Below are 69,601 nucleotides of genomic sequence, written 5' to 3' on the forward strand. Positions count from 1 at the left end.
CTAGGAGCCCTCCGCGTGTCTTCCCCGAGTGGCTCTTAGTGCGGGCTGCCGGGGAAAGTCGGGGGTTCGTCTGGAAATGCAGGAAACTCGTAGTGCCTCCCCCTGGACAGGGGAGGTATTTAGCGGACTTCCTCCTGCCAGGGAACAGCTGTGACACCAGGCAGCTGCGTGGAGGGCGCCCCCAAACCTCCCCAAACCACTCCTACTTATTCCCTAATTCTGAGTGTGGGGAGGTTCCGTCTTCTGTCTGCAGCTCTTGAGATCTCCTAGGAGACTTCCGCGTGTCTTCCCTGAGTGTCTCCTAAGGCGGGCTTCCGTTGAAAGGCGGGGTTTGTGCTGGAAATGCAGGTAGCATGAAGTGCCTCCCCCTGGACAGGGGAGGTAATTAGCGGACTTCCCCCCGTTAGGGTACAGCTGTGACACCATGCAGCTGCGTTGAGGAGGCCCCAAACCTCCCCAACCCACTCGGCCGCGTTCCGGAATTCTGAGTTTGGGGAGGTTCCGTCCTCTGCAGCTCTTGGAATCTCCTTGGAGCCCTCTGCGTGTCTTCCCCGAATGACTCTTAATGCGGGCTCCCGGGGAATGGCAGGGTTTGGGCTGGAAATGCAGGAAGCATGTAATGCCTTCCCCTGGACAGAGAAGGTAATTAGCGTACTTACCCCGGCCAGGGAACAGCTGTGACACCAGGCAGCTTCGTGGAGGACGGCCTTAAACCTCCCCCACCCACTCGGCCGCGTTGCAGAATTCTGATTGTGGGGAGGTTCCGTCCTCTGTCTGCAGCGCATAGGATCTCCTAGTAGCCCTCCGCGTTTCTTACCCGAGTGTCTGCTATTGCGGGCTGCAGGGGAAAGGCGGGGGTGCGGCTGCAAATGCAGGTAGAATGTAGTGCCTCCCACTGGACAGTTGATGTAATTAGTGGAATTCATCCTGCCAGGGAACAGCTGTGACACCAGGCAGCTGCGTGGAGGGCGGCCTTAAACCTCCGCCACCCACTCTGCCGCGTTCCGGAATTCTGAGTGTGGGGAGGTTCCATCCACTGTCCGCAGCACATGGGATCTCCTAGGAGAAATCCGCGTATTTTTCCTATTGTCTCTTAGTGCGGGCTGCTTGGGAAAGTCGGGGGTTGGGCTGGAAATGCAGGTAGCATGTAGTGCCTCCCCCTGGACACGGAGGTATTTAGCGGACTTCCCCATGACAGGGAACTGCTGTGATACCAGGCAGCTGCGTGGAGGGCGGCCCTAAAGCTCCCCCACCCACTCGGCCGCGTTCCAGAATTCTGAGTGTGGGGAGGTTCCATCCTCTGTCCGCAGCACATGGGATCTCCTAGGAGAAATCCGCGTATTTTTCCTATTGTCTCTTAGTGCGGGCTGCTTGGGAAAGTCGGGGGTTGGGCTGGAAATGCAGGTAGAATGTAGTGCCTCCCCCTGGACACGGGAGGTATTTAGCGGACTTCCCCATGACAGGGAACTACTGTGATACCAGGCAGCTGCGTGGAGGGCGGCCCTAAATCTCCCCCACCCACACGGCCGCGTTCCGGAATTCTGAGTGTGGGGAGGTTCCATCCTCTGTCCGCAGCACATGGGATCTCCTAGGAGAAATCCGCGTATTTTTCCTATTGTCTCTTAGTGCGGGCTGCTTGGGAAAGTCGGGGGTTGGGCTGGAAATGAAGGTAGCATGTAGTGCCTCGCCCTGGACAGCGGAGGAATTTAGCGGACTTCCCCCTGCATAGGAACAGCTGTGACACCAGGCAGCTGCGTGGAGGGCGGCCCCAAAACTCCCCAAACCTCTCCTACTTATTCCGGATATCTGAGTGTGGGGAGGTTCCATCCTCTGTCTGCAGCGCGTGGGATCTACTAGCAGCCCTCCACATGATTTCCCCGAGTGTGTCCTAGTGCGGGCTGCCGTGGAAAAGCGGGGGTTGTGCTGGAAATGCAAGTAGAATGAAGTGCCTCCCCCTGGACAGGGGAGGTTATTAGCGCAATTCCCCCTGCCGTGGAACAGCTGTGACACCAGGCAGCTGCGTGGAGCGCGGTCCCAAACCTCCCCCACTCACTCGGCCGACATCCGGAATTCTGTGTGTGGGGAGGTTCCGTCCTCTGTCTGCAGAGCCTAGGATCTCCTAGTAGTCCTCCTCGTGTGTTCCTCGAGTGACTGATAGTGCGGGCTGCTGGGGAAAGGCGGGGATTTGACTGGAAATGCAGGAAGCATGTAGTGCCTCCCCCTGGACACGGGAGGTATTTAGCGGAATTCCCCTGACAGGGAATAGCTGTGACAACAGGCAGCTGCGTGGATGGCGGCCCCAAAACTCCCCCAACCACTCGGCTTCGTTCCGGAATTCTGAGTGTGGGGAGGTTCCGTCCTCTGACTGCAGCTTCTGTGATCTCATAGGAGCCCTCTGCGTTTCTTCCCCGAGAGTCTGCTATTGCAGTCTGCCAGGGAAAGGCGGGGGTTGGGCTGGAAATGCAGGTAGAATGTAGAGCCTCTCCCTGGACAGTTGATGTAATTAAAGGAATTCCCCCTGCCAAGAACAGCTGTGACACCAGGCAGGTGCGTGGAGTGCGGCCGCAATCCTCCCACACCCACTCGGCTGCGTTCCGGAATTCTGAGTGTGGGGAGGTTCCGTCCTCTGTCTGCATCCCCTGGGATCTCCTAGGAGCCTTCTGCGTGTCTTCCCCGAGTGTCTCCTAGGGCGGGCTGCCGTTGAAAGGCGGGGGTTGTGCTGGAAATGAAGGTAGCATGTAGTGCCTCCCCCTGGACAGCGGAGGAATTTAGCGGACTTCCCCCTGCAAAGGAACAGCTGTGACACCAGGCAGCTGCGTGGAGGGCGGCCCCAAATCTTCCCAAACCTCTCCTACTTATTCCGGATATCTGAGTGTGGGGAGGTTCCGTCCTCTGTCTGCAGCGCGTGGGATCTACTAGGAGCCCTCTGCATGTTTCCCCGAGTGTGTCCTAGTGCGGGCTGCCTGGGAAAAGCGGGGGTTGTCCAGGAAATGCAGGAATCATGTAGTGCCACCCCCTGTACAGGGGAGGTAATTAGCCGAATTCCCCCTGCCAGGGAACAGCTGTGACACCAGGCAGCTGCGTGGAGGGCGCCAAAACATCCCCAACCCACTCGTACGTGTTCCGAAATTCTGAGTGTGTGGAGGTTCCGTCCTCTGCCTGCAGCGCCTGGGATCTCCTAAGAGCCCTCCGCGTGTCTTCCCCGAGTGTCTCTAGTGTGAGATTCCGGGGAAAGGCGGGGGTTTGGCTGGAAATGCAGGAAGCATGTAGTGCCTCCCCCTGGACTGGGGAGGTAATTAGCGGACTTCCCCCTTCCAGGGAACAGCTGTGACACCAGGCAGCTGCGTGGAGGGCGGCCCGAAACCTCCCCAAACCTCTCCTACTTATTCCGAATATCTGAGTGTGGGGAGGTTCCGTCCTCCGTCTGCAGAACCTGGGATCTCCTAGGAGCCCTCCGCGTGTCTTCCCCGAGTGGCTCTTAGTGCGGGCTGCCGGGGAAAGTCGGGGGTTCGTCTGGAAATGCAGGAAACTCGTAGTGCCTCCCCCTGGACAGGGGAGGTATTTAGCGGACTTCCTCCTGCCAGGGAACAGCTGTGACACCAGGCAGCTGCGTGGAGGGCGCCCCCAAACCTCCCCAAACCACTCCTACTTATTCCCTAATTCTGAGTGTGGGGAGGTTCCGTCTTCTGTCTGCAGCTCTTGAGATCTCCTAGGAGACTTCCGCGTGTCTTCCCTGAGTGTCTCCTAAGGCGGGCTTCCGTTGAAAGGCGGGGTTTGTGCTGGAAATGCAGGTAGCATGAAGTGCCTCCCCCTGGACAGGGGAGGTAATTAGCGGACTTCCCCCCGTAAGGGTACAGCTGTGACACCATGCAGCTGCCTTGAGGAGGCCCCAAACCTCCCCAACCCACTCGGCCGCGTTCCGGAATTCTGAGTTTGGGGAGGTTCCGTCCTCTGCAGCTCTTGGAATCTCCTTGGAGCCCTCTGCGTGTCTTCCCCGAATGACTCTTAATGCGGGCTCCCGGGGAATGGCAGGGTTTGGGCTGGAAATGCAGGAAGCATGTAATGCCTTCCCCTGGACAGAGAAGGTAATTAGCGTACTTACCCCGGCCAGGGAACAGCTGTGACACCAGGCAGCTTCGTGGAGGACGGCCTTAAACCTCCCCCACCCACTCGGCCGCGTTGCAGAATTCTGATTGTGGGGAGGTTCCGTCCTCTGTCTGCAGCGCATAGGATCTCCTAGTAGCCCTCCGCGTTTCTTACCCGAGTGTCTGCTATTGCGGGCTGCAGGGGAAAGGCGGGGGTGCGGCTGCAAATGCAGGTAGAATGTAGTGCCTCCCACTGGACAGTTGATGTAATTAGTGGAATTCATCCTGCCAGGGAACAGCTGTGACACCAGGCAGCTGCGTGGAGGGCGGCCTTAAACCTCCGCCACCCACTCTGCCGCGTTCCGGAATTCTGAGTGTGGGGAGGTTCCATCCACTGTCCGCAGCACATGGGATCTCCTAGGAGAAATCCGCGTATTTTTCCTATTGTCTCTTAGTGCGGGCTGCTTGGGAAAGTCGGGGGTTGGGCTGGAAATGCAGGTAGCATGTAGTGCCTCCCCCTGGACACGGAGGTATTTAGCGGACTTCCCCATGACAGGGAACTGCTGTGATACCAGGCAGCTGCGTGGAGGGCGGCCCTAAAGCTCCCCCACCCACTCGGCCGCGTTCCAGAATTCTGAGTGTGGGGAGGTTCCATCCTCTGTCCGCAGCACATGGGATCTCCTAGGAGAAATCCGCGTATTTTTCCTATTGTCTCTTAGTGCGGGCTGCTTGGGAAAGTCGGGGGTTGGGCTGGAAATGCAGGTAGAATGTAGTGCCTCCCCCTGGACACGGGAGGTATTTAGCGGACTTCCCCATGACAGGGAACTACTGTGATACCAGGCAGCTGCGTGGAGGGCGGCCCTAAATCTCCCCCACCCACACGGCCGCGTTCCGGAATTCTGAGTGTGGGGAGGTTCCATCCTCTGTCCGCAGCACATGGGATCTCCTAGGAGAAATCCGCGTATTTTTCCTATTGTCTCTTAGTGCGGGCTGCTTGGGAAAGTCGGGGGTTGGGCTGGAAATGAAGGTAGCATGTAGTGCCTCGCCCTGGACAGCGGAGGAATTTAGCGGACTTCCCCCTGCATAGGAACAGCTGTGACACCAGGCAGCTGCGTGGAGGGCGGCCCCAAAACTCCCCAAACCTCTCCTACTTATTCCGGATATCTGAGTGTGGGGAGGTTCCATCCTCTGTCTGCAGCGCGTGGGATCTACTAGCAGCCCTCCACATGATTTCCCCGAGTGTGTCCTAGTGCGGGCTGCCGTGGAAAAGCGGGGGTTGTGCTGGAAATGCAAGTAGAATGAAGTGCCTCCCCCTGGACAGGGGAGGTTATTAGCGCAATTCCCCCTGCCGTGGAACAGCTGTGACACCAGGCAGCTGCGTGGAGCGCGGTCCCAAACCTCCCCCACTCACTCGGCCGACATCCGGAATTCTGTGTGTGGGGAGGTTCCGTCCTCTGTCTGCAGAGCCTAGGATCTCCTAGTAGTCCTCCTCGTGTGTTCCTCGAGTGACTGATAGTGCGGGCTGCTGGGGAAAGGCGGGGATTTGACTGGAAATGCAGGAAGCATGTAGTGCCTCCCCCTGGACACGGGAGGTATTTAGCGGAATTCCCCTGACAGGGAATAGCTGTGACAACAGGCAGCTGCGTGGATGGCGGCCCCAAAACTCCCCCAACCACTCGGCTTCGTTCCGGAATTCTGAGTGTGGGGAGGTTCCGTCCTCTGACTGCAGCTTCTGTGATCTCATAGGAGCCCTCTGCGTTTCTTCCCCGAGAGTCTGCTATTGCAGTCTGCCAGGGAAAGGCGGGGGTTGGGCTGGAAATGCAGGTAGAATGTAGAGCCTCTCCCTGGACAGTTGATGTAATTAAAGGAATTCCCCCTGCCAAGAACAGCTGTGACACCAGGCAGGTGCGTGGAGTGCGGCCGCAATCCTCCCACACCCACTCGGCTGCGTTCCGGAATTCTGAGTGTGGGGAGGTTCCGTCCTCTGTCTGCATCCCCTGGGATCTCCTAGGAGCCTTCTGCGTGTCTTCCCCGAGTGTCTCCTAGGGCGGGCTGCCGTTGAAAGGCGGGGGTTGTGCTGGAAATGAAGGTAGCATGTAGTGCCTCCCCCTGGACAGCGGAGGAATTTAGCGGACTTCCCCCTGCAAAGGAACAGCTGTGACACCAGGCAGCTGCGTGGAGGGCGGCCCCAAATCTTCCCAAACCTCTCCTACTTATTCCGGATATCTGAGTGTGGGGAGGTTCCGTCCTCTGTCTGCAGCGCGTGGGATCTACTAGGAGCCCTCTGCATGTTTCCCCGAGTGTGTCCTAGTGCGGGCTGCCTGGGAAAAGCGGGGGTTGTCCAGGAAATGCAGGAATCATGTAGTGCCACCCCCTGTACAGGGGAGGTAATTAGCCGAATTCCCCCTGCCAGGGAACAGCTGTGACACCAGGCAGCTGCGTGGAGGGCGCCAAAACATCCCCAACCCACTCGTACGTGTTCCGAAATTCTGAGTGTGTGGAGGTTCCGTCCTCTGCCTGCAGCGCCTGGGATCTCCTAAGAGCCCTCCGCGTGTCTTCCCCGAGTGTCTCTAGTGTGAGATTCCGGGGAAAGGCGGGGGTTTGGCTGGAAATGCAGGAAGCATGTAGTGCCTCCCCCTGGACTGGGGAGGTAATTAGCGGACTTCCCCCTTCCAGGGAACAGCTGTGACACCAGGCAGCTGCGTGGAGGGCGGCCCGAAACCTCCCCAAACCTCTCCTACTTATTCCGAATATCTGAGTGTGGGGAGGTTCCGTCCTCCGTCTGCAGAACCTGGGATCTCCTAGGAGCCCTCCGTGTGTCTTCCCCGAGTGGCTCTTAGTGCGGGCTGCCGGGGAAAGTCGGGGGTACGTCTGGAAATGCAGGAAACTCGTAGTGCCTCCCCCTGGACAGGGGAGGTATTTAGCGGACTTCCTCCTGCCAGGGAACAGCTGTGACACCAGGCAGCTGCGTGGAGGGCGCCCCCAAACCTCCCCAAACCACTCCTACTTATTCCCTAATTCTGAGTGTGGGGAGGTTCCGTCTTCTGTCTGCAGCTCTTGAGATCTCCTAGGAGACTTCCGCGTGTCTTCCCTGAGTGTCTCCTAAGGCGGGCTTCCGTTGAAAGGCGGGGTTTGTGCTGGAAATGCAGGTAGCATGAAGTGCCTCCCCCTGGACAGGGGAGGTAATTAGCGGACTTCCCCCCGTAAGGGTACAGCTGTGACACCATGCAGCTGCGTTGAGGAGGCCCCAAACCTCCCCAACCCACTCGGCCGCGTTCCGGAATTCTGAGTTTGGGGAGGTTCCGTCCTCTGCAGCTCTTGGAATCTCCTTGGAGCCCTCTGCGTGTCTTCCCCGAATGACTCTTAATGCGGGCTCCCGGGGAATGGCAGGGTTTGGGCTGGAAATGCAGGAAGCATGTAATGCCTTCCCCTGGACAGAGAAGGTAATTAGCGTACTTACCCCGGCCAGGGAACAGCTGTGACACCAGGCAGCTTCGTGGAGGACGGCCTTAAACCTCCCCCACCCACTCGGCCGCGTTGCAGAATTCTGATTGTGGGGAGGTTCCGTCCTCTGTCTGCAGCGCATAGGATCTCCTAGTAGCCCTCCGCGTTTCTTACCCGAGTGTCTGCTATTGCGGGCTGCAGGGGAAAGGCGGGGGTGCGGCTGCAAATGCAGGTAGAATGTAGTGCCTCCCACTGGACAGTTGATGTAATTAGTGGAATTCATCCTGCCAGGGAACAGCTGTGACACCAGGCAGCTGCGTGGAGGGCGGCCTTAAACCTCCGCCACCCACTCTGCCGCGTTCCGGAATTCTGAGTGTGGGGAGGTTCCATCCACTGTCCGCAGCACATGGGATCTCCTAGGAGAAATCCGCGTATTTTTCCTATTGTCTCTTAGTGCGGGCTGCTTGGGAAAGTCGGGGGTTGGGCTGGAAATGCAGGTAGCATGTAGTGCCTCCCCCTGGACACGGAGGTATTTAGCGGACTTCCCCATGACAGGGAACTGCTGTGATACCAGGCAGCTGCGTGGAGGGCGGCCCTAAAGCTCCCCCACCCACTCGGCCGCGTTCCAGAATTCTGAGTGTGGGGAGGTTCCATCCTCTGTCCGCAGCACATGGGATCTCCTAGGAGAAATCCGCGTATTTTTCCTATTGTCTCTTAGTGCGGGCTGCTTGGGAAAGTCGGGGGTTGGGCTGGAAATGCAGGTAGAATGTAGTGCCTCCCCCTGGACACGGGAGGTATTTAGCGGACTTCCCCATGACAGGGAACTACTGTGATACCAGGCAGCTGCGTGGAGGGCGGCCCTAAATCTCCCCCACCCACACGGCCGCGTTCCGGAATTCTGAGTGTGGGGAGGTTCCATCCTCTGTCCGCAGCACATGGGATCTCCTAGGAGAAATCCGCGTATTTTTCCTATTGTCTCTTAGTGCGGGCTGCTTGGGAAAGTCGGGGGTTGGGCTGGAAATGAAGGTAGCATGTGGTGCCTCGCCCTGGACAGCGGAGGAATTTAGCGGACTTCCCCCTGCATAGGAACAGCTGTGACACCAGGCAGCTGCGTGGAGGGCGGCCCCAAAACTCCCCAAACCTCTCCTACTTATTCCGGATATCTGAGTGTGGGGAGGTTCCATCCTCTGTCTGCAGCGCGTGGGATCTACTAGCAGCCCTCCACATGATTTCCCCGAGTGTGTCCTAGTGCGGGCTGCCGTGGAAAAGCGGGGGTTGTGCTGGAAATGCAAGTAGAATGAAGTGCCTCCCCCTGGACAGGGGAGGTTATTAGCGCAATTCCCCCTGCCGTGGAACAGCTGTGACACCAGGCAGCTGCGTGGAGCGCGGTCCCAAACCTCCCCCACTCACTCGGCCGACATCCGGAATTCTGTGTGTGGGGAGGTTCCGTCCTCTGTCTGCAGAGCCTAGGATCTCCTAGTAGTCCTCCTCGTGTGTTCCTCGAGTGACTGATAGTGCGGGCTGCTGGGGAAAGGCGGGGATTTGACTGGAAATGCAGGAAGCATGTAGTGCCTCCCCCTGGACACGGAAGGTATTTAGCGGAATTCCCCTGACAGGGAATAGCTGTGACAACAGGCAGCTGCGTGGATGGCGGCCCCAAAACTCCCCCAACCACTCGGCTTCGTTCCGGAATTCTGAGTGTGGGGAGGTTCCGTCCTCTGACTGCAGCTTCTGTGATCTCATAGGAGCCCTCTGCGTTTCTTCCCCGAGAGTCTGCTATTGCAGTCTGCCAGGGAAAGGCGGGGGTTGGGCTGGAAATGCAGGTAGAATGTAGAGCCTCTCCCTGGACAGTTGATGTAATTAAAGGAATTCCCCCTGCCAAGAACAGCTGTGACACCAGGCAGGTGCGTGGAGTGCGGCCGCAATCCTCCCACACCCACTCGGCTGCGTTCCGGAATTCTGAGTGTGGGGAGGTTCCGTCCTCTGTCTGCATCCCCTGGGATCTCCTAGGAGCCTTCTGCGTGTCTTCCCCGAGTGTCTCCTAGGGTGGGCTGCCGTTGAAAGGCGGGGGTTGTGCTGGAAATGAAGGTAGCATGTAGTGCCTCCCCCTGGACAGCGGAGGAATTTAGCGGACTTCCCCCTGCAAAGGAACAGCTGTGACACCAGGCAGCTGCGTGGAGGGCGGCCCCAAATCTTCCCAAACCTCTCCTACTTATTCCGGATATCTGAGTGTGGGGAGGTTCCGTCCTCTGTCTGCAGCGCGTGGGATCTACTAGGAGCCCTCTGCATGTTTCCCCGAGTGTGTCCTAGTGCGGGCTGCCTGGGAAAAGCGGGGGTTGTCCAGGAAATGCAGGAATCATGTAGTGCCACCCCCTGTACAGGGGAGGTAATTAGCCGAATTCCCCCTGCCAGGGAACAGCTGTGACACCAGGCAGCTGCGTGGAGGGCGCCAAAACATCCCCAACCCACTCGTACGTGTTCCGAAATTCTGAGTGTGTGGAGGTTCCGTCCTCTGCCTGCAGCGCCTGGGATCTCCTAAGAGCCCTCCGCGTGTCTTCCCCGAGTGTCTCTAGTGTGAGATTCCGGGGAAAGGCGGGGGTTTGGCTGGAAATGCAGGAAGCATGTAGTGCCTCCCCCTGGACTGGGGAGGTAATTAGCGGACTTCCCCCTTCCAGGGAACAGCTGTGACACCAGGCAGCTGCGTGGAGGGCGGCCCGAAACCTCCCCAAACCTCTCCTACTTATTCCGAATATCTGAGTGTGGGGAGGTTCCGTCCTCCGTCTGCAGAACCTGGGATCTCCTAGGAGCCCTCCGCGTGTCTTCCCCGAGTGGCTCTTAGTGCGGGCTGCCGGGGAAAGTCGGGGGTTCGTCTGGAAATGCAGGAAACTCGTAGTGCCTCCCCCTGGACAGGGGAGGTATTTAGCGGACTTCCTCCTGCCAGGGAACAGCTGTGACACCAGGCAGCTGCGTGGAGGGCGCCCCCAAACCTCCCCAAACCACTCCTACTTATTCCCTAATTCTGAGTGTGGGGAGGTTCCGTCTTCTGTCTGCAGCTCTTGAGATCTCCTAGGAGACTTCCGCGTGTCTTCCCTGAGTGTCTCCTAAGGCGGGCTTCCGTTGAAAGGCGGGGTTTGTGCTGGAAATGCAGGTAGCATGAAGTGCCTCCCCCTGGACAGGGGAGGTAATTAGCGGACTTCCCCCCGTTAGGGTACAGCTGTGACACCATGCAGCTGCGTTGAGGAGGCCCCAAACCTCCCCAACCCACTCGGCCGCGTTCCGGAATTCTGAGTTTGGGGAGGTTCCGTCCTCTGCAGCTCTTGGAATCTCCTTGGAGCCCTCTGCGTGTCTTCCCCGAATGACTCTTAATGCGGGCTCCCGGGGAATGGCAGGGTTTGGGCTGGAAATGCAGGAAGCATGTAATGCCTTCCCCTGGACAGAGAAGGTAATTAGCGTACTTACCCCGGCCAGGGAACAGCTGTGACACCAGGCAGCTTCGTGGAGGACGGCCTTAAACCTCCCCCACCCACTCGGCCGCGTTGCAGAATTCTGATTGTGGGGAGGTTCCGTCCTCTGTCTGCAGCGCATAGGATCTCCTAGTAGCCCTCCGCGTTTCTTACCCGAGTGTCTGCTATTGCGGGCTGCAGGGGAAAGGCGGGGGTGCGGCTGCAAATGCAGGTAGAATGTAGTGCCTCCCACTGGACAGTTGATGTAATTAGTGGAATTCATCCTGCCAGGGAACAGCTGTGACACCAGGCAGCTGCGTGGAGGGCGGCCTTAAACCTCCGCCACCCACTCTGCCGCGTTCCGGAATTCTGAGTGTGGGGAGGTTCCATCCACTGTCCGCAGCACATGGGATCTCCTAGGAGAAATCCGCGTATTTTTCCTATTGTCTCTTAGTGCGGGCTGCTTGGGAAAGTCGGGGGTTGGGCTGGAAATGCAGGTAGCATGTAGTGCCTCCCCCTGGACACGGAGGTATTTAGCGGACTTCCCCATGACAGGGAACTGCTGTGATACCAGGCAGCTGCGTGGAGGGCGGCCCTAAAGCTCCCCCACCCACTCGGCCGCGTTCCAGAATTCTGAGTGTGGGGAGGTTCCATCCTCTGTCCGCAGCACATGGGATCTCCTAGGAGAAATCCGCGTATTTTTCCTATTGTCTCTTAGTGCGGGCTGCTTGGGAAAGTCGGGGGTTGGGCTGGAAATGCAGGTAGAATGTAGTGCCTCCCCCTGGACACGGGAGGTATTTAGCGGACTTCCCCATGACAGGGAACTACTGTGATACCAGGCAGCTGCGTGGAGGGCGGCCCTAAATCTCCCCCACCCACACGGCCGCGTTCCGGAATTCTGAGTGTGGGGAGGTTCCATCCTCTGTCCGCAGCACATGGGATCTCCTAGGAGAAATCCGCGTATTTTTCCTATTGTCTCTTAGTGCGGGCTGCTTGGGAAAGTCGGGGGTTGGGCTGGAAATGAAGGTAGCATGTAGTGCCTCGCCCTGGACAGCGGAGGAATTTAGCGGACTTCCCCCTGCATAGGAACAGCTGTGACACCAGGCAGCTGCGTGGAGGGCGGCCCCAAAACTCCCCAAACCTCTCCTACTTATTCCGGATATCTGAGTGTGGGGAGGTTCCATCCTCTGTCTGCAGCGCGTGGGATCTACTAGCAGCCCTCCACATGATTTCCCCGAGTGTGTCCTAGTGCGGGCTGCCGTGGAAAAGCGGGGGGTTGTGCTGGAAATGCAAGTAGAATGAAGTGCCTCCCCCTGGACAGGGGAGGTTATTAGCGCAATTCCCCCTGCCGTGGAACAGCTGTGACACCAGGCAGCTGCGTGGAGCGCGGTCCCAAACCTCCCCCACTCACTCGGCCGACATCCGGAATTCTGTGTGTGGGGAGGTTCCGTCCTCTGTCTGCAGAGCCTAGGATCTCCTAGTAGTCCTCCTCGTGTGTTCCTCGAGTGACTGATAGTGCGGGCTGCTGGGGAAAGGCGGGGATTTGACTGGAAATGCAGGAAGCATGTAGTGCCTCCCCCTGGACACGGGAGGTATTTAGCGGAATTCCCCTGACAGGGAATAGCTGTGACAACAGGCAGCTGCGTGGATGGCGGCCCCAAAACTCCCCCAACCACTCGGCTTCGTTCCGGAATTCTGAGTGTGGGGAGGTTCCGTCCTCTGACTGCAGCTTCTGTGATCTCATAGGAGCCCTCTGCGTTTCTTACCCGAGAGTCTGCTATTGCAGTCTGCCAGGGAAAGGTGGGGGTTGGGCTGGAAATGCAGGTAGAATGTAGAGCCTCTCCCTGGACAGTTGATGTAATTAAAGGAATTCCCCCTGCCAAGAACAGCTGTGACACCGGGCAGGTGCGTGGAGTGCGGCCGCAATCCTCCCACACCCACACGGCTGCGTTCCGGAATTCTGAGTGTGGGGAGGTTCCGTCCTCTGTCTGCATCCCCTGGGATCTCCTAGGAGCCTTCTGCGTGTCTTCCCCGAGTGTCTCCTAGGGCGGGCTGCCGTTGAAAGGCGGGGGTTGTGCTGGAAATGAAGGTAGCATGTAGTGCCTCCCCCTGGACAGCGGAGGAATTTAGCGGACTTCCCCCTGCAAAGGAACAGCTGTGACACCAGGCAGCTGCGTGGAGGGCGGCCCCAAATCTTCCCAAACCTCTCCTACTTATTCCGGATATCTGAGTGTGGGGAGGTTCCGTCCTCTGTCTGCAGCGCGTGGGATCTACTAGGAGCCCTCTGCATGTTTCCCCGAGTGTGTCCTAGTGCGGGCTGCCTGGGAAAAGCGGGGGTTGTCCAGGAAATGCAGGAATCATGTAGTGCCACCCCCTGTACAGGGGAGGTAATTAGCGGAATTCCCCCTGCCAGGGAACAGCTGTGACACCAGGCAGCTGCGTGGAGGGCGCCAAAACATCCCCAACCCACTCGTACGTGTTCCGAAATTCTGAGTGTGTGGAGGTTCCGTCCTCTGCCTGCAGCGCCTGGGATCTCCTAAGAGCCCTCCGCGTGTCTTCCCCGAGTGTCTCTAGTGTGAGATTCCGGGGAAAGGCGGGGATTTGACTGGAAATGCAGGAAGCATGTAGTGCCTCCCCCTGGACACGGGAGGTATTTAGCGGAATTCCCCTGACAGGGAATAGCTGTGACAACAGGCAGCTGCGTGGATGGCGGCCCCAAAACTCCCCCAACCACTCGGCTTCGTTCCGGAATTCTGAGTGTGGGGAGGTTCCGTCCTCTGACTGCAGCTTCTGTGATCTCATAGGAGCCCTCTGCGTTTCTTCCCCGAGAGTCTGCTATTGCAGTCTGCCAGGGAAAGGTGGGGGTTGGGCTGGAAATGCAGGTAGAATGTAGAGCCTCTCCCTGGACAGTTGATGTAATTAAAGGAATTCCCCCTGCCAAGAACAGCTGTGACACCGGGCAGGTGCGTGGAGTGCGGCCGCAATCCTCCCACACCCACACGGCTGCGTTCCGGAATTCTGAGTGTGGGGAGGTTCCGTCCTCTGTCTGCATCCCCTGGGATCTCCTAGGAGCCTTCTGCGTGTCTTCCCCGAGTGTCTCCTAGGGCGGGCTGCCGTTGAAAGGCGGGGGTTGTGCTGGAAATGAAGGTAGCATGTAGTGCCTCCCCCTGGACAGCGGAGGAATTTAGCGGACTTCCCCCTGCAAAGGAACAGCTGTGACACCAGGCAGCTGCGTGGAGGGCGGCCCCAAATCTTCCCAAACCTCTCCTACTTATTCCGGATATCTGAGTGTGGGGAGGTTCCGTCCTCTGTCTGCAGCGCGTGGGATCTACTAGGAGCCCTCTGCATGTTTCCCCGAGTGTGTCCTAGTGCGGGCTGCCTGGGAAAAGCGGGGGTTGTCCAGGAAATGCAGGAATCATGTAGTGCCACCCCCTGTACAGGGGAGGTAATTAGCGGAATTCCCCCTGCCAGGGAACAGCTGTGACACCAGGCAGCTGCGTGGAGGGCGCCAAAACATCCCCAACCCACTCGTACGTGTTCCGAAATTCTGAGTGTGTGGAGGTTCCGTCCTCTGCCTGCAGCGCCTGGGATCTCCTAAGAGCCCTCCGCGTGTCTTCCCCGAGTGTCTCTAGTGTGGGCTTCCGGGGAAAGGCGGGGGTTTGGCTGGAAATGCAGGAAGCATGTAGTGCCTCCCCCTGGACTGGGGAGGTAATTAGCGGACTTCCCCCTTCCAGGGAACAGCTGTGACACCAGGCAGCTGCGTGGAGGGCGGCCCCAAACCTCCCCAAACCTCTCCTACTTATTCCGAATATCTGAGTGTGGGGAGGTTCCGTCCTCCGTCTGCAGAACCTGGGATCTCCTAGGAGCCCTCCGCGTGTCTTCCCCGAGTGGCTCTTAGTGCGGGCTGCCGGGGAAAGTCGGGCGTTCGTCTGGAAATGCAGGAAACTCGTAGTGCCTCCCCCTGGACAGGGGAGGTATTTAGCGGACTTCCTCCTGCCAGGGAACAGCTGTGACACCAGGCAGCTGCGTGGAGGGCGCCCCCAAACCTCCCCAAACCACTCCTACTTATTCCCTAATTCTGAGTGTGGGGAGGTTCCGTCTTCTGTCTGCAGCTCTTGGGATCTCCTAGGAGACTTCCGCGTGTCTTCCCTGAGTGTCTCCTAAGGCGGGCTTCCGTTGAAAGGCGGGGTTTGTGCTGCAAATGCAGGTAGCATGAAGTGCCTTCCCCTGGACAGGGGAGGTTATTAGCGAAATTCCCCCTGCCATGGAACAGCTGTGACACCAGGCAGCTGCGTGGAGCGCGGTCCCAAACCTCCCCCACCCACTCGGCCGACTTCCGGAATTCTTAGTTTGGGGAGGTTCCGTCCTCTGTCTGCAGCGCCTGGGATCTCCTAGTAGTCCTCCTCGTGTCTTCCTCGAGTGACTCATAGTGCGGGCTGCTGGGGAAAAGCGGGGATTTGACTGGAAATGCAGGAAGCATGTAGTGCCTCCCCCTGTACAGGGGAGGTAATTAGCGGAATTCCCCCGGCAAGGGAACAGCTGTGACACCAGGCAGCTTGGTGGAGAGCGGCCACACGCGTCCCCAAACCACTCGGCCGCGTTCCGGAATTCTGAGAGTGGGGAGGTTCCGTCCTCTGTCTGCAGCGCCTGGGATCTCCTAAGAGCCCTCCGCGTGTCTTCCCCGAGTGTCTCTAGTGTGGGCTTCCGGGGAAAGGCGGGGGTTTGGCTGGAAATGCAGGAAGCATTTAGTGCCTCCCCCTGGACTGGGGAGGTAATTAGCGGACTTCCCCCTTCCAGGGAACAGCTGTGACACCAGGCAGCTGCGTGGAGGGCGCCCCCAAACCTCCCCAAACCACTCCTACTTATTCCCTAATTCTGAGTGTGGGGAGGTTCCGTCTTCTGTCTGCAGCTCTTGGGATCTCCTAGGAGACTTCCGCGTGTCTTCCCTGAGTGTCTCCTAAGGCGGGCTTCCGTTGAAAGGCGGGGTTTGTGCTGCAAATGCAGGTAGCATGAAGTGCCTTCCCCTGGACATGGGAGGTTATTAGCGAAATTCCCCCTGCCATGGAACAGCCTTGACACCAGGCAGCTGCATGGAGCGCGGTCCCAAACCTCCCCCACCCACTCGGCCGACTTCCGGAATTCTTAGTGTGGGGAGGTTCGGTTCCCTGTCTACAGCGCCTGGGATCTCCTAGTAGTCCTCCTCGTGTCTTCCTCGAGTGACTCATAATGCGTGCTGCTGGGGAAAAGCGGGGATTTGACTGGAAATGCAGGAAGCATATAGTACCTCCCCCTGGTCAGGGGAGGTAATTAGCGGAATTCCCCCGGCAAGGGAACAGCTGTGACACCAGGCAGCTTGGTGGAGAGCGGCCACACGCGTCCCCAAACCACTCGGCCGCGTTCCGGAATTCTGAGAGTGGGGACGTTCCGTTCTCTGTCTGCAGCACCTGGGATCTATTAGGAGCCCTCCGCGTGTCTTCCCCGAGTGTCTTCTAGTGCGGGCTGCCTGGGAAAGTCGGGGGTTGGGCTGGAAATTCAGGTAGCATATAGTGCCTTCCCATGGACAGGGGAGGTAATTAGCGTACTTCCCCAGACAGGGAACATCTGTGACAACAGGCAGGTGAGTGGTGGGCGGCCCCAAACCTCCCCCACCCACACAGACTCGTTCCGGAATTCTGAGAGTTGGGAGGTTCCGTCCTATGTCTGCAGCGCCTGGGATCTCCTAGGAGCCATCCCCGTGTCTTCCACAAGTGACTCCTACTGTGGGATGCCGGGGAAAGGCGGGGGTTGTGATGGAAATGCAGGAAGCATTTAGTGCCTCCACCTGGACAGGGGAGGAAATTAGCGAAGTTCCCCCTGCCAGGGAACAGCTGTGACAGCAGGCAGCTCCGTGGAGGGTGACCCAAACCTCCCCCAACCACTCGTAATTTTTCCGTAATTCTGAGTGTGGAGAGGTTCATTCCTCTGTCTGCAGCGTCTGGGATCTCCTAGGAGCCCTCTGCGTGTCTTCCCCGAGTGACTCCTAATGCGGGCTGCCGGGGAAATGCAGGGTTTGGGCTGGAAATGCAGGAAGGCTTTAGTGCCTCCCCCTGGATAGGGGAGGTAATTAGCGGAATTCCCCCTGCCATGGAACAGCTGTGACACCAGGCAGCTGCGTGGAGGGCGGCCCCAAATCTTCCCAAACCTCTCCTACTTATTCCGGATATCTGAGTGTGGGGAGGTTCCGTCCTCTGTCTGCAGCGCGTGGGATCAACTAGGAGCCCTCTGCATGTTTCCCCGAGTGTGTCCTAGTGCGGTCTGCCTGGGAAAAGCGGGGGTTGTCCAGGAAATGCAGGAATCATGTAGTGCCACCCCCTGTACAGGGGAGGTAATTAGCGGAATTCCCCCTGCCAGGGAACAGCTGTGACACCAGGCAGCTGCGTGGAGGGCGCCAAAACATCCCCAACCCACTCGTACGTGTTCCGAAATTCTGAGTGTGTGGAGGTTCCGTCCTCTGCCTGCAGCGCCTGGGATCTCCTAAGAGCCCTCCGCGTGTCTTCCCCGAGTGTCTCTAGTGTGGGGTTCCGGGGAAAGGCGGGGGTTTGGCTGGAAATGCAGGAAGCATGTAGTGCCTCCCCCTGGACTGGGGAGGTAATTAGCGGAATTCCCCCTTCCAGGGAACAGCTGTGACACCAGGCAGCTGCGTGGAGGGCGGCCCCAAACCTCCCCAAACCTCTCCTAATTTTTCCGAATATCTGAGTGTGGGGAGGTTCCGTCCTCCGTCTGCAGAACCTGGGATCTCCTAGGAGCCCTCCGCGTGTCTTCCCCGAGTGGCTCTTAGTGCGGGCTGCCGGGGAAAGTCGGGCGTTCGTCTGGAAATGCAGGAAACTCGTAGTGCCTCCCCCTGGACAGGGGAGGTATTTAGCGGACTTCCTCCTGCCAGGGAACAGCTGTGACACCAGGCAGCTGCTTGGAGGGCGCCCCCAAACCTCCCCAAACCACTCCTACTTATTCCCTAATTCTGAGTGTGGGGAGGTTCCGTCTTCTGTCTGCAGCTCTTGGGATCTCCTAGGAGACTTCCGCGTGTCTTCCCTGAGTGTCTCCTAAGGCGGGCTTCCGTTGAAAGGCGGGGTTTGTGCTGCAAATGCAGGTAGCATGAAGTGCCTTCCCCTGGACAGGGGAGGTTATTAGCGAAATTCCCCCTGCCATGGAACAGCTGTGACACCAGGCAGCTGCGTGGAGCGCGGTCCCAAACCTCCCCCACCCACTCGGCCGACTTCCGGAATTCTTAGTGTGGGGAGGTTCCGTCCTCTGCAGCGCCTGGGATCTCCTAGTAGTCCTCCTCGTGTCTTCCTCGAGTGACTCATAGTGCGGGCTGCTGGGGAAAAGCGGGGATTTGACTGGAAATGCAGGAAGCATGTAGTGCCTCCCCCTGTACAGGGGAGGTAATTAGCGGAATTCCCCCGAAAAGGGAACAGCTGTGACACCAGGCAGCTTGGTGGAGAGCGGCCACACGCGTCCCCAAACCACTCGGCCGCGTTCCGGAATTCTGAGAGTGGGGAGGTTCCGTCCTCTGTCTGCAGCGCCTGGGATCTCCTAAGAGCCCTCCGCGTGTCTTCCCCGAGTGTCTCTAGTGTGGGCTTCCGGGGAAAGGCGGGGGTTTGGCTGGAAATGCAGGAAGCATGTAGTGCCTCCCCCTGGACTGGGGAGGTAATTAGCGGACTTCCCCCTTCCAGGGAACAGCTGTGACACCAGGCAGCTGCGTGGAGGGCGCCCCCAAACCTCCCCAAACCACTCCTACTTATTCCCTAATTCTGAGTGTGGGGAGGTTCCGTCTTCTGTCTGCAGCTCTTGGGATCTCCTAGGAGACTTCCGCGTGTCTTCCCTGAGTGTCTCCTAAGGCGGGCTTCCGTTGAAAGGCGGGGTTTGTGCTGGAAATGCAGGTAGCATGAAGTGCCTTCCCCTGGACAGGGGAGGTTATTAGCGAAATTCCCCCTGCCATGGAACAGCCTTGACACCAGGCAGCTGCGTGGAGCACGGTCCCAAAACTCCCCCATCCACTCGGCCGACTTCTGGAATTCTTAGCGTGGGGAGGTTCCGTCCTCTGTCTGCCGCGCCTGGGATCTCCTAGTAGTCCTCCTCGTGTCTTCCTCGAGTGACTCATAATGCGGGCTGCTGGGGAAAAGCGGGGATTTGACTGGAAATGCAGGAAGCATGTAGTACCTCCCCCTGGACAGGGGAGGTAATTAGCGGAATTCCCCCGGCAGGGGAACAGCTGTGACACCAGGCAGCTTGGTGGAGAGCGGCCACACGCGTCCCCAAACCACTCGGCCGCGTTCCGGAATTCTGAGAGTGGGGAGGTTCCGTTCTCTGTCTGCAGCACCTGGGATCTATTAGGAGCCCTCCGCGTGTCTTCCCCGAGTGTCTTCTAGTGCGGGTTGCCTGGGAAAGTCGGGGGTTGGGCTGGAAATTCAGGTAGCATATAGTGCCTTCCCATGGACAGGGGAGGTAATTAGCGTACTTCCCCAGACATGGAACATCTGTGACAACAGGCAGGTGAGTGGAGGGCGGCCCCAAACCTCCCCCACCCACACAGACTCGTTCCGGAATTCTGAGAGTTGGGAGGTTCCGTCCTAAGTCTGCAGTGCCTGGGATCTCCTATTAGCCATCCCCGTGTCTTCCACAAGTGACTCCTACTGCGGGATGCCGGGGAAAGGCGGGGGTTGTGATGGAAATGCAGGAAGCATTTAGTGCCTCCACCTGGACAGGGGAGGAAATTAGCGAAGTTCCCCTGCCAGGGAACAGCTGTGACAGCAGGCAGCTCCGTGGAGGGTGACCCAAACCTCCCCCAACCACTCGTAATTGTTCCGTAATTCTGAGTGTGGAGAGGTTCATTCCTCTGTCTGCAGCGTCTGGGATCTCCTAGGAGCCCTCTGCGTGTCTTCCCCGAGTGACTCCTAATGCGGGCTGCCGGGGAAATGCAGGGGTTGGGCTGGAAATGCAGGAAGGCTTTAGTGCCTCCCCCTGGATAGGGGAGGTAATTAGCGGAATTCCCCCTGCCATGGAACAGCTGTGACACTAGGCAGCTGCGTGGAGCGCGTTCCCAAACCTCCCCCACTCACTCGGCCGACATCCGGAATTCTGAGTGTTGGGAGGTTCCGTCCTCTGTCTGCAGAGCCTAGGATCTCCTAGTAGTCCTCCTCGTGTGTTCCTCGAGTGACTGATAATGCGGGCTGCTGGGGAAAGGCGGGGATTTTACTGGAAATGCAGGAAGCATATAGTGCCTCCACCTGGACACGGGAGGTATTTAGCGGAATTCCCCTGACAGGGAATAGCTGTGACAACAGGCAGCTGCGTGGAGGGCGGCCCCAAACCTCACTCAACCACTCGGATTTGTTCCGGAATTCTGAGTGTGGGGAGGTTCCGTCCTCTGACTGCAGCTCCTGTGATCTCATAGGAGCCTTCTGCGTTTCTTCCCCGAGAGTCTGCTAGTGCAGTCTGCCAGGGAAAGGTGGGGGTTGGGCTGGAAATGCAGGTAGAATGTAGAGCCTCCCCCTGGACAGTTGATGTAATTAGCGGAATTGACCCTGTCTGGGAACAGCTGTGACACCAGGCAGCTTGTGGAGCGCGGTCCCAAACCTCCCCCAACCACTCGTAATTGTTCCATAATTCTGAGTGTGGGGAGGTTCCGTCCTCTGTCTGCAGTGCCTGGGATCTCCTAGGAGCCTTCCGCGTGTCTTCCCCGAGTGACTCCTATTGCGTGCTGCCGGGAAAGGCGGGGGTTGGCCTGGAAATGCAGGAAGCATCTAGTGGCTCCCCCTTGATAGGAGAGGTAATTAGCGGAATTCCACCTGCCAGGGAACAGCTGGACACCAGGCAGCTGCTTGGAGGGCGGCCCCAAACCTCCCCCACCCACTCGACCGACTTCCGGAATTCTGAGTGTGGGGAGGTCCTGTCCTCTGTCTGCAGCGCCTGGGATCTCCTAGGAGCCCTCCGCGTGTCTTCCCCGAGTGACACTAGTGCGGGTTGCTGGTTAAATGCGGGGATTGGACTGGAAAAGCAGGTAGAACGTAGTGCCTCCCCCTGGAAAGAGGAGGTAATTAGCGGAATTCCCCCTGCAAGGGAACAGCTGTGACACCAGGCAGCTGCGTGGAGCGCGGTCACAAACCTCCCCCAGCCACTCGGCCGCGTTCTAGAATTCTCAATGTGGGGAGGTTCCGTCCTCTATCTGCAGCGCCTGGGATCTCCAAGTAGCCCTCCTCGTGTCTTCCTCGAATGACTCATTGTGCGGGCTGCCGGGGAAAGGCGGGTATTTGACCGGAAATGCAGGAAGTATATAGTGCCTCCCCCTGGACAGGGGAGGTAATTAGCGGAATTCCCCCTGCGAGAGAAAAGCTGTGACAACAGGCATCTGCGTGGAGGGCGGCCACAAACGTCCCCAATTCACTCGGCCGCGTACCGGAATTGTGAGTGTGGGGTGGTTCCGAACTCTGTCTGCAGCGCCTGGGATCTCCTAGGAGCCCTCCGCGTGTCTTCCCCGATTGACTCATAGTGTGGGCTCCCGGGGAAAGGCGGGGTTGGCCTGGAAATGCATGTAGCATTTAGTGCCTCCCCCTGGACAGGGGAGGTAATTAGCGGACTTCCCCCTGTAAGGGTACAGCTGTGACACCATGCAGCTGCGTTGAGGAGGCCCCAAACCTCCCCAACCCACTCGGCCGCGTTCCGGAATTCTGAGTTTGGGGAGGTTCCGTCCTCTGCAGCTCTTGGAATCTCCTTGGAGCCCTCTGCGTGTCTTCCCCGAATGACTCTTAATGCGGGCTCCCGGGGAATGGCAGGGTTTGGGCTGGAAATGCAGGAAGCATGTAATGCCTTCCCCTGGACAGAGAAGGTAATTAGCGTACTTACCCCGGCCAGGGAACAGCTGTGACACCAGGCAGCTTCGTGGAGGACGGCCTTAAACCTCCCCCACCCACTCGGCCGCGTTGCAGAATTCTGATTGTGGGGAGGTTCCGTCCTCTGTCTGCAGCGCATAGGATCTCCTAGTAGCCCTCCGCGTTTCTTACCCGAGTGTCTGCTATTGCGGGCTGCAGGGGAAAGGCGGGGGTGCGGCTGCAAATGCAGGTAGAATGTAGTGCCTCCCACTGGACAGTTGATGTAATTAGTGGAATTCATCCTGCCAGGGAACAGCTGTGACACCAGGCAGCTGCGTGGAGGGCGGCCATAAACCTCCGCCACCCACTCTGCCGCGTTCCGGAATTCTGAGTGTGGGGAGGTTCCATCCTCTGTCCGCAGCACATGGGATCTCCTAGGAGAAATCCGCGTATTTTTCCTATTGTCTCTTAGTGCGGGCTGCTTGGGAAAGTCGGGGGTTGGGCTGGAAATGCAGGTAGCATGTAGTGCCTCCCCCTGGACACGGAGGTATTTAGCGGACTTCCCCATGACAGGGAACTGCTGTGATACCAGGCAGCTGCGTGGAGGGCGGCCCTATAGCTCCCCCACCCACTCGGCCGCGTTCCGGAATTCTGAGTGTGGGGAGGTTCCATCCTCTGTCCGCAGCACATGGGATCTCCTAGGAGAAATCCGCGTATTTTTCCTATTGTCTCTTAGTGCGGGCTGCTTGGGAAAGTCGGGGGTTGGGCTGGAAATGCAGGTAGCATGTAGTGCCTCCCCCTGGACTGCGGAGGAATTTAGCGGACTTCCCCCTGCATAGGAACAGCTGTGACACCAGGCAGCTGCGTGGAGGGCGGCCCCAAACCTCCCCAAACCTCTCCTACTTATTCCGGATATCTGAGTGTGGGGAGGTTCCGTCCTCTGTCTGCAGCGCGTGGGATCTACTAGGAGCCCTCCGCATGATTTCCCCGAGTGTGTCCTAGTGCGGGCTGCCGTGGAAAAGCGGGGGTTGTGCTGGAAATGCAAGTAGAATGAAGTGACTCCCCCTGGACAGGGGAGGTTATTAGCGCAATCCCCCATGCCATGGAACAGCTGTGACACCAGGCAGCCGTGTGGAGCGCGGTCCAAAACCTCCCCCACTCACTCGGCCTACATCCGGAATTCTGTGTGTGGGGAGGTTCCGTCCTCTGTCTGCAGAGCCTAGGATCTCCTATTAGTCCTCCTCGTGTGTTCCTCGAGTGACTGATAGTGCGGGCTGCTGGGGAAAGGCGGGGATTTGACTGGAAATGCAGGAAGCATGTAGTGCCTCCCCCTGGACACTGGAGGTATTTAGTGGAATTCCCCTGAGAGGGAATAGCTGTGACAACAGGCAGCTGCGTGGATGGCGGCCCCAAAACTCCCCCAACCACTCGGCTTTGTTCCGGAATTCTGAGTGTGGGGAGGTTCCGTCCTCTGACTGCAGCTCCTGTGATCTCATAGGAGCCTTCTGCGTTTCTTCCCCGAGAGTTTGCTATTGCAGTCTGCCAGGGAAAGGCGGGGGTTGGGCTGGAAATGCAGGTAGAATGTAGAGCCTCTCCCTGGACTGTTGATGTAATTAAAGGAATTCCCCCTGCCAAGAACAGCTGTGACACCAGGCAGGTGCGTGGAGTGCGGCCGCAATCCTCCCACACCCACTCGGCCGCGTTCCGGAATTCTGAGTGTGGGGAGGTTCCGTCCTCTGTCTGCATCCCCTGGGATCTCCTAGGAGCCTTCTGCGTGTCTTCCCCGAGTGTCTCCTAGGGCGGGCTGCCGTTGAAAGGCGGGTTTTGTGCTGGAAATGAAGGTACCATGTAGTGCCTCCCCCTGGACAGCGGAGGAATTTAGCGACTTCCCCCTGCAAAGGAACAGCTGTGACACCAGGCAGCTGCGTGGAGGGCGGCCCCAAATCTTCCCAAACCTCTCCTACTTATTCCGGATATCTGAGTGTGGGGAGGTTCCGTCCTTTGTCTGCAGCGCGTGGGATCAAGTAGGAGCCCTCTGCATTTTTCCCCGAGTGTGTCGTAGTGCGGGCTGCATGGGAAAAGCGGGGGTTGTCCAGGAAATGCAGGAATCATGTAGTGCCACCCCCTGTACAGGGGAGGTAATTAGCGGAATTCCCCCTGCCATGGAACAGCTGTGACACCAGGCAGCTGCGTGGAGGGTGGCCCCAAATCTTCCCAAACCTCTCCTACTTATTCCGGATATCTGAGTCTGGGGAGGTTCCGTCCTCCGTCTGCAGAACCTGGGATCTCCTAGGAGCCCTCCGCGTGTCTTCCCCGAGTGGCTCTTATTGCGGGCTCCCGGGGAAAGTCGGGGGTTCGTCTGGAAATGCAGGAAACTCGTAGTGCCTCCCCCTGGACAGGGGAGGTATTTAGCGGACTTCCTCCTGCCAGGGAACAGCTGTGACACCAGGCAGCTGCGTGGAGGGCGCCCCCAAACCTACCCAAACCACTCCTACTTATTCCCTAATTCTGAGTGTGGGGAGGTTCCGTCTTCTGTCTGCAGTTCTTGGGATCTCCTAGGAGACTTCCGCGTGTCTTCCCTGAGTGTCTCCTAAGGCGGGCTTCCGTTGAAAGGCGGGGTTTGTGCTGCAAATGCAGGTAGCATGAAGTGCCTTCCCCTGTACAGGGGAGGTTATTAGCGAAATTCCCCCTGCCATGGAACAGCTGTGACACCAGGCAGCTGCGTGGAGCGCGGTCCCAAACCTCCCCCACCCACTCGGCCGACTTCCGGAATTCTGAGAGTGGGGAGGTTCCGTCCTCTGTCTGCAGCGCCTGGGATCTCCTAGTAGTCCTCCTCGTGTCTTCCTCGAGTGACTCATAGTGCGGGCTGCTGGGGAAAAGCGGGGATTTGACTGGAAATGCAGGAAGCATGTAGTGCCTCCCCCTGGACAGGGGAGGTAATTAGCGGAATTCCCCCGGCAAGGGAACAGCTGTGACACCAGGCAGCTTGGTGGAGAGCGGCCACACGCGTCCCCAAACCACTCGGCCGCGTTCCGGAATTCTGAGAGTGGGGAGGTTCCGTCCTCTGTCTGCAGCACCTGGGATCTATTAGTAGCCCTCCGCGTGTCTTCCCCGAGTGTCTTCTAGTGCGGGCTGCCTGGGAAAGTCGGGGGTTGGGCTGGAAATTCAGGTAGCATGTAGTGCCTTCCCATGGACAGGGGAGGTAATTAGCGTACTTCCCCTGACAGGGAAAATCTGTGACAACAGGCAGCTGAGTGGAGGGCGGCCCCAAACCTCCCCCACCCACATAGACTCGTTCCGGAATTCTGAGAGTTGGGAGGTTCTGTCCTATGTCTGCAGCGGCTGGGATCTCCTAGGAGCCATCCCCGTGTCTTCCACAAGTGACTCCTATTGCGGGCTGCCGGGGAAAGGCGGGGGTTGTGATGGAAATGCAGGGAGCATTTAGTGCCTCCACCTGGACAGGGGAGGAAATTAGCGAAGTTCCCCCTGCCAGGGAACAGCTGTGACAGCAGGCAGCTTCGTGGAGTGTGGCCCCAAACCTCCCCCAACCACTCGTAATTGTTCCGTAATTCTGAGTGTGGAGAGGTTCATTCCTCTGTCTGCAGCGCCTGGGATCTCCTAGGAGCCCTCTGCGTGTCTTCCCCGAGTGACTCCTAATGCGGGCTGCCGGGGAAATGCAGGGGTTGGGCTGGAAATGCAGGAAGGCTTTAGTGCCTCCCCCTGGATAGGGGAGGTAATTAGCGGAATTCCCCCTGCCATGGAACAGCTGTGACACCAGGCAGCTGTGTGGAGAGCGGTCCCAAACCTCCTCAAACAACTCCTACTTATTCCCTAATTCTGAGTGTGGGGAGGTTCCGTCTTCTGTCTGCAGCTCTTCGGATCTCCTAGGAGCCCTCCGCGTGTCTTCCCTGAGTGTCTCCTAGGGCGGGCTTCCGTTGAAATGCTGGGTTTGGGCTGGAAATGCAAGTAGAATGAAGTGCCTCCCCCTGGACAAGGGAGGTTATTAGCGCAATTCCCCGTGCCATGGAACAGCTGTGACACCAGGCAGCTGCGTGGAGCGCGTTCCCAAACCTCCCCCACTCACTCGGCCGACATCCGGAATTCTGAGTGTGGGGAGGTTCCGTCCTCTGTCTGCAGAGCCTAGGATCTCCTAGTAGTCCTCCTCGTGTGTTCCTCGAGTGACTGATAGTGCGGGCTGCTGGGGAAAGGCGGGGATTTGACTGGAAATGCAGGAAGCATGTAGTGCCTCCATCTGGAAACGGGAGGTATTTAGCGGAATTCCCCTGACAGGGAATAGCTGTGACAACAGGCAGCTGCGTGGAGGGCGGCCCCAAATCTCACCCAACCACTCGGCTTCGTTCCAGAATTCTGAGTGTGGGGAGGTTCCGTCCTCTGACTGCAGCTCCTGTGATCTCATAGGAGCCCTCTGCGTTTCTTCCCCGAGAGTCTTCTATTGCAGGCTGCCAGGGAAAGGCGGGGGTTGGGCTGGAAATGCAGGTAGAATGTAGAGCCTCCCCCTGGACAGTTGATGTAATTAGCGGAATTCACCCTGCCAGGGAACAGCTGTGACACCAGGCAGCTTGTGGAGCGCGGTCCCAAACCTCCCCCAACCACTCGTAATTGTTCCGTAATTCTGAGTGTGGGGAGGTTCCGTCCTCTGTCTGCAGCGCCTGGGATCTCCTAGGAGCCTTCCGCGTGTCTTCCCCGAGTGACTCCTATTGCGTGCTGCCGGGAAAGGCGGGGGTTGTCCTGGAAATGCAGGAAGCATCTAGTGGCTCCCCCTTGATAGGGGAGGTTATTAGCGGAATTCCACCTGCCAGGGAACAGCTGGACACCAGGCAGCTGCTTGGAGGGCGGCCCCAAACCTCCCCCACCCACTCGACCGACTTCCAGAATTCTGAGTGTGGGGAGGTCCCGTCCTCTGTCTGCAGCGCCTGGGATCTCCTAGGAGCCCTCCGCTTGTCTTCCCCGAGTGACACTTAGTGCGGGTTGCTGGTTAAATGCGGGGATTGGACTGGAAAAGCAGGTAGCACGTAGTGCCTCCCCCTGGAAAGAGGAGGTATTTAGCGGTTTTCCCCCTGCAAGGGAACAGCTGTGACACCAGGCAGCTGCGTGGAGCGCGGTCACAAACCTCCCCCAGCCACTCGGCCGCGTTCTAGAATTCTCAACGTGGGGAGGTTCCGTCTTCTATCTGCAGCGCCTGGGATCTCCAAGTAGCCCTCCTCGTGTCTTCCTCGAATGACTCATTGTGCGGGCTGCCAGGGAAAGGCGGGTATTTGACCGGAAATGCAGGAAGTATATAGTGCCTCCCCCTGGACAGGGGAGGTAATTAGCGGAATTCCCCCTGCCAGAGAAAAGCTGTGACAACAGGCAGCTGCGTGGAGGGCGGCCACAAACGTCCCCAATCCACTCGGCCGCGTACCGGAATTGTGAGTGTGGGGTGGTTCCGAACTCTGTCTGCAGCGCCTGGGATCTCCTAGGAGCCATCCGCGTGTCTTCCCCGATTGACTCATAGTGTGGGCTCCCGGGGAAAGGCGGGGGTTGGCCTGGAAATGCATGTAGCATTTAGTGCCTCCCCCTGGACAGGGGAGGTAATTAGCGGGCTTCCCCCTGTAAGGGTACAGCTGTGACACCATGCAGCTGCGTTGAGGAGGCCCCAAACCTCCCCAACCCACTCGGCCGCGTTCCGGAATTCTGAGTTTGGGGAGGTTCCGTCCTCTGCAGCTCTTGGAATCTCCTTGGAGCCCTCTGCGTGTCTTCCCCGAATGACTCTTAATGCGGGCTCCCGGGGAATGGCAGGGTTTGGGCTGGAAATGCAGGAAGCATGTAATGCCTTCCCCTGGACAGAGAAGGTAATTAGCGTACTTACCCCGGCCAGGGAACAGCTGTGACACCAGGCAGCTTCGTGGAGGACGGCCTTAAACCTCCCCCAACCACTCGGCCGCGTTGCAGAATTCTGATTGTGGGGACGTTCCGTCCTCTGTCTGCAGCGCATGGGATCTCCTAGTAGAACTCCGCGTTTCTTACCCGAGTGTCTGCTATTGCGGGCTGCAGGGGAAAGGCGGGGGTGCGGCTGCAAATGCAGGTAGAATGTAGTGCCTCCCACTGGACAGTTGATGTAATTAGTGGAATTCATCCTGCCAGGGAACAGCTGTGACACCAGGCAGCTGCGTGGAGGGCGGCCATAAACCTCCGCCACCCACTCTGCCGCGTTCCTTAATTCTGAGTGAGGGGAGGTTCCATCCTCTGTCCGCAGCACATGGGATCTTCTAGGAGAAATCCGCGTATTTTTCCTATTGTCTCTTAGTGCGGGCTGCTTGGGAAAGTCGGGGGTTGGGATGGAAATGCAGGTAGCATGTAGTGCCTCCCCCTGGACACGGATGTATTTAGCGGACTTCCCCATGACAGGGAACTGCTGTGATACGAGGCAGCTGCGTGGAGGGCGGCCCTAAAGCTCCCCCACCCACTCGGCCGCGTTCCGGAATTCTGAGTGTGGGGAGGTTCCATCCTCTGTCCGCAGCACATGGGATCTCCTAGGAGAAATCCGCGTATTTTTCCTATTGTCTCTTAGTGCGGGCTGCTTGGGAAAGTCGGGGGTTGGGCTGGAAATGCAGGTAGCATGTAGTGCCTCCCCCTGGAGAGCGGAGGAATTTAGCGGACTTCCCCCTGCATAGGAACAGCTGTGACACCAGGCAGCTGCGTGGAGCGTGGTCCCAAACCTCCCCCACTCACTCGGCCGACATCCGGAATTCTGAGTGTGGGGAGGTTCCGTCCTCTGTCTGCAGAGCCTATGATCTCCTAGTAGTCCTCCTCGTGTGTTCCTCGAGTGACTGATACTGCGGGCTGCTGGGGAAAGGCGGGGATTTGACTGGAAATGCAGGAAGCATGTAGTGCTTCCCCCTGGACACGGGAGATATTTAGCGGAATTCCCCTGACAGGGAATAGCTGTGACAACAGGCAGCTGCGTGGATGGCGGCCCCAAAACTCCCCCAACCACTCGGCTTCGTTCCGGAATTCTGAGTGTGGGGAGGTTCCGTCCTCTGACTGCAGCTCCTGTGATCTCATAGGAGCCCTGTGCGTTTCTTCCCCGAGAGTCTGCTATTGCAGGCTGCCAGGGAAAGGCGGGGGTTGGGCTGGAAATGCAGGTAGAATGTAGAGCCTCTCCCTGGACAGTTGATGTAATTAAAGGAATTCCCCCTGCCAAGAACAGCTGTGACACCAGGCAGCCGTGTGGATTGCGGCTCCAAACCTCCCCAACCCTCTCGTACGTATTCCGTAATTCTGAGTGTGGGGAAGTTCCGTCCTCTGTCTGCGGCACCTGGGATCCCCTAGGAGCCCTCCGCGTGTCTTCCCTGAGTGTCTACTATTGCGGGCTGCCGGGGAAAGCTCTGGGTTGGGCTGGAAATGCATTTAGCATCTAGTGCCTCAACCTGGTCAGAGGAGGTAATTAGCGGACTTCCCCCTGCCAGGGAACAGCTGTGACACCAGGCAGGTGCGTGGAGTGCGGCCGCAATCCTCCCACACCCACTCGGCCGCGTTCCGGAATTCTGAGTGTGGGGAGGTTCCGTCCTCTGTCTGCATCCCCTGGGATCTCCTAGGAGCCTTCTGAGTGTCTTACCCTAGTGTCTCCTAGGGCGGGCTGGCGTTGAAAGGCGGGGGTTTTGCTGGAAATGAAGGTAGCATGTAGTGCCTCCCCCTGGACAGCGGAGGAATTTAGCGGACTTCCCCCTGCAAAGGAACAGCTGTGACACCAGGCAGCTTCGTGGAGGGCGGCCCCAAATCTCCCCAAACCTCTCCTACTTATTCCGGATATCTGAGTGTGGGGAGGTTCCGTCTTCTCTCTGCAGCGCGTGGGATCTACTAGGAGCCCTCGGCATGTTTTCCCCGATTGTGTCCTAGTGCGGGCTGCCTGGGAAAAGCGGGGGTTGTCCTGGAAATGCAGGAATCATGTAGTGCCACCCCCTGTACAGGGGAGGTAATTAGCGGAATTCCCCCTGCCAGGGAACAGCTGTGACACCAGGCAGCTGCGTGGAGGGCGGCCCCAAACCTCCCCAAACCTCTCCTTCTTATTCCGAATATCTGAGTGTGTGGAGGTTCCGTCCTCCATCTGCAGAGCCTGGGATCTCCTAGGAGCCCCCCGCGTGTCTTCCCCGAGTGGCTCTTAGTGCGGGCTGCCGAGGAAAGTCGGGGGTTCGTCTGGAAATGCAGGAAACTTGTAGTGCCTCCCCCTCGACAAGGCAGGTATTTAGCGGACTTCCCCCTGCCAGGGAACAGCTGTGACACCAGGCAGCTGCGTGGAGGGCGCCCCCAAACCTCCCCAAACCACTCCTACTTATTCCCTAATTCTGAGTGTGGGGAGATTCCGTCTTATGTCTGCAGCTCTTGGGATCTCCTAGGAGACTTCCGCGTGTCTTCCCTGAGTGTCTCTAAGGCGGGATTCCGTTGAAAGGCGGGGTTTGTTCTGGAAATGCAGGTAGCATGAAGTGCCTCCCCCTGGACAGGGGAGGTTATTAGCGAAATTCCCCCTGCCATGGAACAGCTGTGATATCAGAGAGCTGCGTGGAGCGCGGTCCCAAACCTCCCCCACCCACTCGGCCGACTTCCGGAATTCTTAGTGTGGGGAGGTTCCGTCCTCTGTCTGCAGCGCCTGGGATCTCCTAGTAGTGCTCCTCGTGTCTTCCTCGAGTGACTCAAAGTGCGGACTGCTAGGGAAAGCGGGCATATGACTGGAAATGCAGGAAGAATGTAGTGCCTCCCCCTGGACAGGGGAGGTAATTAGCGGAATTCCCCCGGCAAGGGAACAGCTGTGACACCAGGCAGCTGGGTGGAGAGCGGCCACACGCGTCCCCAAACCACTCGGCCGCGTTCCGGAATTCTGAGTGTGGGGAGGTTCCGTCCTCTGTCTGCAGCACCTGGGATCTATTAGGAGCCATCCGCGTGTCTTCCCCGAGTGTCTTCTAGTGCGGGCTGCCTGAGAAATTCGGGGGTTGGGCTGGAAATTCAGGTAACATGTAGAGCCTTCCCATGGACAGGGGAGGTAATTAGCGTACTTCCCCTGACAGTGAACAGCTGTGACAACAGGCAGCTGAGTGGAGGTCGGCCCCAAACCTCCCCCACCCACACAGCCTCGTTATGGAATTCTGAGAGTTGGGAGGTTCCGTCCTGTGTCTGCAGCGCCTGGGATCTCCTAGGAACCATCCGCGTGTCTTCCTCGAGTGACTCCTAGTGCGGGCTGCCGGGGAAAGGCGGGGGTTTTGATGGAAATGCAGGAAGCATTTAGTGCCTCCACCTGGACAGGGGAGGAAATTAACGAAATTCCCCCTGCCAGGGAACAGCTGTGACAGCAGGCAACTCCGTGGAGGTTTGCCCCAAACCTCCCCCAACCACTCGTAATTAGTTCCGTAATTCTGAGTGTGCGGAGGTTCCGTCCTCTCTCTGCAGTGCCTGGGATTTCCTAGGAGCCCTCTGCGTGTCTTCCCCGAGTGAACCTTATTGTGGGTTGCTGGTTAAATGCGGGGATTGGACTGGAAAAGCAGGTAGCATGTAGTGCCTCCGCCTGGAAAGAGGAGGTAATTAGCGGAATTCCCCCTGCCAGGGAACAGCTGTGACACCAGGCAGATGCGTGGAGCGCGGCCCCAAACCTCCCCAACCCACTCGGCCGACTTCTGGAATTCTGAGTGTGAGGAGGTTCCGTCCTCTGTCTGCAGGGCCTGGGAACTCCTAGGAGCATTCCGCGTGTCTTCTCCGAGTGTCTGCTTTTGCGGGCTGCCGGGGAAAGTGTGGGTTGTGCTGGAAATGCAGTTAGCATCTAGAGCCTCCCCCTGGACAGAGGAGGTAATTAGCGGAATTCCCCCTGCCAGGGAACAGCTGTGACACCAGGCAGCTACTTGGAGGGCGGCCCCAAACCTCCCCCACCCACTCGACCTGTTTCCGGAATTCTGAGTGTGGGGAGGTCCCGTCCTCTGTCTGCAGCGCCTGGGATCTCCTAGGAGCCCTCCGTGTGTCTTCCCCGAGTGACCCTTAGTGCGGGTTGCTGGTTAAATTCGGGGATTGGACTGGAAAACAGGTCGCATGTAGTACCTCCCCCTGGAAAGAGGAGGTAATTAGCGGAATTCCCCCTGCCAGGGAACAGCTGTGACACCAGGCAGCTGCTGTGGAGCGCGGTCACAAACCTCCCCCAGCCACTCGGCAGCGTTGTAGAATTCTGAGTGTGGGGAGGTTCCGTCTTCTGACTGCAGCGCCTGGGAACTCCTAGTAGCCCTCCTCGTGTCTTCCTCGAATGACTCATTAGCTGGCTGCCGGGGAAAAGCGGGGATTTGACCGGAAATGCAGGAATGTATGTAGTGCCACCCCCTGGACAGGGGAGGTAATTAGCGGACTTACCCCAGCCAGAGAAAAGCTGTGACAACATGCAGCTGCGTGGAGGGCGGCCACAAACGTCCCCAATCCACTCGGCCGACTTCTGGAATTCTGAGTGTGAGTAGGTTCCGTCCTCTGTCTGCAGGGCCTGGGAACTCCTAGGAGCATTCCGCGTGTCTTCCCCGAGTGTCTGCTATTGCGGGCTGCCGGGGAAAGTGGGGGTTGGGCTGGAAATGCAGGTAGCATCTAGAGCCTCCCCCTGGAAAGAGGAGGTAATTAGCGGACTTACCCCAGCCAGAGAAAAGGTGTGACAACAGGCAGCTGCGTGGAGGGGGGCCACAAACGTCTCCAATCCACTCGGCCGCGTACCGGAATTGTGAGTGTGGGGAGGTTCGGAAATCTGTCTGCAGCACCTGGGATCTCTTAGGAGCCCTCCGTGTGTCTTCCCCGAGTGACTCTTAGTGCGGGTTTCCGGTTAAAGGTGGGGGTTGGGCTAGAAATGCAGGTAGCATTTAGTGCCTCCCCCTGGACAGAGGAGGTTATTAGCGGAATTCCCCCTGCCAGGGAACTGCTGTGACACCAGGCAGCTGCGTGGATGGCGGCCCTAAATCTCCCCCACCCACTCGGACTCGTTCCGGAATTCTGAGTTTGGGGAGGTTCCGTCATCTGTCTGCACCTCTTGGAATCTCCTAGGAGCCCTCCGCGTGTCTTCCCCGAGTGACTCTTAATGTGGGCCCCAGGGGAATAGCAGGGGTTGGACTGGAAATTCAGGAAGCATGTAATGCCTTCCCCTGGACAGAGAAGGTAATTAGCGTACTTACCCCTGCCAGGGAACAGCTGTGACACCAGGCAGCTTCGTGGAGGGCGGCCTTAAACCTCCCCAACCCACTCGGCCGCGTACCGGAATTCTGAGTGTAGGGAGGTTCCGTCCTCTGTCTGCAGCGTCTGGGATTTCCTATTAGCCCTCCGCTTGTATTCCCCGAGTGTCTCCTAGTGCGGGCTGCCGGGGAAATGCGGGGGTTGTGCTGGAAATTCAGGAAACATGTAGTGCCTCCCCCTAGACAGAAGAGGTAATTAGCGGATTTCCCCCTACGAGGGAACAGCTCTGACACCATGCAGCTGCGTGGAGGGCGCCAGAAAACCTCCCCAAACCAGTCCTATTTATTCCATAATTCTGATGGTGGGGAGGTTCCTTCCTCTGTCTGCAGCACTTGGGATCTCCTAGGAGACCTCCGCGTGTCTTCCCCGAGTGACACGTATTGCGTACTGCCAGGGAAATTGGGATCGGGCAAGAAATGCAGGAAGCATTTAGTGCCTCCCCCTGGACAGGGGAGGAAATTAGCGAAATTCCCCCTGCCAGGGAACAGCTCTGACACCGGGAAGCTGCGTGGAGCGTGGCCCCAAACTTCCCCCAACCACTCGTATTTGTTCCGTAATTCTGAGTGTGGGGAGTTTCTGTCCTATGTCTGCAGCGCCTGGGTTCTCCTAGGAGACCTCCGCGTGTCTTCCCCGAGTGACTCGTATTGCGTACTGCCAGGGAAATTGGGATCGGGCAAGAAATGCAGGAAGCATTTAGTGCCTCCCCCTGGACAGGGGAGGAAATTAGCGAAGTTCCCCCTGCCAGGGAACAGCTCTGACACCGGGAAGCTGCGTGGAGCGTGGCCCCAAACTTCTCCCAACCACTCGTATTTTTTCCGTAATTCTGAGTGTGGGGAGGTTCTGTCCTATGTCTGCAGCGCCTGGGATCTCCTAGGAGACCTCCGCGTGTCTTCCCCGAGTGACTCGTATTGCGTACTGCCAGGGAAATTGGGATCGGGCAAGAAATGCAGGAAGCATTTAGTGCCTCCCCCTGGACAGGGGAGGTAATTAGCTGAATTCCCCCTGCCAGGGAACAGCTGTGACACCAGGCAGCTGCGTGGAGAGCGGTCCCAAACCTCCCCCAGCCACTCGGCCGCGTTCCAGAATTCTGAGTGTGGGGAGGTTCATTCTTCTGTCTGCAGCGCCTGGGATCTCTTAGTAGCACTCCTCGTGTCTTCCACGAGTGACTCATAGTGCGGGCTGCCGGGGAAAGGCGGGGATTTGACTGGAAATGCAGGAAGCATGTAGTGCCTCCCCCTGGACAGGGGAGGTAATTAGCGGACTTCCCCCTGCCAGGGAACAGCTGTGACACCAGGCAGCTGCGTGGAGGGCGGCCACAAACGTCCCCAATCCACTCGGCCGCGTTCCGGATTTCTGAGTGTGGGGAGGTTCCGTCCTCTGTCTGCAGCGCCTGGTATCTCCTATGAGCCATCCGGGTGTCTTCCCCGAGTGTCTACTAGTGCGGGCTGCCGGGGAAAGGCGGGGATTGGAATGGAAATGCAGGAAGCATTTAGTGCCTCTCCCTGGACAAGGGAAGAAATTAGCGGAATTCCCCCTGCCATGGAACAGCTGTGACATCAGGCAGGTGCGTGGAGGGCGCCCCCAAAACTCCCCAAACCACTCCTACTTATTCCGTAATTCTGAATGTGGGGAGGTTCCGTCCACTGTCTGCAGCACTTGGGATCTCCTAGGAGCCATCTGAGTGTCTTCCCAGAGTGTATCCTAGTTTGGGCTGCCTGGGAAAGTCGGGGGTTTGGCTGGAAATGCAGGTAGCATGTAGTGCCTTCCATGGACAGGGATGGTAATTAGCTGAATTCCCCCTGCCAGGGAACAGCTGTGACACGAGGCAGCTGTGTGGAGGGCGATCCAAAATCTCCCCAAACCTCTCCTATTTATTCCGTAATTCTGATCGTGGGGAGGTTCCTTCCTCTGTCTGCAGCTCTTGGGATCTCCTAGGAGCCATCCGCGTGTCTTCCCTGAGTGTCTCCCAGTGCGGGATGCCGGGGAAAGGTGGGGGTTGGGCTGGAAATGCAGGTAGCATCTAGTGCCGCCCCTTGGACTGATGAGGTAATTAGCGAATTCCCCCAGCCAGGTCACACCTGTGACACCAGGCAGCTGCGTGGAAGGCGGCCCCAAACCTCCCCCAACCACTCGGCCGCGTTCCGGAATTCTGAGTGTGGCGAGTTTCCGTCCTCTGTCTGCAGCGCCTGGGATCTCCTAGGAGCCCTCCTCGTGTCTTCCCCGAGTGTCTCCTAGTGCGGGCTGAGGGGGAAAGTCGGGGGTTGGGCTGGAAATGCAGGTAGCATCTAGTGCCTCCCCCTGGACAAATCAGGTAATTAGCGGAATTCCCCCTGCCAGGGAACACCTGTGACAACAAGGCAACTGCGTGGTGGGCGGCCCGAAACCTCCCCCACCCACTCGGACGCGTTCCGGATTTCTGAGCGTGGCGAGGTTCAGTCCTCTGTCTGCAGCGCCTGGGATCTCCTAAGAGCCCTCCGCAAGTCTTCCCCGAGTGTCTCCAAGTGTGGGCTTCCGGGGAAAAGTGGGGGTTGGGCTGGAAATGCAGGTAGCGACAAGTGCCTCCCCCTGGAATGATGAGGTATTTAGCGGACTTCCCCCTGCCAGGGAACAACTGTGACACCAGGGAGCTGCGTGGGGTGGGGCCCAAAACCTCCCCCACCCACTCGGCCGCATTCCTGGAATTCTGAGTGTGGCGAGGTTCCGACCCCTGTCAGCAGCGCCTGAGATCACCTAGGAGTCCTCCGTGTGACTTCCCCGAGTGTCTCCTAGTGCGGGTTGCCGGTGAAATGTGGGGGTTGGGCTGGAAATGCAGGTAACATCTAGTGCTTCTCTCTGGATATTTGAGGTAATTAGCGGACTACACCCTGCCAGGGAACACCTGTGACACCAGGCAGCTGCGTGTAGGGCGGCCACAAACCTCCCCACCCACTCAGCCGTGTTCCGGAATTCTGAGTGTGGCGAGATTCCGTCCCCTGTCTGCAGGGCCTGGGATCTCCTAGGAGCCCTCCGCATGTCTTCCCGGAGTGACTCCCAGTGCGGGCTGCCGGGGAAAGATGGTGGTTGGGCTGGAAATGCAGGTAGCATCTAGTGCCTCCCCCAGGAATGATGAGGTAATTAGCGGAATTCCCCCTGCCAGGGAAAACCTGTGACACCAGGCAGCTGCGTGGAGGTCGGCCCTAAACCTCCCCCAACCACTCGGCTGCGTTCCGGTATTCTGAGTGTGGGTGGTTCCGTCCTCGGTCTGGAGAACCTGGGATCTATTAGGAGCCCTCCACGTGTCTTCCCCGAGTGTATCCTAGTGCGGGCTGACGGGAAAGGCAGGGGTTGGGCTGGAAATGCAGGTATCATCTAGTGCCTCCACCTGGACAGTGGAGGTAATTATCGTAATTCCCCCTACCATGGAACAGCTGTGACACCAGGCAGGTGTGGGGAGGTCGGCCTCAAATATTCCCCACCCACTCGGCCACGTTCCAGGAATTCTGAGTGTGGGGAGGTTCCGTCCTCTGTCTGCAGTGCCTGGGATCTCCTAGGAGCCCTCCGCTTGTCTTCCCCGAGTGTCTCCAAGTCGGGCTACCTGGGAAATGCGGGTGTTGGGCTGGAAATGCAGGTAGCATCTAGTGCCTCACTCTGGAAAGGGGAGGTAATTAGCGGTCTTCCCCTGACAGGGAGCAGCTGTGACAACAGGCACCTGCGTGGAGGGCGGCCCCAAAACTCCCCAAACCACTCCTACTTATTCCGTAATTCTGAGTGTGGGGATGTTCCGTCCACTGTCTGCAGCACTTGGGATCTCCTAGGAGCCCTCCGAGTGTCTTCCCAGAGTGTCTCCTAGTTTGGGCTGCCTGGGAAATTCGGGGATTGTGCTGGAAATGAAGGTAGCATGTAGTGCCTTCCCCTGGACAGGGAAGGTAGTTAGCTGAATTCCCCCTGCCAGGGAACAGCTGTGACACCAGGCAGTTGCGTGGAGAGCGGTCCCAAACCTCCCCCAGCCACTCGGCCCCGTTCCGGAATTCTGAGTGTAGGGAGGTTCCGTCCTCTGTCTGCAGCGTCTGGGATTTCCTATGAGCCCTCCGCGTGTATTCCCCGAGTGTCTCCTAGTGCGGGCTGCCGGGGAAATGCGGGGGTTGGGCTGGAAATGCAGGAAATATGTAGTGCCTCCCCCTGGACAGAGGAGGTAATTAGCGGATTTCCCCCTAGCAGTGAACAGCTCTGACACCATGCAGCTGCGTGGAGGGCGCCAGAAAACCTCCCCAAACCACTCCTATTTATTCCATAATTCTGATGGTGGGGAGGTTCCTTCCTGTGTCTGCAGCACTTGGGATCTCATAGAAGACCTCCGCGTGTCTTCAACGAGTGACACTTAGTGCGGGCTGCCGGGGAAAAGCGGGGGTTGGGATGGAAATGCAGGAAGCATTTAGTGCCTCCCACTGGACAGGGGAGGAAATTAGCGAAATTCCCCCTGCCAGGAAACAGCTGTGACACCGGGAATCTGCGTGGAGCGTGGCCCCAAACTTCCCGCAACCACTCGTATTGTTCCGTAATTCTGAGTGTGGGGAGGTTCCGTCCTAAGTCTGCAGAGCCTGGGATCTCCTAGGAGACCTCCGCGTGTCTTCCCCGAGTGTCTGCTAGTGCGGGCTGCCGGGGAAAGGAGGGGGTTGGGCTGGAAATGCAGGTAGAATGTAGTGCCTCCCCCTGGACAGTTGATGTAATTAGCGGAATTCCCCCTGCCAGGGAACAGCTGTGACACCAGGCAGCTGCGTGGAGGGCGGCCACAAACGTCCCACAGCCACTCGGCCGCGTTCCAGAATTCTGAGTGTGGGGAGGTTCCGTCTTCTCTCTGCAGCACTTGGGATCTCTTAGTAGCACACCTCGTGTCCTCCACGAGTGACTCATACTGCGGGCTGCCGCGGAAAGGCGGGGATTTGACTGGAAATGCAGGAAGCATGTAGTGCCTCCCCCTGGACAGGGGAGGTAATTAGCGGACTTCCCCCTGCCAGGGAACAGCTGTGACACCAGGCAGCTGCGTGGAGGTCGGCCACAAACGTCCCCAATCCACTCGGCCGCGTTCCGGATTACTGAGTGTGGGGAGGTTCCGTCCTCTGTCTGCAGCACCTGGGATCTCCTATGAGCCATCCGCGTGTCCTCCCCGAGTTTCTACTAGTGCGGGCTGCCGGGGAAATGCAGGGATTGGGATGGAAATGCAGGAAGCATTTAGTGCCTCTCCCTGGACAAGGGAGGAAATTAGCGGAATTCCCTCTGCAATGGAACAGCTGTGACACCAGGCAGGTGCGTGGAGGGCGCCCCGAAAACTCCCCAAACCACTCCTACTTATTCCGTAATTCTGAGTGTGGGGAGGTTCCGTCCACTGTCTGCAGCACTTGGGATCTCCTAGGAGCCATCTGAGTGTCTTCCCAGAGTGTATCCTAGTTTGGGCTGCCTGGGAATGTCGGGGGTTGGGCTGGAAATGCAGGTAGCATGTAGTGCCTTCCATGGACAGGGAAGGTAATTAGCTGAATTCCCCCTGCCAGGGAACAGCTGTGACACCAGGCAGCTGTGTGGAGGGCGATCCAAAACCTCCCCAAACCACTCCTATTTATTCCGTAATTCTGATCGTGGGGAGGTTCCTTCCTCTGTCTGCAGCTCTTGGGATCTCCAAGAGCCCTCCGCGTGTCTTCCCAGAGTGTCTCCTAGTGCGGGATGCCGGGGAAAGGCGGGGGTTGGGCTGGAAATGCAGGTAGCATCTAGTGCCGCCCCTTGGACTGATGAGGTAATTAGCGAATTCCCCCAGCCAGGTCACACCTGTGACACCAGGCAGCTGCGTGGAGTGCGGGCCCAAACCTCCCCCAACCACTCCGCCGCGTTCTGGATTTCTGAGTGTGGCGAGTTTCCGTCCTCTGTCTGCAGTGCCTGGGATCTCCTAGGAGCCCTCCTCGTGTCTTCACCGAGTGTCTCCTAGTGCGGGCTGAGGGGGAAAGTCGGGGGTTGGGCTGGAAATGCAGGTAGCATCTAGTGCCTCCCCCTGGAATGATGAGGTAATTAGCGGAATTACCCCCTGCCAGGGCACACCTGTGACACCAGGCAGCTGCGTGGAGGGCGGCCCCATACCTCCCCCACCCACTCGGTCGCGTTCTGGAATTCTGAGTGTGGCGAGGTTCCGTCATCTGTCTGCAGCGCCTGGGATCTCCTAGGAGCCCTCCACGTGTCTTCCCCGAGTGTCTCCTAGTGCGGGCTGCCGGGGAAAAGCGGAGGTTGGGCTGGAAATGCAGGTAGCTTCTAGTGCCTCCCCCTGGACAGATGAGGTATTCAGCGGACTTCCCCCTGCCAGGGAACACCTGTGACACCAGGCACCTGCGTGGGGGGCAGCCCCAAACCTCCCCCACCCACTCGGCCGCGTTCCAGAATTGTGAGTGTGGCGAGGTTCCGTCCTCTAACTGCAGCGTCTGGGATCTCCTAGGAGCCATTTGCGTGTCTTACCCGTGTGTCTCCTATGCGGGCTGCCGGGGAAATGCGGGGGTTGGGCTGGAAATGCAGGTAGCATCTAGTGCCTCCCACTGGACTGATGAGGTAATTAGCGGACTTCCCCCTGCTAGGGAACACCTGTGACACCAGGCAGCTACGTGGGGTGCGGCCCCATACCTCCCCCACCCACTCGGGCGCGTTCTGGAAATCTGAGTGTGGCGAGGTTCCGTCATCTGTCTGCAGCGCCTGGGATCTCCTAGGAGCCCTCTGCGTGTCTTCCCTGAGTGTCTCCTAATGCGGGCTGCCGGGGAAAGGCGGGGGTTTTGCTGGAAATGCAGGTAGCATCTAGTGCCTCCCCCTGGACAGATCAGGTAATTAGTGGACTTCCCACTGCGAGGGAACACATGTAACAACAGGCAGCTGCGTGGAGTGCGGCCCCAAACTTCCCCCACCCACTCGTCTGCATCCGCAATTCTGACGGTGTCGAGATTACGTCCTCTTTCTGCAGCACCTGGGATCTCCTAGGAGTCCTCCGCGTATCTTCCCCGAGTGTCTCCTAGTGCGGGCTGCTGGGGAAATGCGGGGGTTTGGCTGGAAATGCAGGTAGCATCAAGTGCTTCCCCCTGGACTGATGAGGAAATTAACGGACTTCCCCCTGCCAGGGAACACCTGTGACACCAGGCAGCAGCGTGGAGGGCAGCCCCAAACCTCCCCCACCCACTCGGCCGCGTTCTGGAATTCTGAGTGTGGCAAGGTTCCGTCCTCTGCAGCGCCTTGGGATCTCCTAGGAGCCTTCCGCGTGTCTTCCCCGAGTGACTCCTAGTGCGGGCTGCAGGGGAAAGGCGGGGGTTGTGCTAGAAATGCAGGTAGCATCTAGTGCCTCCCCCTGGACAGATGAGATAATTATCGGACTTCACCCTGCCAGGGAACACCTGTGACAACAGGCAGCTACGAGGACACAGCCCCAAACCTCCCCCACCCATTCGGCCGCGTTCCGGAATTCTGAGGGTGGCGAGGTTACATCCTCTGTCTGCAGCGCCTGGGATCTCCTAGGAGCCCTCTGCGTGTCTTCCCGGAATGTTTCCTAGTGCGGGCTGCCGGGGAAAGGCGGGGGTTGGCTGGAAATGCAGGTAGCCTCTAGTGCCTCCCCCTGGACAGATGAGGTAGTTAGCGGACTTCCCCCCGCAAGGGAACACCTGTGACACCAGGCAGCTGCGTCGGGGCGGCCCCAAACCTCCCCAACCCACTCGGGCTCATTCCGGAATTGTGAGGGTTGCGAGGTTCCGTCCTCTGTCTGCATCACCTGTGATCTCCTAGGAGCCCTCCGCGTGCCTTCCCCGAGTGTCACCTAGTGCGATCTGCCGCGGAAATGCGGGGGTTGGGCTTGAAATGCAGGAAATATGTAGTTTCCCCCGTGGACAGGGGAGGTAATTAGCGGACATCCCCCTGCCAGTGAACACATGTGACTCCAGGCAGCTGCGTGGAGGGCGGCCCCAAATCTCCCCCACAAACTCTGACGTGTTCCAGAATTCTGAGTGTGGGGAGTATCCGTCCTCTGTCTGCAGCGCCTCGTATCTCCTAGGAGCCCTCTGCGTGTCTTCCCTGAGTGTCTCCTAATGCGTGCTGCCGGGGAAAGGCGGGTGTTTGCCTGGAAAGGCAGGAAGCGTTTAGTGCCTCCCCCTGGACAGGGGAGGTAATTAGCGGACTTCCCCCTGACAGGGAACAGCTGTGACACCAGGCAGCTGCGTGGTGTTCGGCCCCAAACCTCCCCAACTCTCTCGTACATATTCCATAATTCTGAGTGTGGGGAGGTTCCGTCCTCTGTCTGCAGTGCCAGGGATCTCCTAGGAGCACTCCCGCGTGTCTTCCCTGAGTGTCTCCTAGTGTGGGCTGCCGGTTAAAGGCCGGCGTTTTGATGGAAATGCAGGTAGCATCTAGTGCCTCCCCCTGGACAGGTGAGGTAATTAGCGGACTTCCTCCTGCCAAGGAACAGCTGTGAAACCAGGCAGCTGCGTGGAAGGCGGCCCCAATCCTCCCCCACCCACTTGGCCGCGGTCCTGAATTCTGAGTTTGGGGAGGTTCCGTCCTCTGTCTGCTGCGCCTGGGATCTCCTAGGAGCCTTCCGCGTGTCTTCCTCGAGTTTCTCCTAGTGCGGGCTGCCGAGGAAATGCGGTGGTTGGGCTGGAAATGCAGGAAACATGTAGTGCCTCCCCCTGGACAGAGGAGATAATTAGCGGAATTCCCCCTGCCAGGGAACAGCTGTGAAACCAGGCAGCTGCGTGCAGGGCGCCCCCAAATATACCCAACCACTCCTATTTATTCCATAATTCTGATTGTGGGGAGGTTCCTTCCTCTGTCTTCAGCACTTGGGATCTCCTAGGAGCCCTCCGCGTCTTCCCCGAGTGTATCCTTGTGCGGGATGACGGGAAAGGCAGGGTTTGGGCTGGAAATGCAGGTATCATCTAGTGCCTCCACATGGATAGGGGATGTAATTATCGGAATTCCCCCTGCCATGGAACAGCTGTGACACCAGGCAGCTGCGGGGTGGTCGGCCCCAAATATTCCCCACCCACTCGGCCACGTTCCGGAATTCTGAGTGTGGGGAGGTTCCGTCCTCTGTCTGCAGAGCCTGGGATCTCCTAGGAGAAATCCGGGTATTTTCTCGATTGTCTCTTATTGAGGGCTGCCTGGGAAAGTCGGGGGTTGTGCTGGAAATACAGGAAGTATGTAGTGCCTTCCCCTGGACAGAGGAGGTAATTAGCGAGTTCCCCCTGAGAGGGAACAGCTGTGACACCAGGCAGCTGCGTGGAGGGCGGCCCCAAAACTCCCCCAACCACTCGGCCGCGTTGCGGAATTCTGATTTTGGGGAGGTTCTGTCCTCTGTCTTCAGTGCGTGGGATCAAATAGGAGCACTCCGCGTGTCTTCCCCGAGTGACACTTTGTGCGGGCTGCCGGGGAAAGGCAGGGGTTGGTCTGGAAATGCAGGAACCATGTAGTGCCTCCCCCTGGACAGGGGAGGTATTTAGCGGACTTCCCCCTGCCAGGGAACACCTGTGACTCCAGGCAGCTGCGTGGAAGGCGGCACCAAACCTCCCCCAACCACTAGGACGCGTTCCTGAATTCTGAGTGTGGGGAGGTTCCGTCCTCTGTCTGCAGTGCCTGGGATCTCCTAGGAGCCCTCCGCTTGTCTTCTCCGAGTGTCTCCTATTGCGGGCTACCTGGGAAATGCGGGTGTTTGGCTGGAAATGCAGGTAGCATCTAGTGCCTCACTCTGGAAAGGGGAGGTAATTAGCGGTCTTCCCCTGACGGGGAACAACTTTGACAACAGGCAGCTGCGTGGAGGGCGGCCCCAAATTTCCCCAAACCACTCCTACTTATTCCGTAATTCTGAGTGTGGGGAAGTTGCGTCCACTGTCTGCAGCACTTGGGAACTCCTAGGAGCCCTCCGAGTGTCTTCCCAGAGTGTCTCCTAATTTGGGCTGCCTGGGAAATTCGGGGCTTGTGCTGGAAATGAAGGTAGCATGTAGTGCCGTCCCCTGGACAAGGAAGGTAATTAGCTGAATTCCCCCTGCCAGGGAACAGCTGTGACACCAGGCAGCTGCGTGGAGGGCGGCCCCAAACCTCCCACACCCACTCGGCCGCGTTCCAGAATTCTGAGTGTGGGGAGGTTCCGTCTTCTGTCTGCAGCGCCTGGGATCCCCTAGTAGCCCTCCTCGTGTCTTCCTCGAGTGACTCATAGTGCGGGCTGCCGGGGAAAGGCGGGGATTTGACTGGAAATGCAGGAAGCATGAAGTGCCTCCCCCTGGAAAGGGGAGGTAATTATCGAGTTCCCCCTGAGAGGGAACAGCTGTGACACCAGGCAGCTGCGTGGAGGGCGGCCACAAACGTCACCAATCCACTCGGCCGCGTTCCGGAATTCTGAGTGTGGGGAGGTTCCGTCCTCTGTCTGCAGCGTCTGGGATCTACAAGGAGCCTTCCGCGTGACATCCCCGAGTGTCTCCTAGTGCGGGCTGCATGGAAAATTCGGGGGTTGTGCTGGAAATGCAGGTAGAATGTAGTGCCTTCCCCTGGACAGGGGAGGTAAATGGCGGACTTCCCCCTGCCAAGGAACAACTGTGACACGAGGCAGCTGCGTGGAGGGCGGCCACAAACGACCCCAATCCAATCGGCCGCGTTCCGGAATTCTGAGTGTGGGGAGGTTCCGTCTTCTGTCTGCAGCGCCTGTGATCTCCAAGTAGACATCTTTGTGTCTTCCTCGAATGACTCATTGTGCGGGCTGCCGGGGAAAGGCGGGGATTTGACCGGAAATGCAGGAACCATGTAGTGCCTCCCCCTGGACAGGGGAGGTAATTAGCGGACTTCCCCCTGCCAGGGAACAGCTGTGAGACCAGGCAGCTTTGTGGAGGGCGGCCCCAATCCTCCGCCACCCACTCGGCCGACTTCCGGAATTCTGAGTTTGGGAGGATCCTTCCTATGTCTGCAGCGCCTGGGATCTCCTTGGAGCCCTCCTCATGTCTTCCCCGAGTGAATCTTAGTGCGGGTTGCCGGTTAAAGGCTAGGGTTGGGCTGGAAATGCAGGTAGCATGTAGTGCCTCCCCCTGGACAGGGGAGGTAATTAGCGGACTTCACCCTGCCAGAGAACAGGTGTGACACCAGGCAGTTTCGTGGATGGCGGTACCAAATCTCCCCCACCCACTCGGCCGCGTTCCGATTTCTGAGTTTGGGGAGGTTCCGTCCTCTGTCTGCAGTGCCTGGGATCTCCTAGGAGCACTCCGATTGTCTTCCCCGAGTGTCTCCTAGTTTGGGCTGCCTGGGAAAGTCGGTGGTTGGGCTGGAAATGCAGGTAGAATGTAGTGACTTCCCCTGGACAGGGAAGGTAATTAGGTGAATTCCCCCTGCCAGGGAACAGCTGTGACACCAGGCAGCTGTGGGGAGGGCGCCCCAAAACCTCCCCAAACCACTCCTATTTATTCCGTAATTCCGATTGTGGGGAGGTACCTTCCTCTGTCTGCAGCACTTGGGTTCTCCTAGGAGCCATTTGCGTGTCTTCCACGAGTGACTCCTATTGCGGGCTGCAAGGGGAAAGGCGGTGGTTGTGATGGAAATGGAGGAAGCATTTAGTGCCTCCACCTGGACAGGGGAGGAATTTAGCGAACTTCCCCCTGCCATGGTACAGCTGTGACACCAGGCAGCTCCGTGGAGGGTGGCCCCAAACCTCCCCCAACGACTCGTAATTGTTCCGTAATTCTGAGTGTGGGGAGGTTCCGTCCTCAGTCTGCAGCGCCTGGGATCTCCTAGGAGCCCTCCGCGTGTCTTCTCCGAGTGACTCCTAATGCGTGCTGCGGGGAAATGCGGGGGTTGGGCTGGAAATGCAGGAAGCATTTAGTGCCTCCCCCTGGACAGGGGAGGTAATTAGCGGAATTCCCCCTGCCAGGGAACAGTTGTGACACCAGGCACCTTCGTGGAGGGAGCCCCAAAACCTCCCAAAACCACTCCAATTTATTCCGTAATTCCGATTGTGGGGAAGTACCTTCCTCTGTCTGCAGCCCTTGGTATCTCCTAGGACCCCTCCGTGTGTCTTCCCTGAGTGTCTCCTATTGCGGTCTCCGGGGAAATGCGGGGTAGAGCTGGAAATGCAGGTAGCATTTAGTGCATCCCCCTGGACAGGGGAGGTAATTAGCGGAATTCCCCCTGCCAGGGAACACCTGTGACTATAGGCATTTGCTTGGAGGGCGGCCCCAAACATCCCCCACCCTCTTGGACGCGTTCCGGAATTCTGAGCGTGGGGAGGTTCCGTCCTCTGTCTGCAGAGCCTGGCATCTCCTAAGAGCCCTCCGTGTGTCTTCCCCGAGTGTCTCCTAGTGCGGGCTGACGGGGAAATGCGGGGGTTGTGCTGGAAATGCAGGTAGCATGTAGTGCCTCCCCCACGACAGGGGAGTTAATTAGCGGAATTCCCCCTTCCAGGGAACAGCTGTGACACCAGGCAGCTGCGTGGAGTTCGGCCCCAAACCTCCTCCACCCACTCGGCCGAATTCCGGAATTCTGAGTGTCGGGAGGTTCCGTACTCTGTCTGCAGCGACTGGGATCTACAAGGAGCCTTCCGCGTGACATCCCCGAGTGTCTCCTAGTGCGGGCTGCATGGAAAATTCGGGGGTTGTGCTGGAAATGCAGGTAGCATGTGGTGCCTTTCCCTGGACAGGGGAGGTAATTAGCGGACTTCCCCCTGCCACGGAACAGATGTGACACCAGGCAGATGCGTGGAGGGCGCCCCCAAACCTCCCGAAACCACTCCTACTTATCCCGTAATTCTGAGTGTGGGGAGGTTCCGTCCTCTGTCTGCAGCGCCTGGGATCTCCTAGGAGCCCTCCGCGTGTCTTCCCCGAGTGTCTCCTAGTGCGGGCTGCCGGGGAAATGCGGGGGTTGTGCTGGAAATGCAGGAAACCTGTAGTGCCTCACCCTGGACAGAGGAGGTAATTAGCGGACTTACCCCTTCCAGTGAACACCTTTGACTCCAGGCAGCTGCGTGGAGGGCGGCACCAAACCTCCCCCACACACTCAGCCTCGTTCCAGAATTCTGAGAGTTGGGAGGTTCCGTCCTATGTGTGCAGTGCCTTGGATCTCCTAGGAGCCATCCGCGAGTCTTCCACGAGTGACCCCTAGTGCAGGCTGCCGGAGAAAGGCGGGGGTTGTGATGGAAATGCAGGAAGCATAGTGCCTCCACCTGGACAGAGGAGGAAATTAGCGAAATTCCCCCTGCAAGGATACAGCTGTGAAACCAGGCAGCTCCGTGGAGGGTGGCCAAAAACCTCCCCCAACCACTCATAATTGTTCCGTAATTCTGAGTGTGGGGAGGTTCCGTCCTCTGTCTGCAGCGCCTGGGATCTCCTAGGAGCCCTCCGCGTGTCTTCTCCGAGTGACTCCTAATGCGTGCTGCGCGGAAATGCGGGGGTTGGGCTGGAAATTCAGGAAGCATTTAGTGCCTCCCCCTGGACAAGGGAGGTAATTAGCGAAATTCCCCCTGCCAGGGAACACCTGTGACTCCAGACAGTTGCATGGAGGGCGGCCCCAAATCTCCCCCACCCACTCGGCCGCGTTCTGGAATTCTGAGTGTGGGGAGGTTCCGTCCTATGTCTGCAGCTCTTGGAATCTCCTAGGAGCCCTCCGATTGTCTTCCCCGAGTGTCTCTTAGTGCAGGCTGCCGGGGAAAGTCGGGGGTTGTGCTGGAGATGGAGGTAGCATGTAATGTCTTCCCCTGGACAGGGGAGGTTATTAGCGTACTTCCCCTGACAGAGAACAGCTGTGACAACAGGCAGCTGCGTGGAGGGCGGCCCCAAACCTCCCTCACTCACTCAGACTCATTCCGGAATTCTGAGAGATGGGAGGTTCAGTCCTATGTCTGCAGCGCCTGGGATCTCCTAGAAGCCATCCGCGTGTCTTCCCAAAATGACTCCTAATGCGTGCTGCCAGGGAAAGCGGGGATTGGGCAGGAAAGGCAGGAAGCATTTAGGGCCTCCCCCTGGACAGGGGAGGTAATTAGCGGAATTCCCCCTGCCAGGGAACAGCTGTGAGACCAGGCAGCTGCGTGGAGGGCGGCCCAAAACCTCCCCCACCCACTCTGCCGCATTCCGTAATCTGAGTGTGGGGAGGTTCCGACCTCGGTCTGCAGCACCTGGGATCTATTAGGAGCCATCCGCGTGTCTTACCCGAGTGTCTCCTAGTGCGGGCTGCCTGGGAAATTCGGGGGTTGGGCTGGAAAAGCAGGTAGCATGTAGTGCCTTCCCCTGGACAGGGGAGGTAATTAGCGGACTTCCCCATGCAAGGGAACAGCTGTGACACCAGGCAGCTGCGTGGAGGGAGCCCCGAAACCTCCCCAAACCACTCCTATTTATTCCGTAATTCCGATTGTGGGGAGGTACCTTCCTCGGTCTGCAGCCCTTGGGATCTCCTAGGAGCCCTCCGTGTGTCTTCCCTGAGTGTCTCCTATTGCGGCCTCCCGGCGAAATGCGGGGGTTGGGCTGGAAATTCAGGTAGCATCTAGTGCATCCCCATGGACAGGGGAGGTAATTAGAGGACTTCCCCCTGCCAGGGAACACCTGTGTCTCCAGGCAGTTGCGTGGAAGTCGGCCCCAAACCTCTCCCACACACTCGGCCGCGTTCCGGAATTCTGAGTGTGGGGAGGTTCCATCCTCTGTCTGCAGCGCCTGGGATCTCCTAGGAGCCATCCGCGGGCCATCCCCTAGTGTCTCCTAGTGCGGGCTTCCAGGGAAAGCGGGGGATGGGCAGGAAATGCAGGAAGCTTTTAGTGCCTAACCCTGGATAGGGGAGGTAATTAGCGGACTTCCCCTTGCCAGGGAACAGGTGTGACACCAGGCAGCTGCATGGAAGGCGCCCCAAAACCTCCCCAAACCACTCCTATTTATACCATAATTCCAATTGTGGGGAGGCTCCTTCCTCGGTCTGCAGCGCCTGGGATCTCCTAGGAGCCCTCCGCGTGTATTCCCCGAGTGTCTGCTATTGCGGGCTGACGGGGAAATGCGGGGGTTTTGCTGGAAATGCAGGTAGCATGTAGTGCCTCCCCCACGACAGGGGTGGTAATTAGCGGAATTCCCCCTGCCAGGGAACAGCTGTGACACCAGGCAGCTGCGTGGAGGGCGGCCCCAAACCTCCCCCACCCACTCGGACGAATTCCGCAATTCTGAGTGTAGGGAGGTTCCGTCATCTGTCTGCAGCGCCTGGGATCTACAAGGAGCCTTCCGCGTGTCTTCCCCGAGTGTCTCCTAGTGCGGGCTGCCTGGAAAATTCATGGGTTGGGCTGGAAATGCAGGTAGCATGTAGTGCCTTCCCCTGGACAGGGGAGGTAATTAGCGGACTTCCCCCTGCCAAAGAACAGCTGTGACACGAGGCAGCTGCGTGGAGTGCGGCCACAAACGACCCCAATCCAATCGGCCGCGTTCCGGAATTCTGAGTGTGGGGAGGTTCCGTCTTCTGTCTGCAGCGCCTGGGATCTACAAGTAGACCTCTTCGTGTCTTCCTCGAATGACTCATTGTGCGGGCGGCCGGGGAAAGGCGGGGATTTGACCGGAAATGCAGGAAGCATGTAGTGCCTCCCCCTGGACAGGGGAGGTAATTAGCGGACTTCACCCTGCCATGGAACAGGTGTGACACCAGGCAGTTTCGTGGAGGGCGGTACCAAATCTCCCCCACCCACTCGGCCGCGTTCCGATTTCTGAGTGTGGGGAGGTTCCGTCCTCTTTCTGCAGTGCCTGGGATCTCCTAGGAGCCATCCGCGTGTCTTCCCAGATTGTCTCCTTGAGCGGGCTGCCGGTTAAATGCCGGTGGTGGGATGGAATTGCAGGTAGCATCTAGTGCCTCCCCCTGGACAGGGGCGGTAATTAGAGGACTTCCCCCTGCCAGGGAACAGCTCTGACACCAGGCAGCTGCGTGGAGGGCTGCCCCAATCCTCCCCCACCCACTCGGCCACGTTCCGGAATTCTGATTGTGTGGAGGTTCCTTCCTCTGTCTGCAGCACATGGGATCTCCTAGGAGACCTCCGCGTGTCTTCCACGAGTGACACTTAGTGCGGGCTGCTGGGGAAAGGCGGGGGTTGAGTTGGAAATGCAGGAAGCATTTAGTGCCTCCCCCTGGACATGGGAGGAAATTAGCGAATTTCCCCCTGCCAGGGAACAGCTGTGACATCAGGCAGCTCCGTGGGATGTGGCCCCAAACCTCCCCGAACCACTCGTAATTGTTCCATAATTCTGAGTGTGGGGAGGTTCCGTCCTCTGTCTGCAGCGCCTGGGATCTCCTAGGACCCTTCCGCGTGTCTTCCCCGTGTGTCTCCTAGTGCGGTCTGCCGGGGAAATGCGGGGGGTTGAGCTGGAAATGCAGGAAACATGTAGTGCCTCACCCTGGACAGAGGAGGTAATTAGCGGACTTCCCCATGCCAGGGAACAGTTGTGACACCAGGTAGCTGCGTGGAGGGAACCCCCAAACCTCCCCAAACCACTCCTATTTATTCCGTAATTCTGGTTGTGGGGAGGTTCCTTCCTCTGTCTGCAGCACTTGTGATCTCCTAGGAGCCCTCCGCGTGTCTTCACTGAGTGTCTCCTATTGCGGGCTGCCGGGGAAATGCGGGTGTTTGGCTGGAAATGCAGGTAATATCTAGTGCCTCCCCCTGGACAGATGAGGTAGTTAGCGGACTTCCCCCCGCAAGGGAACACCTGTGACACCAGGCAGCTGCGTCGGGGCGGCCCCAAACCTCCCCAACCCACTCGGGCGCATTCCGGAATTGTGAGGGTTGCGAGGTTCCGTCCTCTGTCTGCATCACCTGTGATCTCCTAGGAGCCCTCCGCGTGCCTTCCCCGAGTGTCACCTAGTGCGATCTGCCGCGGAAATGCGGGGGTTGGGCTTGAAATGCAGGAAATATGTAGTGCCCCCCGTGGACAGGGGAGGTAATTAGCGGACATCCCCCTGCCAGTGAACACATGTGACTCCAGGCAGCTGCGTGGAGGGCGGCCCCATATCTCCCCCACAAACTCTGACGTGTTCCAGAATTCTGAGTGTGGGGAGTATCCGTCCTCTGTCTGCAGCGCCTCGTATCTCCTAGGAGCCCTCTGCGTGTCTTCCCTGAGTGTCTCCTAATACGTGCTGCCGGGGAAAGGCGGGTGTTTGCCTGGAAAGGCAGGAAGCGTTTAGTGCCTCCCCCTGGACAGGGGAGGTAATTAGCGGACTTCCCCCTGACAGGGAACAGCTGTGACACCAGGCAGCTGCGTGGTGTTCGGCCCCAAACCTCCCCAACTCTCTCTTACATATTCCATAATTCTGAGTGTGGGGAGGTTCCGTCCTCTGTCTGCAGTGCCAGGGATCTCCTAGGAGCACTCCCGCGTGTCTTCCCTGAGTGTCTCCTAGTGTGGGCTGCCGGTTAAAGGCCGGGGTTTTGATGGAAATGCAGGTAGCATCTAGTGCCTCCCCCTGGACAGGTGAGGTAATTAGCGGACTTCCTCCTGCCAAGGAACAGCTGTGAAACCAGGCAGCTGCGTGGAAGGCGGCCCCAATCCTCCCCCACCCACTTGGCCGCGGTCCTGAATTCTGAGTGTGGGGAGGTTCCGTCCTCTGTCTGCAGCGCCTGGGATCTCCTAGGAGCCTTCCGCGTGTCTTCCTCGAGTGTCTCTTAGTGCGGGCTGCCAGGGAAATGCGGTGGTTGGGCTGGAAATGCAGGAAACATGTAGTGCCTCCCCCTGGACAGAGGAGATAATTAGCGGAATTCCCCCTGCCAGGGAACAGCTGTGAAACCAGGCAGCTGCGTGGAGGGAGCCCTGAAACCTCCTCAAACCACTCCTATTTATTCCGTAATTCCGATTGTGGGGAGGTACCTTCCTCGGTCTGCAGCCCTTGGGATCTCCTAGGAGCCCTCCGTGTGTCTTCCCTGAGTGTCTCCTATTGCGGCCTCCCGGGGAAATGCGGTGGTTGGGCTGGAAATTCAGGTAGCATCTAGTGCATCCCCCTGGACAGGGGAGGTAATTAGAGGACTTCCCCCTGCCAAGGAACACCTGTGTCTCCAGGCAGTTGCGTGGAAGTCGGCCCCAAACCTCTCCCACACACTCGGCCGCGTTCCGGAATTCTGAGTGTGGGGAGGTTCCGTCCTCTGTCTGCAGCGCCTGGGATCTCCTAGGAGCCATCCGCGGGCCATCCCCTAGTGTCTCCTAGTGCGGGCTTCCAGGGAAAGCGGGGGATGGGCAGGAAATGCAGGAAGCTTTTAGTGCCTAACCCTGGATAGGGGATGTAATTAGCGGAATTCCCCTTGCCAGGGAACAGGTGTGACACCAGGCAGCTGCATGGAAGGCGCCCCAAAACCTCCCCAAACCACTCCTATTTATACCATAATTCCAATTGTGGGGAGGTTCCTTCCTCGGTCTGCAGCGCCTGGGACCTCCTAGGAGCCCTCCGCGTGTATTCCCCGAGTGTCTGCTATTGCGGGCTGACGGGGAAATGCGGGGGTTTTGCTGGAAATGCAGGTAGCATGTAGTGCCTCCCCCACGACAGGGGAGATAATTAGCGGAATTCCCCCTGCCAGGGAACAGCTGTGACACCAGGCAGCTGCGTGGAGGGCGGCCCCAAACCTCCCACACCCACTCGGACGAATTCCGGAATTCTGAGTGTAGGGAGGTTCCGTCATCTGTCTGCAGCGCCTGGGATCTACAAGGAGCCTTCCGCGTGTCTTCCCAGAGTGTCTCCTAGTGCGGGCTGCCTGGAAAATTCAGGGGTTGGGCTGGAAATGCAGGTAGCATGTAGTGCCTTCCCCTGGACAGGGGAGGTAAATGGCGGACTTCCCCCTGCCAAGGAACAGCTGTGACACGAGGCAGCTGAGTGGAGGGCGGCCACAAACGACCCCAATCCAATCGGCCGCGTTCCGGAATTCTGAGTGTAGGGAGGTTCCGTCTTCTGTCTGCAGCGCCTGGGATCTCCAAGTAGACCTCTTTGTGTCTTCCTCGAATGACTCATTGTGCGGGCTGCCGGGGAAAGGCGGGGATTTGACCGGAAATGCAGGAAGCATGTAGTGCCTCCCCCTGGACAGGGGAGGTAATTATCGGACTTCCCCCTGCCAGGGAACAGCTGTGAGACCAGGCAGCTTTGTGGAGGGTGGCCCCAATCCTCCCCCACCCACTCGGCTGACTTCCGGAATTCTGAGTTTGGGAGGATCCTTCCTATGTCTGCAGCGCCTGGGATCTCCTTGGAGCCCTCCTCATGTCTTCCCCGAGTGAATCTTAGTGCGGGTTGCCGGTTAAAGGCTAGGGTTGGGCTGGAAATGCAGGTAGCATGTAGTGCCTCCCCCTGGACAGGGAGGGTAATTAGCGGACTTCACCCTGCCAGAGAACAGGTGTGACACCAGGCAGTTTCGTGGAGGGCAGTACCAAATCTCCCCCACCCACTCGGCCGCGTTCGATTTCTGAGTTGGGGAGGTTCCGTCCTCTGTCTGCAGTGCCTGGGATCTCCTAGGAGCCATCCGCGTGTCTTCCCAGATTGTCTCCTTGAGCGGGCTGCCGGTTAAAGGCCGGTGGTGGGATGGAATTGCAGGTAGCATCTAGTGCCTCCCCCTGGACAGGGGAGGTAATTAGAGGACTTCCCTCTGCCAGGGAACAGCTCTGACACCAGGCAGCTGCGTGGAGGGCTGCCCCAATCCTCCCCCACCCACTCGGCCACGTTCTGGAATTCTGAGTGTGGGGAGGTTCCATCATCTTTCTGCAGCGCCTGGGATCTCCTAGGAGCACTCCGATTGTCTTCCCCGAGTGTCTCCTAGTTTGGGCTGCCTGGGAAAGTCGGTGGTTGGGCTGGAAATGCAGGTAGAATGTAGTGACTTCCCCTGGACAGGGAAGGTAATTAGGTGAATTCCCCCTGCCAGGGAACAGCTGTGACACCAGGCAGCTGCGGGGAGGGCGCCCCAAAACCTCCCCAAACCACTCCTATTTATTCCGTAATTCTGATCGTGTGGAGGTTCCTTCCTCTGTCTGCAGCACTTGGGTTCTCCTAGGAGCCATTTGCGTGTCTTCCACGAGTGACTCCTATTGCGGGCTGCAAGGGGAAAGGCGGGTGGTTTGTGATGGAAATGGAGGAAGCATTTAGTGCCTCCACCTGGACAGGGGAGGAATTTAGCGAACTTCCCCCTGCCATGGTACAGCTGTGACACCAGGCAGCTCCGTGGAGGGTGGCCCCAAACCTCCCCAACGACTCGTAATTGTTCCGTAATTCTGAGTGTGGGGAGGTTCCGTCCTCAGTCTGCAGCGCCTGGGATCTCCTAGGAGCCCTCCGCGTGTCTTCTCCGAGTGACTCCTAATGCGTGCTGCGGGGAAATGCGGGGGTTGGGCTGGAAATGCAGGAAGCATTTAGTGCCTCCCCCTGGACAGGGGTGGTAATTAGCGGAATTCCCCCTGCCAGGGAACAGTTGTGACACCAGGCACCTTCGTGGAGGGAGCCCCAAAACCTCCCAAAACCACTCCAATTTATTCCGTAATTCCGATTGTGGGGAAGTACCTTCCTCTGTCTGCAGCCCTTGGTATCTCCTAGGATCCCTCCGTGTGTCTTCCCTGAGTGTCTCCTATTGCGGGCTGCATGGAAAATTCGGGGGTTGTGCTGGAAATGCAGGTAGCATGTAGTGCCTTCCCCTGGACAGGGGAGGTAATTAGCGGACTTCCCCCTGCCAGGGAACACCTGTGACTATAGGCAGTTGCTGGGAGGGCGGCCCCAAACATCCCCCACCCTCTTGGACGCGTTCCGGAATTCTGAGCGTGGGGAGGTTCCGTCCTCTGTCTGCAGAGCCTGGCATCTCCTAAGAGCCCTCCGTGTGTCTTCCCCGAGTGTCTCCTAGTGCGGGCTGACGGGGAAATGCGGGGGTTGTGCTGGAAATGCAGGTAGCATGTAGTGCCTCCCCCACGACAGGGGAGTTAATTAGCGGAATTCCCCCTTCCAGGGAACAGCTGTGACACTAGGCAGCTGCGTGGAGGTCGGCCCCACACCTCCCCCACCCACTCGGCCGAATTCCGGAATTCTGAGTGTCGGGAGGTTCCGTACTCTGTCTGCAGCGACTGGGATCTACAAGGAGCCTTCCGCGTGACATCCCCGAGTGTCTCCTAGTGCGGGCTGCATGGAAAATTCGGGGGTTGTGCTGGAAATGCAGGTAGCATGTAGTGCCTTCCCCTGGACAGGGGAGGTAATTAGCGGACTTCCCCCTGCCACGGAACAGATGTGACACCAGGCAGATGCGTGGAGGGCGCCCCCAAACCTCCCGAAACCACTCCTACTTATTCCGTAATTCTGAGTGTGGGGAGGTTCCGTCCTCTGTCTGCAGCGCCTGGGATCTCCTAGGAGCCCTCCGCGTGTCTTCCCCGAGTGTCTCCTAGTGCGGGCTGCCGGGGAAATGCGGGGGTTGTGCTGGAAATGCAGGAAACATGTAGTGCCTCACCCTGGACAGAGGAGGTAATTAGCGGACTTACCCCTTCCAGGGAACACCTGTGTCTCCAGGCAGTTGCGTGGAAGTCGGCCCCTAACCTCTCCCACACACTCGGCCGCGTTCCGGAATTCTGAGTGTGGGGAGGTTCCATCCTCTGTCTGCAGCGCCTGGGATCTCCTAGGAGCCATCCGCGGGCCATCCCCTATGTCTCCTAGTGCGGGCTTCCAGGGAAAGCGGGGGATGGGCAGGAAATGCAGGAAGCTTTTAGTGCCTAACCCTGGATAGGGGAGGTAATTAGCGGAATTCCCCTTGCCAGGGAACAGGTGTGACACCAGGCAGCTGCATGGAAGGCTCCCCAAAACCTCCCCAAACCACTCCTATTTATACCATAATTCCAATTGTGGGGAGGTTCCTTCCTCGGTCTGCATCGCCTGGGATCTCCTAGGAGCCCTCCGCGTGTATTCCCGAGTGTCTGCTATTGCGGGCTGACGGGGAAATGCGGCGGTTTTGCTGGAAATGCAGGTAGCATGTAGTGCCTCCCCCACGACAGGGGAGGTAATTAGCGGAATTCCCCCTGCCAGCGAACAGCTGTGAGACCAGGCAGCTTTGTGGAGGGTGGCCCCAATCCTCCCCCACCCACTCGGCTGACTTCCGGAATTCTGAGTTTGGGAGGATCCTTCCTATGTCTGCAGCGCCTGGGATCTCCTTGGAGCCCTCCTCATGTCTTCCCCGAGTGAATCTTAGTGCGGGTTGCCGGTTAAAGGCTAGGGTTGGGCTGGAAATGCAGGTAGCATGTAGTGCCTCCCCCTGGACAGGGGAGGTAATTAGCGGACTTCACCCTGCCAGAGAACAGGTGTGACACCAGGCAGTTTCGTGGAGGGCGGTACCAAATCTCCCCCACCCACTCGGCCGCGTTCCGATTTCTGAGTTTGGGGAGGTTCCGTCCTCTGTCTGCAGTGCCTGGGATCTCCTAGGAGCCATCCGCGTGTCTTCCCAGATTGTCTCCTTGAGCGGGCTGCCGGTTAAAGGCCGGTGGTGGGATGGAATTGCAGGTAGCATCTAGTGCCTCCCCCTGGACAGGGGAGGTAATTAGAGGACTTCCCTCTGCCAGGGAACAGCTCTGACACCAGGCAGCTGCGTGGAGGGCTGCCCCAATCCTCCCCCACCCACTCGGCCACGTTCTGGAATTCTGAGTGTGGGGAGGTTCCATCATCTTTCTGCAGCGCCTGGGATCTCCTAGGAGCACTCCGATTGTCTTCCCCGAGTGTCTCCTAGTTTGGGCTGCCTGGGAAAGTCGGTGGTTGGGCTGGAAATGCAGGTAGAATGTAGTGACTTCCCCTGGACAGGGAAGGTAATTAGGTGAATTCCCCCTGCCAGGGAACAGCTGTGACACCAGGCAGCTGCGGGGAGGGCGCCCCAAAACCTCCCCAAACCACTCCTATTTATTCCGTAATTCTGATCGTGTGGAGGTTCCTTCCTCTGTCTGCAGCACTTGGGTTCTCCTAGGAGCCATTTGCGTGTCTTCCACGAGTGACTCCTATTGCGGGCTGCAAGGGGAAAGGCGGTGGTTGTGATGGAAATGGAGGAAGCATTTAGTGCCTCCACCTGGACAGGGGAGGAATTTAGCGAACTTCCCCCTGCCATGGTACAGCTGTGACACCAGGCAGCTCCGTGGAGGGTGGCCCCAAACCTCCCCAAACGACTCGTAATTGTTCCGTAATTCTGAGTGTGGGGAGGTTCCGTCCTCAGTCTGCAGCGCCTGGGATCTCCTAGGAGCCCTCCGCGTGTCTTCTCCGAGTGACTCCTAATGCGTGCTGCGGGGAAATGCGGGGGTTGGGCTGGAAATGCAGGAAGCATTTAGTGCCTCCCCCTGGACAGGGGTGGTAATTAGCGGAATTCCCCCTGCCAGGGAACAGTTGTGACACCAGGCACCTTCGTGGAGGGAGCCCCAAAACCTCCCAAAACCACTCCAATTTATTCCGTAATTCCGATTGTGGGGAAGTACCTTCCTCTGTCTGCAGCCCTTGGTATCTCCTAGGATCCCTCCGTGTGTCTTCCCTGAGTGTCTCCTATTGCGGGCTGCATGGAAAATTCGGGGGTTGTGCTGGAAATGCAGGTAGCATGTAGTGCCTTCCCCTGGACAGGGGAGGTAATTAGCGGACTTCCCCCTGCCAGGGAACACCTGTGACTATAGGCAGTTGCTTGGAGGGCGGCCCCAAACATCCCCCACCCTCTTGGACGCGTTCCGGAATTCTGAGCGTGGGGAGGTTCCGTCCTCTGTCTGCAGAGCCTGGCATCTCTTAAGAGCCCTCCGTGTGTCTTCCCCGAGTGTCTCCTAGTGCGGGCTGACGGGGAAATGCGGGGGTTGTGCTGGAAATGCAGGTAGCATGTAGTGCCTCCCCCACGACAGGGGAGTTAATTAGCGGAATTCCCCCTTCCAGGGAACAGCTGTGACACTAGGCAGCTGCGTGGAGGTCGGCCCCACACCTCCCCCACCCACTCGGCCGAATTCCGGAATTCTGAGTGTCGGGAGGTTCCGTACTCTGTCTGCAGCGACTGGGATCTACAAGGAGCCTTCCGCGTGACATCCCCGAGTGTCTCCTAGTGCGGGCTGCATGGAAAATTCGGGGGTTGTGCTGGAAATGCAGGTAGCATGTAGTGCCTTCCCCTGGACAGGGGAGGTAATTAGCGGACTTCCCCCTGCCACGGAACAGATGTGACACCAGGCAGATGCGTGGAGGGCGCCCCCAAACCTCCCGAAACCACTCCTACTTATTCCGTAATTCTGAGTGTGGGAGGTTCCGTCCTCTGTCTGCAGCGCCTGGGATCTCCTAGGAGCCCTCCGCGTGTCTTCCCCGAGTGTCTCCTAGTGCGGGCTGCCGGGGAAATGCGGGGGTTGTGCTGGAAATGCAGGAAACATGTAGTGCCTCACCCTGGACAGAGGAGGTAATTAGCGGACTTACCCCTTCCAAGGAACACCTGTGTCTCCAGGCAGTTGCGTGGAAGTCGGCCCCAAACCTCTCCCACACACTCGGCCGCGTTCCGGAATTCTGAGTGTGGGGAGGTTCCATCCTCTGTCTGCAGCGCCTGGGATCTCCTAGGAGCCATCCGCGGGCCATCCCCTATGTCTCCAAGTGCGGGCTTCCAGGGAAAGCGGGGGATGGGCAGGAAATGCAGGAAGCTTTTAGTGCCTAACCCTGGATAGGGGAGGTAATTAGCGGAATTCCCCTTGCCAGGGAACAGGTGTGACACCAGGCAGCTGCATGGAAGGCTCCCCAAAACCTCCCCAAACCACTCCTATTTATACCATAATTCCAATTGTGGGGAGGTTCCTTCCTCGGTCTGCAGCGCCTGGGATTTCCTAGGAGCCCTCCGCGTGTATTCCCCGAGTGTCTGCTATTGCGGGCTGACGGGGAAATGCGGGGGTTTTGCTGGAAATGCAGGTAGCATGTAGTGCCTCCCCCACGACAGGGGAGGTAATTAGCGGAATTCCCCCTGCCAGGGAACAGCTGTGACACCAGGCAGCTGCGTGGAGGGCGGCCCCAAACCTCCCACACCCACTCGGACGAATTCCGGAATTCTGAGTGTAGGGAGGTTCCGTCATCTGTCTGCAGCGCCTGGGATCTACAAGGAGCCTTCCGCGTGTCTTCCCCGAGTGTCTCCTAGTGCGGGCTGCCTGGAAAATTCAGGGGTAGGGCTGGAAATGCAGGTAGCATGTAGTGACTTCCCCTGGACAGGGGAGGTAATTAGTGGACTTCCCCCTGCCAAAGAACAGCTGTGACACGAGGCAGCTGCGTGGAGGGCAGCCACAAACGACCCCAATCCAATCGGCCGCGTTCCGGAATTCTGAGTGTGGGGAGGTTCCGTCTTCTGTCTGCAGCGCCTGGGATCTCCAAGTAGACCTCTTTGTGTCTTCCTCGAATGACTCATTGTGCGGGCTGCCGGGGAAAGGCGGGGATTTGACCGGAAATGCAGGAAGCATGTAGTGCCTCCTCCTGGACATGGGAGGTAATTAGCGGACTTCCCCCTGCCAGGGAACAGCTGTGAGACCAGGCAGCTGCGTGGAGGGCGGCCCCAAACCTCCCACACCCACTCGGACGAATTCCGGAATTCTGAGTGTAGGGAGGTTCCGTCCTCTGTCTGCAGCGCCTGGGATCTCCTAGGAGCCCTCCGCGTGTCTTCCCCGAGTGTCTCCTAGTGCGGGCTGCCGGGGAAATGCGGGGGTTGTGCTGGAAATGCAGGAAACATGTAGTGCCTCACCCTGGACAGAGGAGGTAATTAGCGGACTTACCCCTTCCAGGGAACACCTGTGTCTCCAGGCAGTTGCGTGGAAGTCGGCCCCTAACCTCTCCCACACACTCGGCCGCGTTCCGGAATTCTGAGTGTGGGGAGGTTCCATCCTCTGTCTGCAGCGCCTGGGATCTCCTAGGAGCCATCCGCGGGCCATCCCCTATGTCTCCTAGTGCGGGCTTCCAGGGAAAGCGGGGGATGGGCAGGAAATGCAGGAAGCTTTTAGTGCCTAACCCTGGATAGGGGAGGTAATTAGCGGAATTCCCCTTGCCAGGGAACAGGTGTGACACCAGGCAGCTGCATGGAAGGCTCCCCAAAACCTCCCCAAACCACTCCTATTTATACCATAATTCCAATTGTGGGGAGGTTCCTTCCTCGGTCTGCATCGCCTGGGATCTCCTAGGAGCCCTCCGCGTGTATTCCCCGAGTGTCTGCTATTGCGGGCTGACGGGGAAATGCGGCGGTTTTGCTGGAAATGCAGGTAGCATGTAGTGCCTCCCCCACGACAGGGGAGGTAATTAGCGGAATTCCCCCTGCCAGCGAACAGCTGTGAGACCAGGCAGCTTTGTGGAGGGTGGCCCCAATCCTCCCCCACCCACTCGGCTGACTTCCGGAATTCTGAGTTTGGGAGGATCCTTCCTATGTCTGCAGCGCCTGGGATCTCCTTGGAGCCCTCCTCATGTCTTCCCCGAGTGAATCTTAGTGCGGGTTGCCGGTTAAAGGCTAGGGTTGGGCTGGAAATGCAGGTAGCATGTAGTGCCTCCCCCTGGACAGGGGAGGTAATTAGCGGACTTCACCCTGCCAGAGAACAGGTGTGACACCAGGCAGTTTCGTGGAGGGCGGTACCAAATCTCCCCCACCCACTCGGCCGCGTTCCGATTTCTGAGTTTGGGGAGGTTCCGTCCTCTGTCTGCAGTGCCTGGGATCTCCTAGGAGCCATCCGCGTGTCTTCCCAGATTGTCTCCTTGAGCGGGCTGCCGGTTAAAGGCCGGTGGTGGGATGGAATTGCAGGTAGCATCTAGTGCCTCCCCCTGGACAGGGGAGGTAATTAGAGGACTTCCCTCTGCCAGGGAACAGCTCTGACACCAGGCAGCTGCGTGGAGGGCTGCCCCAATCCTCCCCCACCCACTCGGCCACGTTCTGGAATTCTGAGTGTGGGGAGGTTCCATCATCTTTCTGCAGCGCCTGGGATCTCCTAGGAGCACTCCGATTGTCTTCCCCGAGTGTCTCCTAGTTTGGGCTGCCTGGGAAAGTCGGTGGTTGGGCTGGAAATGCAGGTAGAATGTAGTGACTTCCCCTGGACAGGGAAGGTAATTAGGTGAATTCCCCCTGCCAGGGAACAGCTGTGACACCAGGCAGCTGCGGGGAGGGCGCCCCAAAACCTCCCCAAACCACTCCTATTTATTCCGTAATTCTGATCGTGTGGAGGTTCCTTCCTCTGTCTGCAGCACTTGGGTTCTCCTAGGAGCCATTTGCGTGTCTTCCACGAGTGACTCCTATTGCGGGCTGCAAGGGGAAAGGCGGTGGTTGTGATGGAAATGGAGGAAGCATTTAGTGCCTCCACCTGGACAGGGGAGGAATTTAGCGAACTTCCCCCCTGCCATGGTACAGCTGTGACACCAGGCAGCTCCGTGGAGGGTGGCCCCAAACCTCCCCAAACGACTCGTAATTGTTCCGTAATTCTGAGTGTGGGGAGGTTCCGTCCTCAGTCTGCAGCGCCTGGGATCTCCTAGGAGCCCTCCGCGTGTCTTCTCCGAGTGACTCCTAATGCGTGCTGCGGGGAAATGCGGGGGTTGGCTGGAAATGCAGGAAGCATTTAGTGCCTCCCCCTGGACAGGGGTGGTAATTAGCGGAATTCCCCCTGCCAGGGAACAGTTGTGACACCAGGCACCTTCGTGGAGGGAGCCCCAAAACCTCCCAAAACCACTCCAATTTATTCCGTAATTCCGATTGTGGGGAAGTACCTTCCTCTGTCTGCAGCCTTGGTATCTCCTAGGATCCCTCCGTGTGTCTTCCCTGAGTGTCTCCTATTGCGGGCTGCATGGAAAATTCGGGGGTTGTGCTGGAAATGCAGGTAGCATGTAGTGCCTTCCCCTGGACAGGGGAGGTAATTAGCGGACTTCCCCCTGCCAGGGAACACCTGTGACTATAGGCAGTTGCTTGGAGGGCGGCCCCAAACATCCCCCACCCTCTTGGACGCGTTCCGGAATTCTGAGCGTGGGGAGGTTCCGTCCTCTGTCTGCAGAGCCTGGCATCTCTTAAGAGCCCTCCGTGTGTCTTCCCCGAGTGTCTCCTAGTGCGGGCTGACGGGGAAATGCGGGGGTTGTGCTGGAAATGCAGGTAGCATGTAGTGCCTCCCCCACGACAGGGGAGTTAATTAGCGGAATTCCCCCTTCCAGGGAACAGCTGTGACACTAGGCAGCTGCGTGGAGGTCGGCCCCCACACCTCCCCCACCCACTCGGCCGAATTCCGGAATTCTGAGTGTCGGGAGGTTCCGTACTCTGTCTGCAGCGACTGGGATCTACAAGGAGCCTTCCGCGTGACATCCCCGAGTGTCTCCTAGTGCGGGCTGCATGGAAAATTCGGGGGTTGTGCTGGAAATGCAGGTAGCATGTAGTGCCTTCCCCTGGACAGGGGAGGTAATTAGCGGACTTCCCCCTGCCACGGAACAGATGTGACACCAGGCAGATGCGTGGAGGGCGCCCCCAAACCTCCCGAAACCACTCCTACTTATTCCGTAATTCTGAGTGTGGGGAGGTTCCGTCCTCTGTCTGCAGCGCCTGGGATCTCCTAGGAGCCCTCCGCGTGTCTTCCCCGAGTGTCTCCTAGTGCGGGCTGCCGGGGAAATGCGGGGGTTGTGCTGGAAATGCAGGAAACATGTAGTGCCTCACCCTGGACAGAGGAGGTAATTAGCGGACTTACCCCTTCCAAGGAACACCTGTGTCTCCAGGCAGTTGCGTGGAAGTCGGCCCCAAACCTCTCCCACACACTCGGCCGCGTTCCGGAATTCTGAGTGTGGGGAGGTTCCATCCTCTGTCTGCAGCGCCTGGGATCTCCTAGGAGCCATCCGCGGGCCATCCCCTATGTCTCCAAGTGCGGGCTTCCAGGGAAAGCGGGGGATGGGCAGGAAATGCAGGAAGCTTTTAGTGCCTAACCCTGGATAGGGGAGGTAATTAGCGGAATTCCCCTTGCCAGGGAACAGGTGTGACACCAGGCAGCTGCATGGAAGGCTCCCCAAAACCTCCCCAAACCACTCCTATTTATACCATAATTCCAATTGTGGGGAGGTTCCTTCCTCGGTCTGCAGCGCCTGGGATCTCCTAGGAGCCCTCCGCGTGTATTCCCCGAGTGTCTGCTATTGCGGGCTGACGGGGAAATGCGGGGGTTTGCTGGAAATGCAGGTAGCATGTAGTGCCTCCCCCACGACAGGGGAGGGTAATTAGCGGAATTCCCCCTGCCAGGGAACAGCTGTGACACCAGGCAGCTGCGTGGAGGGTGGCCCCAAACCTCCCACACCCACTCGGACGAATTCCGGAATTCTGAGTGTAGGGAGGTTCCGTCATCTGTCTGCAGCGCCTGGGATCTACAAGGAGCCTTCCGCGTGTCTTCCCCGAGTGTCTCCTAGTGCGGGCTGCCTGGAAAATTCAGGGGTAGGGCTGGAAATGCAGGTAGCATGTAGTGACTTCCCCTGGACAGGGGAGGTAATTAGTGGACTTCCCCCTGCCAAAGAACAGCTGTGACACGAGGCAGCTGCGTGGAGGGCAGCCACAAACGACCCCAATCCAATCGGCCGCGTTCCGGAATTCTGAGTGTGGGGAGGTTCCGTCTTCTGTCTGCAGCGCCTGGGATCTCCAAGTAGACCTCTTTGTGTCTTCCTCGAATGACTCATTGTGCGGGCTGCCGGGGAAAGGCGGGGATTTGACCGGAAATGCAGGAAGCATGTAGTGCCTCCTCCTGGACATGGGAGGTAATTAGCGGACTTCCCCCTGCCAGGGAACAGCTGTGAGACCAGGCAGCTTTGTGGAGGGCGGCCCCAATCCTCCCCCACCCACTCGGCCGACATCCGGAATTCTGAGTGTGGGAGGATCCTTCCTATGTCTGCAGCGGCTGGGATCTCCTAGGAGCCCTCCGCGTTTCTTACCCGAGTGTCAGCTATTGCAGGCTGCTGGGGAAGCCTGGGGTTGGGCTGGAAATGCAGGTAGCATGTAGAGCCTCCCCTGGACAGTTGATGTAATTAGCGGAATTCCCCCTGCCAGGGAACAGCTGTGAGACCAGGCAGCTTTGTGGAGGGCGGCCCCAATCCTCCCTCCCCCACCCACTCGGCCGACTTCCGGAATTCTGAGTGTGGGAGGATCCTTCCTATGTCTGCAGCGCCTGGGATCTCCTTGGAGCCCTCCTCATGTCTTCCCCGAGTGAATCTTAGTGCGGGTTGCCGGTTAAAGCTTGGGTTGGGCTGGAAATGCAGGTAGCATGTAGTGCCTCCCCCTGGACAGGGTAGGTAATTAGCGGACTTCACCCTGCCAGGGAACAGGTGTGACACCAGGCAGTTTCGTGGAGGGCGGTACCAAATCTCCCCCACCCACTCGGCCGCGTTCCGATTTCTGAGTGTGGGGAGGTTCCGTCCTCTTTCTGCAGTGCCTGGGATCTCCTAGGAGCCATCCGCGTGTCTTCCCAGATTGTCTCCTTGAGCGGGCTGCCGGTTAAAGGCCGGTGGTGGGATGGAATTGCAGGTAGCATCTAGTGCCTCCCCCTGGACAGGGGCGGTAATTAGAGGACTTCCCCCTGCCAGGGAACAGATATGACACCAGGCAGCTGCGTGGAGGGCTGCCCCAATCCTCCCCCACCCACTCGGCCCGTTCCGGAATTCTGATTGTGTGGAGGTTCCTTCCTCTGTCTGCAGCACATGGGATCTCCTAGGAGACCTCCACGTGTCTTCCACGAGTGACACTTAGTGCGGGCTGCCGGGGAAAGGCGGGGGTTGAGTTGGAAATGCAGGAAGCATTTAGTGCCTCCCCCTGGACATGGGAGGAAATTAGCGAATTTCCCCCTGCCAGGGAACAGCTGTGACATCAGGCAGCTCCGTGGGGTGTGGCCCCAAACCTCCCCGAACCACTCGTAATTGTTCCATAATTCTGACTGTGGGGAGGTTCCGTCCTCTGTCTGCAGCGCCTGGGATCTCCTAGGACCCTTCCGCGAGGTCTTCCCCGTGTGTCTCCTAGTGCGGTCTGCCGGGAAATGCGGGGGTTGAGCTGGAAATGCAGGAAACATGTAGTGCCTCACCCTGGACAGAGGAGGTAATTAGCGGATTTCCCCATGCCAGGGAACAGCTGTGAAACCAGGTAGCTGCGTGGAGGGAGACCCCAAACCTCCCCAAACCACTCCAATTTATTCCGTAATTCTGGTTGTGGGGAGGTTCCTTCCTCTGTCTGCAGCACTTGTGATCTCCAGGAGCCCTCCGCGTGTCTTCACTGAGTGTCTCCTATTGCGGGCTGCCGGGGAAATGCGGGGTGTTTGGCTGGAAATGCAGGTAATATCTAGTGCCTCCCCCTGGACAGGGGAGGTAATTAGCGGACTTCCCCCAGCCAGGGAACACCTGTGATTCCAGGCAGCTGCGTGGAGGGCGGCCCCTAACCTCCCACACCCACTCGGCCGCGTTCTGGAATTCTGAGTGTGGGGAGGTTCCGTCCTCTTTCTGCAGCGCCTGGGATCTCCTAGGAGCAATTCGATTGTCTTCCCCGAGTGTCTCCTAGTTTGGGCTGCCTGGAAATTCGGTGGTTGGGCTGGAAATGCAGGTAGAATGTAGTGCCTTCCCCTGGACAGGGAAGGTTATTAGCTGAATTCCCCCTGCCAGGGAACAGCTGTGACACCAGGCAGCTGCGTGGAGGGCGCCCCAAAACCTCCCCAAACCACTCCTATTTATTCCATAATTCTGATCGTCGGGAGGTTCCTTCCTCTGTCTGCAGCACGTGGGATCTCCTAGGAGCACTCCGCGTGTCTTCCCCGAGTGTCCAATTATTGAGGGCTGCCGGGGAAATGCGGGGGTGGGTTAGAAATGCAGGTAGCATTTAGTGCCTCCCCCTGGACAGGGGAGGTAATTAGGGGACTTCCCCCTGCCACGGGAACAGCTGTGACACCAGGCAGCTCCGTGGTGTGTTGCCCCCAAAACCTTCCCCGAACCACTCGTAATTGTTCCGTAATTCCTGATTGTGGGGAGGTTCCTTCCTCTGTCTGCAGCACTGGGATCTCCTAGGAGACATCCGCGTGTCTTCCACGAGTGATTCTTAGTGCGGGCTGCGGGGAAAGACGGGGGTTGGAATGGAAATCCAGGAAGCATTTAGTGCCACCCCCTGGACAGGGGGAGGAAATTAGCGGACTTCCCCCTGCCAGGGAACAGCTGTGACAGCAGGCAGCTCCGTGGAGGTTAGCCCCAAACCTCACCCAACCACTCGTAATTGTTCCGTAATTCTGAGTGTGGGGAGGTTCCGTCCGCTGTCTGCAGCGCCTGGGATCTCCTAGGAGCCCTCCGCGTGTCCTTCCCCGAGTGATTCCTAATGGCAAGGCTGTCGGGGAAAGGCAGGGGTTTGGCTGGAAATGCCAGGAAGGCTTTACTGCCTCCCCCAGGTCAGGGGAGATAATTAGCGGAATTCCCCATGCCAGGGAACAGCTGTGACACCAGGCAGCTGCTTGGAGGGCGGCCCCAAACCTCCCCCACCCACTCGACCGACTTACAGAATTCTGAGTGTGGGAGGTCCCGTCCTCTGTCTACAGCGCCTCGGTACTCCTAGGAGCCCTCCGCGTGTCTTCCCCGAGTGACCCTTAGTGCGGGTTGCGGGTTAAATTAGGGGTTTGGGCTGGAAAACAGGTAGCATGTAGTGCCTCCCCTGGAAAGAGTAGGTAATTAGCGGAATTCCCCCTGCCAGAGAACAGCTGTGACACTAGACAGTTGCGTGGAACACGGTCACAAACCTCCCCCAGCCAGTCGGCCGCGTTCCGGAATTCTGAGTGTGGGGAGGTTTCCGTCTTCTGTCTGCAGCGCCCTGGGATCTCCAAGAGACCTCTTCGTGTCTTCCTCGAATGACTCATTGTGCGGGCTGCCGGGGAAAGGCGGGGATTTGACCGGAAATGCAGGAAGCATGTAGTGCCTCCCTCTGGACAGGGGAGGTAATTAGCGGACTTCCCCCTGCCAGGGAACAGCTGTGAGACCAGGCAGCTTTGTGAAGGGCGGCCCCAATCCTCCCCCACCCACTCGGCCGACTTCCGGAATTCTGAGTGTGGGAGGGTCCTTCCTATGTCTGCAGCGCCTGGGATCTCCTAGGAGCCCTCCGCGTTTCTTACCCGAGTGTCAGCTATTGCAGGCTGTGGGGAAAGCCTGGGGTTGGGCTGGAAATGCAGGTAGCATGTAGTGCCTCCCCCTGGACAGTTGATGTAATTAGCGGAATTCCCCCTGCCAGGGTACAGCTGTGAGACCAGGCAGCTTTTGGTGGAGGGCGGCCCCAATCCTCCCCCACCCACGGCCGACTTCCGGAATTCTGAGTGTGGGAGGATCCTTCCTATGTCTGCAGCGCCTGGGATCTCCTTGGAGCCCTCCTCATGTCTTCCCCGAGTGAATCTTAGTGCGGGTGCCGTTAAAGGCTTGGGTTTGGCTGGAAATGCAGGTAGCATGTAGTGCCTCCCCCTGGACAGGGGAGGTAATTAGCGGACTTCACCCTGCCAGGGAACAGGTGTGACACCAGGCAGTTTCGTGGAGGGCGGTACCAAATCTCCCCCACCCACTCGGCCGTGTTCCGGATTTCTGAGTGTGGGGAGGTTCCGTCCTCTTTCTGCAGTGCCTGGGATCTCCTAGGAGCCCTCCGATTGTCTTCCCCGAGTGTCTCTTAATGCGGGCTCCAGGGGAAAAGCGAGGTTTCTGCTGGAAATGCAAGTAGCATCTAGTGCCTCACTCTGGACAGGGAGGTAATTAGCGGACTTCCCCTGACAAGGACAGCTGTGAAAAAAAGCATCTGCGTTGAGGGCAGCCCGAAACCTCCCCCACCCACTCGGCCTCGTTCTGGAATTCTGAGAGTGGGGAGGTTCCGTCCTCTGTCTGCAGCGCCTGGGATCTCCTAGGAGCCATCAAGGGCTTCCCCTATTGTTCTCCTATTGCGGGCTTGCAAGGGAAAGCGGGGTAAAGGGCAGTAAATGCAGGAGGCATTTAGTGCCGCCCCCCTCGACAGGGGAAGTAATTAGCGGAATTCCCCCGGCAAGGGAACAGCTTTGAAACCAGTTAGAATTCGTGGGGGCGGTCCTAAACCTCCCCACCCACTCTGCCGGCTCCGGAATTCTGAGTGTGGGGAGGTTCCGTCCTCGGTCTGCAGCACCTGGATCTATTAGGAGCCCTCCTCGTGTCTTCCCCGAGTGTCTCCTAGTTCGGGCTGCTGGGGAAAGGCAGGGGTTGGGCTGGAAATGCGGGAAGCCTTTAGTGCCTCCCCCTGGACAGGGGAGGAAATTAGCGAAATTCCCCCTGCCAGGGAACCGCTGTGACACCAGGAAAGCTGCGTGGAGTGTGGCCCCAAAATTCCCCCAAAACCACTCGCAATTGTTTCGTAATTCTGAGTGTGGGGTTTTTCCGTCCTCTGTCTGCAGCGCCTGGGATCTCCTAGGAGCCCTCCGTCTGTCTTCCCTGAGTGTCTCTTATTGCGGGCTGCTGGGGAAATGCGGGGGTTCGGCTGGAAATGCAGGAAGCATTAGTTGCCTAACCCTGGACAGGGGAGGTAATTAGCGGACTTCCCCCTGCCAGGGAACACCTGTGACTCCAGCAGCTGCGTGGAGGGCGGCCCCAAACTTCCCCCACCCACTAAGCTTCGTTCGGGAATTCTGAGAGTGGGGAGGTTCCGTACTCTGCTGCGCCTGGAATCTCCTAGGAGCCCTCCGCGTGTCTTCCCAGAGTGTCTCCTAGTGCGGGCAGCCTGGGTATGTCGGGGGTTGGGCTGGAAATGCAGGTAGAATGTAGCGCCTTCGCCTGGACAGGGGAGGTAATTAGCGTACTTCCCCTGACAGGGAACAGCTGTGAGAACAGTCAGCTGCTTGGAGGGCGGCCCCAAACCTCCCCCCACCCACTCAGCCTCGTTCCAGTATTCTGAGATTTGGGAGGGTTCCGTCCTATGTCTGCAGCGCCTGGGTTCTCCTAGGAGCCATCCACGTGTCCTTCCACGAGTGACTCCTATCGCGGGGCTGTCGGGAAAGGCGGGGTTTGTGATGGAAATGCAGAAGGAAGCATTTAGTGCCTCCACCAGGACAGGGGAGGAATTTAGCGAAATTCCCCCTGCCATGGGTACAGCTGTGACACCAGCAGCTCCGTGGAGTGTGGCCCCAAACCTTCCCCAACCACTCGTAATTGTTCCGTAATTCTGAGTGTGGGGAGGTTCCGTCCTCTTTCTGCAGCGCCTGGGATCTCCTAGGAGCCTTCCGCGTGTCTTCCCCGAGTGACTCCTAATGCGTGCTGCCAGGGAAATGTGGGGGTTGGTCTGGAATTGCAGGAAGCATTTAGTGCCTCCCCCTGGACAGGGGAGGTAATTAGCGGACTTCCCCCTGTCAGGGAACAGTGTGACACCAGGCAGCTGCGTGGAGGGCGCCCCAAACCTCCCCAAACCACTACTATTTATCCGTAATTCCGATTGTGGGAGGTACCTTCCTCTGTCTGCAGCCCTTGGGATCTCCTAGGAGCCCTCCTTGTGTCTTCCCTGAGTGTCTCCTATTGCGGGCTCCGGGGAAATTCGGAGGTTGGGCTGGAAATGCAGGTAGCATTTAGTGCATCCCCTGGACAGGGGAGGTAATTAGCGGACTTCCCCCTGCCAGGGAACACCTGTGACCCCAGGCAGTTGCTTGGAGGGCGGCCCCAAACCTCCCCCACACACTCGGCCCGCGTTCCGGAATTCTGAGTGTGGGGAGGTTCCGTCCTATGTCTGCAATGCCTGGGATCTCCTAGGAGCCATCCGCGGGCCTTCCCTAGTGCCTCCTAGTGCGGGCTGCCAGGGAAAATGGTTGATGGGCACGAAATGCAGGAAGCATTTAGTGCCTCCCCCTGGACAGGGGAGGAAATTAGCGAAATTCACCCTGCTAGGGAACAGCTTTGAAACCAGGTAGCTGCGTGGAGGGCGGCCCTAAACATCCCCCACCCACTGTGACGAGCTCCGGAATTCTGAGTATGGGGAGGTTCATTCCTATGTCTGCAGCACCAGGGATCTATTAGGAACCCTCCTCGTGTCATCCCCAAGTGTCTCCTAGTGCGGGCTGCTGGGAAAGTCAGGGGTTGGGCTGGAAAGCAGGAAGGCTTTAGTGCCTCCCCCTGGACAGGGGGGGAAATTAGCGAAATTCCCCCTGCCAGGGAACAGCTGTTATACCAGGAAGCTGCCTAGAGGGCGGCCCAAACCTCCCCCACCCACTTGGCCGCGTTCCGGAATTCTGAGTGTGGGGAGGTTCCGTCCTCTGTCTGCAGCGCCTGGGATCACCTAGGAGCCTTCCGCGTGTCTTCCCCGAGTGTCTCCTAGTGCGGGCTGACGGGGAAATGCGGCGGTTGTGCTGGAAATGCAGGTAGCATGTAGTGCCTCTCCCTGGACAGTTGATGTAATTAGCGGTATTCCCCTGCCAGGAACAGCTATGAGACCAGGCAGCTTTGTGGAGGTTGGCCCCAATCCTCCCTCACCCACTCGGCCGACTTCCGGAATTCTGAGTGTGGGAGGATCCTTCCTATGTCTGCAGCGCCTGGGATCTCCTTGGAGCCCTCCTCATGTCTTCGCCAAGTGAATCTTAGTGCGGGTTGCCGGTTAAAGGCTTGGGTTGGGCTTTAAATGCAGGTAGCATGTACTGCCTCCCCT

This window comes from Camelus ferus, chromosome 8, assembly GCF_009834535.1.
Source record: "Camelus ferus isolate YT-003-E chromosome 8, BCGSAC_Cfer_1.0, whole genome shotgun sequence".
Lineage (NCBI taxonomy): Eukaryota > Metazoa > Chordata > Mammalia > Artiodactyla > Camelidae > Camelus > Camelus ferus.